The sequence below is a fragment of the Cervus elaphus genome, chromosome 1, assembly GCF_910594005.1.
Source record: "Cervus elaphus chromosome 1, mCerEla1.1, whole genome shotgun sequence".
In the NCBI taxonomy this organism is placed as follows: domain Eukaryota; kingdom Metazoa; phylum Chordata; class Mammalia; order Artiodactyla; family Cervidae; genus Cervus; species Cervus elaphus.
The window spans coordinates 63,023,210-63,086,873 of record NC_057815.1 but is presented as its reverse complement, the minus strand read 5'-3'; the positions used below and the strand labels follow the sequence as shown (position 1 = coordinate 63,086,873).

Genomic DNA, 63,664 nt, shown 5'->3' with positions numbered 1-63,664 from the left:
GCAAAATAACCTCTGCACCAAGGTTAGCAAATCAAATAGGAATGATTTGGGGTGTCATTTTCTGTTAAAGATGTGTATATTTCTTTAGATATATATACTATAGGCCTTGTGGGCACACATTATGAGGGACAGAGGAAGACTTTGGGAAATAACCAGATTTTAAGATTTTGGTATATATTCAGCATCAATGACTTAAACATTTACTCTAGGGTATATTTTCCTGTTATGAATCTTATGACAGAAAAATCCAGTTTCACAAGTAAATTAAGATGAAAATAATTTAGCACACAGTCATACAGAAAACTCCTCCTAACCCCAGTTTTTTAAGCATTCCAGATTAGATTCCATTTGTAACCATGTTGTTATGTCTTCCCAATATAGAACATTGTACATAGAAGGGAAAGCACATATTTGTTGCAGAGAAATTATCAGTTCTAATTTTTCATCCTGGAGATGTACCTACAAAGTGTAGATGCCTTATGTTTTTAGTTCTGAAATGATTATATTTTTTTCTCTATATGGACTTGACATTTCTCTCCTCTCATTAAGACAAGGGACATTCCTGCTAAGTTGCTTCAGTGCTCAACTCTTTGAGACCCTATGGACTGTAGTCTGCCAGGCTCCTCTGTCCATGGGATTCTCCAGGCAAGAATACTGGAGTGGGTTGCCATTTCCTCCTCCAGGGGATCTTCCAGACCCAGGGACAGACCTTTATCACTTACATGTCTCCTGTATTGGCAGGCGGGTTCTTTATTACTGCCACCTGGGAAACCCAGAACAAGGGATAAGTTTATGTAAATCATTGAGCAAAAAAGTTACTTCTTCACAGAAGCATGCCTTATTTTTCTCCTTCAAGGATTTAGATTGGGCACCAGAATGCTCAAAGTGGGAAGTGTTTCAGGTATATGTTTGTGTAGGACTTGAGTGCCCTAGGGTGAATGCATTGGAAATGTACAGAAGCTCTTTAAATTCCCTACTTGAAAATGACTTATGGTTTTACTTGGAAAATATAATATGCAAATCATGATCCCAGAGAGTCTCCTAACTCAGGCTAGAGGATATTTAAATGGACATCAAGACATGCTGATTTAAAAGTAAACTTAAAATACTAATTTAACTTTATTATGAGAAAAAGAAAAGATTTTAAAGTTAGAAATTATAGAGAATAATAATCACAACTTTTTTTTTATTTTTATACATGTGTGCACTAGCATGTTCACCACCTCCTCCAACACACACATGCAAATGCACACATTGATGTAAAGCTTCTTATTTAGAGATAATTTGTTGGGCTTGTTTTCAGAATCAAATTAAGATGGCTAATCTCCAGGTACATTTGAAATAAGGAATTATGTACGAATGCTTTCAGTTCCATATAGTCTTCTTCAGAAACCTGTGACCAAGCATCTGTAGGCTATGCCCCAGCCCTGTGGTAAATTACTTAAGCCCTTGCCAAAAAACAAAACAAAACAAAAAAAACCTTTATTTTCCAATGTAGCATTGCTTTTTGACTAGAGGAATCCAGTTGTTCTTTATTCAACTTTGTATCTGTGTCTGGTACCTGATTTTCCATTTCTAAACCACCATTTCTTATCATAATTTATGTATTATTTTCAATATTTTGATTTACAACTGGCTCGTATTTTTTTGTGAGCAAACTCCAGTAAAAAATTGTTCAGTAATCCTAATCTATCTTGTTCTCCCCAGATAGGAAAGCAAAGACCTATGTCTTCTATGAGCTTATTTTTTTAGTGTTAACAACTTCAGGTGTTTTTCTGTTGTATTCTCTAATCTTTTAGCACAGACTGACAAAGTCCTACTTTTTCTATAATTATTAATCAGTTCAGTTCAGTTCAGTTGCTCAGCCCTGTCCGACTCTTTGCCACCTGATGGACTGCAGCATGCCAGGCCTCCCTGTCCATCACCAACTCCCGGAGTTTACACAAACTCATGCCCATTGAGTCAGTGATGCCATCCAACCATCTCATCCTCTGTCGTCCCCTTCTCCTCCTGCCCTCAATCTTTCCCAGCATCGGGGTCTTTTCAAATCAGTCAGCTCTTCGCATGAGGTGGCCAAAGTATTGGAGTTGCAGCTTCAACATCAGTCCTTCCAATGAACACCCAGGACTGATCTCCTTTAGGATGGACTGGTTGGATCTCCTCGCAGTCCAAGGGACTCTCAAGAGTCTTCTCCAACACCACAGTTTAAAAGCATCAATTCTTCGGCTCTCAGCTTTCTTTATAATCCAACTCTCACATCCATACATGACTACTGGAAAAACCATAGCCTTGACTAGATGGACCTTTGTTGGCAAAGTAATGTCTCTGCTCTTTAATATGCTGTCTAGGTTGGTCATAACTTTCCTTCCAAGGGGCAAGCTAGATCATAGTAAATACAAAATAAATTTTACTGAGTGATAAGTGTAGATGTCTTTCCCTGTCTGTCTTTTAAATTGGAATTTCTTTTCAATCTCAATAATCAGATTTTGTTTCTTCTGTGTGCTTGTGCATGCATGGTAAGTTGCTTCAGTCATGTCTGACTCTCTGCAACCCTAGGGACTGTAGCCCGTCAGGCTCTTCTGTTCACAGGATTCTCCAGGCAAGAATACTGGAATAGCCTATTATGCTCTACTCCAGTATATCTTCCTGACCCAGGGACAGAACCCATGTCTCCTGCGACTCCTGTGTTGAAGGCAGATTCTTTACCGCTGAGTCACTGGGGAAGCCCTCTACATGCGCTAACTTTTGTTTTTTCCAAGAACTCTAGTTTCTCCATTGTCAGTTTCTACTCCAGCTGCTATTAAGAGTTCATTTAGGGATTTCATCAAATACTTGCTAAGAATAAATATTATTTTATATGTACTATATAAACAATACACATGTTGGAAAAGAAAGTCTCTTTCACTAGCTACTTTTTAATAGTCAGAAATCTAAAATTCACCCCCTTGCACACACACATACCTGCCAAGATTCTGTATCCTAATCCCTGAGTTGTTAGACTGTGTTTATAATGAAATATGGTATTGATGATTATAGAGGTACTTAAGATTCCTGATCAGTCAACTTTGAGTTAATAAAAGAAGATTATGTACATAAACCTAATATAATTATATGTACCTTTAAAAGTAGAGTGTTTATACAAATTAGTAATGGAATAAGGACCCAAGGTGATTCAAAGTTGAGAAGAAATTGACAGAGAGTTATTGGTTCAAAGGTACAAAGGGTCACATAAGAAGGAATTCAAACATCCTCTAAGAACAGAAAAAGGGTCCTCACTGACAGCCTGCAAAAAAGTGGAGACCTCAGAGTTATTGTCAGAAGAAACTGAATACTTACAGCATTGTCAATGAGTTTAGAAGTGGATTTTTCTCTAGACCCTACATATCAGAGTGTAGCCCAACAATCAGATTGATTTTGGCCTTAGGATACCCTAAGCAGAGAGCTCAATCAAGCCTACTAGACTTCTGACTTACAAAATCATGATATACACAGTGTTATTTTAGTTATTTATTGTCCAATAGCATTAGTTTTCTATTGCTGTATAACAAACTACTACAAACTTCCTGCTAAAATAACACTCATGTATAATATCATAGTTCTGTAGGCCAGAAGTCTAGTAGGCTTCATAACTAATAAACTAATATTTAGAGAATTCATGTAAGTTATCAGTTAGCTACTGCCACAAAATTGCCACATGACAAAGGCCTGTTTTGGCATCAACAGCTTATAACATTGCATATTTATTTTTAACTCACATGCATGATTCAGGTAATTCTGGGTGGCCTCGTCTGTGTACATCTGGTAGAGATGTCTGATACAACTCTTTCTCATATTCCTATGTTTCAACCAGATGTCTTCTCCATCCTATCATTTTCTTGCTTTTTCCTTCTTAAATCCATTATACTCTTCTTGGATTTATTACAATCGTTATCTCTCCCTATAGTTAAGACCCAGATGCCTTTTTAAGCCTCAGGACAAAACTTAACACAAAATGTTGTCGTCTATGTTATATTACCCATCTCTTAGACCTAGTGGCTCCAATTAGCTTATTCTGATTAAAACATTGATGTATTCCCAATACCATACTAACATTGTTTACCCTACTGACTGCTATATAAACATACCAATTTTACTGGAAGTAATGACAGATTTTGACATATTAACTATCAGATCATTTATGAATTTTTAATTACATTATTATTAAAACACTAATGTGCTTAATGGCTAGTATGCTGATGGTTAAACTGATTTATGTAATAACAGTGACTTCCAAATAATAGTGACTGATACCATAATTGGCTAATGCATAAACTGACTGATTTATACTCTGCTTTTTCCCAAACAAATGTCCTGTTAAAATTTACCAATAACTCACCAACTACCTGAATACTTTGTCATCATCAGACCATCCAGACTCCAAGTTTTCCCCAAAGTTGCACATGAATGACCAGTCCTGACTTTGTCTCTCCCTATGGAGTTCTTATCTAATGATCATTTCTAAGCCTTAGTGGAATAGCAACTCTTAAGGATAAGCACTGAGGTAACAACACACACACAGTTTTGTCCTATAACTGATACTCAGCCTTATCTCTGAAGGCAAAAGGCACAGAGAAGGAGAAAGACAAGAGTAGAAATATAACACAGGGATATATGAGAGAAAGAAAAGTGAACACAGACAACAGCACAAACAAGAAGAAGAGATGTAATATAGAGAATGATTTGTCATGATGAACCCACCCTGTCCATTCACTCAACATTCATCTCTCTTCCCCTTTCTGCCTCTTCCAATAAATAGAGCATTGTAGGGAAAATATCTCAATAGTCCTAAGCTAACAAGAAAACCTGGGTAGTAACTTGGATCTCTTGATTATTCATACAAGCACCTATAATAAAAAAAAAAAAAAAAAACCACTGCTTAACTATAAAAGTCATTATTTTCCAGGGAATTAAACATTATGCTGCAATCTGTTACCCTGGAAAGAATCCATAAAGACAAATAGCTTTCCTCAGTGTTCTATATATGTTTCTGCAACATGTGCTTGAAGGAAGAGTAGTCCAGGAAACCGGCCAAATTCATTTCCGTCTATTATCTCCATTCTATTCTCCCAGGACCACCAAATCCTTACCTAGGGCATCAGAAATTAAGGGGAAAGGTGATTGCTGGGTCTTGATGTAGAACCTGGTGCAAATATCATTTCTGACCACAGGGTAAACTGACAAAGTTATTTGTATAGAAAAAGGCTCCCTAGGGTCCCGCTGGCTGCATATAATTAGGCTTCTGGGGTATCTTTTCCTAGCCTACTCTGGAGAAGGAGGTAAGCCCCCAGAGCTGTGGTCTATAACTCCACATTTTTATTGCAGACAGAAAGCAGAATTATAACTGAATCTAGCAGATAGAAGTCATGCTCTCATATCACCTTTGTCCTTTCTGATCTCCTCCTCCACAGAGAAGACACTGTCAAAACTGTATTTCACTTTATCATTCCTAAATCTTGGAGTAAGTAAGGTCACTAAACTTAAATGAGACTTGAAAATTCCCTGACACTCACCTTTCCTTGGCTTCAAATGAAGTCATTCATTACAGTACTTAACAAATGCATTCTTGAAGCCATGTTTTCTCACAGATAAGTGGAAGTGCTGATAAATTTCTTCAAGCAGTAAGTTTTCTGTCTCTTGGTCATAACCAGAGGTCATTGCTCTTGCCTCTAAAACAATTCAAAGCAAATAAGAAGAAAAAAGTATTTTACTTTAAGTACCAAATAGTAAGATGACATGCTAAAGGTAATCTTTCCATCTTTGATTTTCCCTGATGGTTTGTACTTGTGTAGAGAGGACTATAGTCACATTCTTGCAGAAATAACTACCTGAGGGTCTTTACTATTTTGTCTCAGCCTTATACCCTGAATTTATCCTATAACCTAGCCCAACTGCAAGATCTTGAAATGACAATGAGCACAATGTGGTCAAACATGCTGGTAACAATCTGACATTTCAGATTCAATTAAGTTCTACCTGAACTTATACTCAAAAATCCTTCTGAAAACCAGTGTGTGTGCATGCGTGCTCAGTTGCTTCCGTCGTGTCTGACTCTTTGCGACCCTATGGACTGTAGCCTGCTGGGCTTCTCAGTCCATGGGATTCTCCAGGCAAGAATACTGGAGTGAGTTGCCATGCCCTCCTCCGGGGGATCTTCCCAAACCAGGGATTGAACCTGAGTCTCCTGCATTGCAGGTGGATTCTTAATGGACTGAGCCACCAGGAAAGCCCTCTGAAACCCAGTAAGATTTGGAAAGTCATGGTTTGGAGTCAGTTTCTGAGAATGACTTGGATCTGGATGTTCTTATACCTGAAAATTCTTTGTACTAAATATAAATTTAGAGATTCCTTGATTTGGGGGAGCCATATTTTGAGCTCAAAATGAGGTGGAAGTAGCAAGCAACTGAGATAACCTACATCATTCAAGCTGCCTCTCCTCATTTCAACAAGAGTAGATTTACACTCTCATTTACATAGTTCTCCTCTTCTTTATGTGTAACACCATTCCTGGCATCAATGACATCAGTAACATCTTCTGCAGTTTCATCTCCTGAACTCACCTAGTTTTTTCCTCTGCTCCAACTATGATGTAATAAAGATGTAGTGTCTACCCTTTGAAGATATTTTAACTTAAGTCACAAGTCCCTTTCGAATTGGTCAGAAAATTTCAGTCAAATAAGAATAATAACTTATTCCTTGAGACATTTCACACTTTTAATTGAAACCAAGATACTTGTACAGAAAGCAACTATTTTCCTCTAAAAGTGTGGAAATCTATTCCTTCAGTATCTCAGGCTATGTTCAAAGCAAAAGAAAGGAGAGAGAACTGCATTTTCCACTCAGACAGAGTTACCCACTGATAGACGCTCTGGAATGGGCTCAACAGCTGAGTAAAAGATTGGGAAAGGAAGGTAAGAATTAGGACAAAGATGGGAGAAGATCCTGACTGTCTATTTCCTCTCATTTATCCTTGGTTTCTCTAACCACAAACATTTTTTTTCCTAAGCAGGTACTGCCTTGAAAAATAAACATAAACTTACCGTTCCTGAGACATAGCCATAATCATTTAATGGAGGAGGTAGAAACTGATGAGATAATTGGGATGATAAGTGATACAACACTGATCAAGAAATAATTTTTACTTCTTTTTAGAAAATTTCCTGCCTCAGTGACCAAACAATGTCTTTGGATATCTGTGAGGGAATTGTTTAGAGTTAGAGGTTTATTGGCCATAAATAGACCAAATTTTATCCATCTCAACCTAACTTTTTTATCCTTATAGCTATTCTTATCTGCCACCTTTAAAATTCTAAATAAAAATGTTTTAGTTACATGATAGACACATCTCAAAACACCTAAGGTGGGTACTTGACACACAAGAACTGAGTGTCAAGCAGAGATATTTAGTATAGAGAATTTATTTTTTAATTGCAAAAAGCTAGATCAAAGACCTGGGCTTAAGGAAATACCTTGGATGATTTGTAGCTCTATTTTGACAATTATTTTACCAAGAAATTTGATTATGGGGAGTTGACATGAAACTTCTTTGCTCTCCTGCCAAAAACCAGAGTTCTGACTTTCTGGGTGAGGGACTGTGATGGTTAGAGATCAGGCTATAACTTGATGGGTAGTAAAAAGGCAAAGAATGTCACTCAGATCTGCTTGATCTTGGCACTGTAGATTATAGGGTTCATTAATGGAGGGAACAGAAAATAGACATAACTCATAATGAGGTGGACAATACGTGGAACATGTTTCCCAAACCGATGAATCAGAGACAATCAATCATTGTGACATAGAAAACCAGGACACAACAGATATGGGACACACAGGTGTTGAGGGCCTTGACCCTCTCTTCTCTGGAGGCAATGCTCAAGACACTCTTGAGTATTCACACATAGGAGATGAAAATAATCACAGGATCCAGCATAGATATAAGGACTACAAGGACCACTGGATACAGTCAATTGAAGGTAGTATCAGCCCAGGCCAGTTTGATGACATCCTGGTGAAGGCAGAATGCCTGGGAAAGGACATGGGAATGGCAGCAGGGAAAAAAATAAAGGGGCAAGATTGGGGAGACAACAGATACAAGCTGCCTGATCAGAACTCCCAGCCCAGTCTTCACCATTAGAGTATTAGTGAGTATAGAGGTATATCTAAGGGGGTTGAGGATGGCAATAAAATGATTATTAGGCCATAGCCAGCAAAACTCTGAATTTCACAAAGGAAAGTGAGTGTAGCAAGTAGGCCTGAGGAAAGCAGGCTACGTTTCCAATCTCCCTGTGATCCAGCCAGAGGGCTCCCAGCACCGAGTCAAGGTCAGCTCCATATCTGTGGCTGCCAGCATGGCCAAAAAGTAGTACATAGACTCATGGAGATTATGATTTTCCTTAATGAGAAGGAGGAGGATGCCATCACCAAAAAGGACAGAGAGGTAGAAGGAAAGGAAGGGTGTGGAAATCCAGTGATGAGCTGCCTCCAAGTCTGGAAAACCAGTCAACAGGAAGGAATTGAAGCTGCTGTTGGGCCACATGTGAGGTTTCTCCAGGGGAAATGTTCTTTTATTTCCTCAGTTATTACCATAGAAATGCAGTTCTGCGTTCAAGGTATCACTCCAAATGTGTCTTCTCAGAATTCTTTCTTAAAGGTAAGAATGACATCAATATAAGCCATTGTTTTTGAGAATATATTTGTAAGACAATCTGTATTTTTTGAGTTCTTAACTGCATATTCCAGGAACCATCACTTACCTGAGTAATCAAATCCCTAGAACCTCACCTGGTCATCCGCATGTCCACAAGCTCCCCAGGGAATTTCTCATGCATACTACAACTTAGATCCATTTTTATTAATTATGCTGCTTTCCCAGAATAATCTATCCTTTAGGAATTTCAAGAAACTCAACTCTAATGTCATTACAACCCACTACCTAAAATGCAATTATCTTCACAGTAGGTCTTCCTTAACCCACATTGTCCTGCATATGTATGATTCCTCAGTAAAAGTGTCAAGAGTCTAAGAGAAAAATGTATAAGAAAAGAAGCTGTGCCACCACCATGTTTGCTAAGGAGCAGGTTGATGTCAAGAAGAGACACTTTTCCTCCCATTTCATGTATTAGGTTTTGGAGAACAAAAATAATTACCTTAAGTAATTATCAGCCTCACCCAGACAGTACACAATACTCACTACCACTATCGTGGCCCAAACTGATTAAAATTTAGATGAACATAGACCCTCAGGCTGGAATAAATGCTTAGGCCAGGGATGGATCTGACTCATGATAGAGTTTCTCCTTGTATTTGAAAATTTTTATATTCTCTTATTTTCATGTAGCTTCTTTCTCTTTCCCCATTATTTTTCTGTCAGCCCTCTCAAGTAACTCCCCAGGACTTGATTTCTCTCCTTTCAAATTCTCCATTTGTATTAAAAAAAAATCTTGATTTTCTTCCTTTTATATCTAACCATCGGCTTCTGAATGCATCTTACACAACATTAAATGAGGCTCATTGTTGCTTAAAGAGAACATTTCCTGTTAATGGACAAAGATGCACGTCCTTTAAGAAGTCTTTGACATTTCCCCTGCCACTAGCCTATGGGCTTCTTGTTTTATTTGCCATACTCAATACCTAGCAAAGTACGTAATATGTGAGATATATGTGTATATGTGTACAGATACATCAATAATACATATATAAATGTATGTATCTACATGCATGCATATATATGTATACACATGTATTTATATACATTATACACCCAGCAGTTTTTGAACACCCAATGTATGATAGGCGTGGCATTTTAAGCACTGAAAGCAAATGGTCATAAGATAAAGTACCTGATTTTATAAATTATAAAGCTTAAAACTAAGTGAGATGGGAGGTGGAAGTGAATTTCAAGACAGAGGGGACATATGTATACCTATGGCTGATTTATGCTGGTATATGGCAAAAATCACAATATCATAAAGCAGTTATCTTCCAATTAAAGATAAATTCAAAAACTAAATGAGAAAAATTTATATACATATAAGAGTAATTTTAGAATAAAACAGTACTATTCAATAGATTGTTTGAAATTGTATTGCATCCAGGTTCCAGGTTAGTCTAGTTGTTTGTGTGACCTGAGACTGCATCTCTGAGGAGGTGCTATTGAGCTGAGACCTGAATAACAAGGAAGAGCTGAACATGTGAAGATCTAGAGGAAAATTGCTTCATTGATAGAGGGAAACAGGAAAATTAGCATGCCTGGAGCTTGGTGAGCAAACAGAAGAGGCATAACAGGGAATATCAGAAACCCAGGCAGCGGTCAGGTTTCATAGGTCCTCGAGACACTAATAGGAGTTTTGTTTTAACTACAAATGCAATTAGCAGACAGTGAAGAGTTTTAAAAATCTCAGTGGAGGAGGAGCAATGACATATTATGATTTGCATTTTGAATGATCACTTGGGCTACTAAGAGCAGAATGGATTATCAGGAAAGATAAAAGGAAGGAAAAAGCTATTGAAATAATTTAAATGAGAGGTGATGATGACTCTGACAAGGAGAGCAGCAGTGGTAATGGAAAAAAAATTAGATAAGTATGCACTTTTGAGAAAGTACCAAGACGCATGTTGGAAATGAGAATGAGGAGAAAATGAGATGAGAATACTTCAGATTTCTAACTTGAACTAATGGGAGACTGGTAGAAATTTTATACTCAAAAGGGATAGTCTGAGGGAGGTATATATTTACTTATGAAAATGTCAAGTGTCATTAGTGAACATGACTGAATTTGAGCACATGCATGTTCTACATTTTTGCCTGTCACATACTACAATGTTTTTTTTAAGCTTTTTTTTTTTCTTTCAAATTAAAAAGATGGTCTCATTCAAACATGCTTTTTTGAGGTTATTTTGCCAAAGTAAGCCACCACTCATAAGATGCTCCCAAAGAAAACTATCTTCTTACCTTCTACATTTATAGATGAGATCGAGCCGCAAATTTCCAGCAGTAAAGACTTGCCAGACAACTGGACATAAGGGTATGGTTCAGCCCTTTTGGATTGACCCTGAGGAATGGAAAATTGACAGAATCACTTCTCATTCTCCCTATTCTGTCCTCAGAAGTGAGAGACAAACTTAAATTTAATGCTTATTCAAAATATAATAAGTGATGTTTATTCTTCAATCACTGGATCCAAATATCATCCCACATGGCTGATCCTCTTCTGTGTTCTTAATGCAGGTTCATTCCTTCTCTTTGACCCTTCAGTAGTGATATTCTTTAACCCAATCTCTTACTGAAATTTTGTAAGAAACCCCTCTTGTTAAAGACTGTACAGCACAAGTAGTATATCACTACAGAAAAAAAAAAATCTACACAAAGTAGAAGGGATCAATTCTATTTTGCCAGTAGCTTTCAACTCAGTTCCCTCTTCTCCATTCCCAAGAATTTCATGCAGATACATATTGTACTTTATGCTGTAGTAAATGCACATGTCTTAGGCTGGGAGCTTCTCTAGGTTTATGAGAAGGAACTTGAGTGAAAAGATAAAAGCTGAGAAAACACCATAGGGAAGGGAAAAAGGATCCAAAAGTTGAGGATAAAATCAGGAAGAATTTCTAGTTGAGTGTCCCAAAATTTATGTAACCTAATACCATTCACAGGGTTTTCCAGGTGGTGCTAAGTTGTAGAGAATCTGCCTGACAATGCAGGAGATGGAAGAGATGCTGGTTTGATCCCTGGGCCAGTAATATCCTCTGGAGGAGAGCATGGCAACCCACTCCAGTATCCTCGCCTGGAGAATCTCAAGGACAGAGGAGGCGGATGGGCTATAGTGGGGTCGCATAGAGTTGGACATGACTGAATCAACAGCGCACACGCAATGCCATTCACAGCCATAATCCTTCTTTGCATCATTGAAAAGTCTGGTAGAATAAGAGGTACCACTGTATTCATCACCTAGAAAGAATAGGAGACATATGGGAGGGTCAATCATATTTATATCACTGGACATGGTAGGTCTTAAGATACTCATGCCCATTGCTCTTCCCAAGTGTAACCAACTTCAATCCAAGATCTATGCACTGTTTGAGAACTATGGGCTCTATTTATCCTTCCCTTCCTCCCCTTGTCATCTCTCTAGAAAGCTTGGAGAGGGATCTCCCAGTTTCCTCTTTTTGGATCTCCTGGGTATTTCCCTACTCACATGCGCATAGCTTGTTAGGAATGAAGAGCAAGGTTTGGAGTTCCAGCCTGAAGACTTAGTTTTGTGACTGCTTCTCAAAGTCTGTTAAATGAGCCAGTCAGGGAGGTTATTAATAAAGAAAGCATCTCCCTAGAGTTCTTCCTTTTCCAGCCATTCAGGATCTTAAGAAATATCCCCTCTATCTTAACCTCTCTGTGAAGGAGATGGAAAGCATAATTAAGGTCTCAAAGTATTTTCTCCAAATAAGACATGAAGCTAACACAGCCTCAGCTAACAGTTTGATGTGAGAGGAGTCAAAAGCTTGTTTTTATGGCCCCAGGAGACCCTGGCATCACCAATGGGAGGCTATTTATCCTCCACATCTACTTTAAAAGTCAGCTTTTTCCCAGCTGTTCTCAGGAGGAAACTGAAGCATCTTCTTGGCCTGTCTTTTGAATGCTAATTATATTTTCTGCTTGGTTTATCTCAGAGCTAGCTTGAGAGTAGCAAGTTAGGTGGACTAAAGTCAATATGGTTCAAGCCAAGCAGCTTCTCCTAGAAACTATGGTGAACCCAGAATCGGCAGTCCTCAGCATTCCTTTATTATTTATTACACAAGAATTGTTTTCTTTTCCTAGAACTGGAGTGGGCATAATTACAACACAGTATTTCAGACAAGCATACTCTATCACTTTAGTCCTAAGCATGATAAAATCTGTTGTTTCCTTTTCAACTCTTCTAGCCACACCACATGGCTTGCAGGATCTCAGTTCCCCCATCAGGAATTGAACACAGGTCATGGCAGAGAAAACCCAGAATCCTAACCATTAGTGCCTCCAGGGCTTACCAGGTGGTACTAGTGATAAAGAAACCTCTTGCTAATGCAGAGACATAAGAGATGTGGGTTCTATCCCTGGATTGGGAAGACCCCTGGAGAAAGGCATGGCAACCCACTCCACTATTCTTGCCTGGAGAATTCCATGGTTAGAGGAATCTGGCAGGCTACAGTTCACAGGGTTGCAAAGAATCCGACATGACTGAAGTGACTTAGCACACACACACACACAGACACAGGCCATCAGGAACTCTCTCTTCTCCAACTCTTATAGAAACCATCCTACCTCTTACCATTAGCAGAAAATAAATATATATTACCAGAAGAACAAATTTTCCCAACCATGAAGAAATGTTTTGGAGCTTGCCCATGCTTTGCTAAGATTAAAGTAATGTTAAGAAGATCCCCTGGAGAAGAGAATGGCAACCCACTCCAGTGTTCTTGTCTGGAGAATTCCATGAACAGAGGAGCCTGGTGGGCTACAGTCCCTGGGGTCACATAGAATCTGACGTGACTGAGTGACTAACACACACACACACACACACACACACACACACGCATTGCAAATCAGAGGACCAGATGAATTCTGCTAGAATCATCAACTCTTTAGTAACTGTTAAAGGCTAAAGTGCGCCATCCCTCTCGCCCCACAAAAAAAATTATATACCTAAGTCTTCCCCCTTAGTACCTCAGAATGTGACTGTACTTGGAGAAATACCTCTAAAGTGGTCATTAAGTTAAAGCGAAGCTATTAGAATGGGTTGTAATCCAATCTCACGTGTCCTTATAAGAAGAGGAAATTTGGGCACACAGAAAGACACCAAGGGAAAAACATGTGGAGACATGGGGAGAAGATGGCCATCTACAAGCCAAGGAGAGAGGCTTCAGAAGAAACCAACACTGTTGCCAGCTTGAACCTGAATTTTTAGCTTCCAGATCTGTGAGAAAATAAATGTCTGTTGATTTAAGCCACGCAGTCTCTAATACCGCTATGGCAGCCCTAGAAAACTAGTACTCTAGCAAACATGAGCAAGTTACATAATCTCTTTAATACTGAATGTATATTTCGGTATAAATTTAATTTAAAAATGCACAGATGTTAAAAACTATAAAGTCATAATGAACAACATCAAAGAAGAACTAAATAAATGGCAAGACAACCTATGTTCATGGATCAAAAGACTCAGTGTAGAAAGATGTCAGTTTTCCTTAAATTGAATGAGAGGTTTAGTGCAATTTCTGTCAAAATCCCAGCAAAACTTTTTAGTGACATAAACAAGCTTTTTCTAAAATTTGTATGGGGAAAAACAGGATCTAAATAATTAAAATAGTTTAAAAAAAATAAAATGGGAAGAATAAGACTATTCCAAATTAAGGATTATTATATAGCTCTTACTGAGTCCAAGTTCGTTCTGCTTGCCACATGACAGACCAACAAATTCTAGAGATGCAGTGTGGAGGGAAGGGACGGACTGTATTTGGAAAGCCAGCTCACAAAGGAGATGTTAGGTTACAGTCTCAAGGTAACCATCTCATTGGGGCCTGGGTGCCAGAGTCTTTTATAGGACAGAGATGGAGGGGGAGAGGAAGCAGGAAGCAAAGTAAAAAGGCCATTAATCTTGCAAGTATCTCCTAGACTGGCAAGCCTCAGGGAGAGGGTCTGTTCATTTCTTCCTTCCAGCCATCCAGAGAACAGGGTCCTGAACAAAAGCACTTTAACAGTCAAACAGAGGGGCAGGATTCTCTGAGGCAGACCACTGTGTTTGATTATAATAACAAAAGCAATGGAAAACAGGTAAAAGAAACAGTTCAGCCAGGTAGTCAGAATTGGCCCTTCCCTGCAACAGAGCTAAAGTAATCTAGACTGTATGGTATTGGTAGAAGGACAAGCATAAAGATTTTTTTTTTTTTTGAAACCTCCATGGTAACGGCACCAATTATCCCACCAAAAGTACACACGGGTTCTCTTTTCTCGAAATCCCTGCCAATGTTCGTTATCTCTAGTCTTTTTTTTTTTTTTTTTTTAACAGTAGACATCCTAACAGGTGAGGCAATATCTTACTGTAGTTTTGGTTTATCTTTCTCTGATGATTAGAGATGTTGAGGACCTTTGCATATATCTCTTGGCCATTTGTATGTCTACTTTGGAAAAATGTCTAGATTTTTAGATAGGGAGCACAGATTAGTAGTTGCCAGAGGTTACTGATGAGGGAAAGGTGGAAAGAAAGATGGATATGTCTGTAAAGGTGTAACAGGAGTAAGCTTTGTTGATAGGGACAGAATGAATGGATAAAGTAGGTGATTAAATAGTTAATCTGAGGGGATTATAAGTAGAAAAATAGGGGAAACTCCTGTAAGTTAATGATTACTGGAGAAAGCAGGTTTGCTTAACCACAAAACCATCAAGCTTTCTTAACAATAAAACCATGAAACAGAAGCAGGAGACATGCCCCAAAACAATAAAACAATGGTGGCATGAGACCCACATCATGTCCAGTGAGCTCAGTAAGTTAAAGACTCCCAAAATAGGCTCTGGGCATACAGACACAAAAACAATCACTTATGGGAAGGTGACTTTTCAAAATGAAAGACCCTCATTGTATTGAGACCTGAAAATATTTTTCTGAAGTTCTGTGACAGTCCTGGCCTAACCATATAGGATGGGACAAATAAACTTTCCTGCCCATTCTGGGGGAGGAATTGATGATGGAAACATGATGTCTACGCAAGAAAGACGAAAAAGTTCTTCTTCCCCTCCCCACTTTTTCTTTGATTATAAAACTGTAGCCTACTAAGTTCCCCACGGCGTGGCATTTCTCACCTGCCCACTTGTAAACCTCACAATCATCCTATTCTAATAAATCATTTCTTATCTACCACTTTGCTTTTGCTGCATTCTTCTCTGCTCTGAGACATAAAGGACTATGGTATTGAAGCTCTTCGGAGCTTCCCTGAAATGACACCAATTGGTTTCATTGTTAGGATGGATCAATTTTGTATCTTGATAAGGTGACACTTATTTGATACAAGATACAATTTTGTATCTTGACTGTGGTGTCATTTATATGAATCTACACATGTGATAAAATTGCATAAAGCTATCCACATTGGCACACAAATGAGTGCATGTAAAACTGTTGAAATGTAAATAATCCCTGTGGATTCTACCAAGGTCACTTTGCTGGTTTTGTTATTTTATCACAGTTATGCAAGATGTTATTATTGGAGGAAAGAGATCAAGATGGCTGGGCTCACTTTCCTTCACAGAAAACATCAAAAACGCAACCATACATAAAACCACTCTTACAAAATCAACCTGGGGACTAGCAGGATGGCTCTTCCACAAAAAAGCCTGTAAAGAAAGATCCACACAGAGTCTGGTAGAAAAGGAGAGGAAACCTGGTTAGCACCCACAACCGTATCAGGGGACACAGAGAAGAAGAGGATATTACTCTGGAGAACAAAGGGTTCAAGCCACATGTTATGTTAGGCACTCTAACACTGGGGTTTGACAATGGGGAGATGAGCCTTTAACTAGTTTGAAAACTGTAACTCAGCTGGACCCCATGTGGCTTTCCCAGGACAGTGCTTAGTTGCTCAGTTTTGTTCAACTCTTTGTAAATCCGTGGACTGGGACCTGCCAGGCTCCTCCAGACAACAATACTGAAGCGGGTAGTCATTCCCTTACTCCAGGAGATCTTCCTGACCCAGGGTTTGAACCCTGGTGTCCTGCATTGCAGGTGGATTCTTTACAGCCAGAGCTATCAGGATAGCCCTTCCCAGGACAGGCCTTCCACCTTATCCTCAGATTTGGCTCCTTTCTGAAGTAGTACCTAGATAATAGTATTTGATGCAAATTTCCTGAGTTGTTTTGCAGAAACACCCAACAGAAAACCACCAAAAGGAAGGTGTTAGCTACTAGATGACTGTAAGCACACAGCCCCAGGCTTCCTGGAGCCTCAGCACCAATAGAGTTAACCCCTGTGACACCACCCTGTTCCCTCATCATCAGTCCATCAGAGAACTGTGCACAATTTGATCACATACCCTGCGACCCCCACTGCCTCACCTGGATTTTAAAAATGCTTTGTTGATACTCTCTGGCAGCTCGAGGCTTTTTAGGGCACGGACCACCTCGGTTACTCACATGGCCCTGCAATAAACCTTTCTCTGCTCGAAATTCTGACATTTCCCTGTGTTTGACCTCACTGTGCATCAGCAACTTGAACTTGTGTTGACAAAACCAGTGGAGCTTACTGGAGGGCTCTAAGAAACCAAGACTCCACTCTTAAAGGACTCACACGCAAACTTGTTTCCTCCCAGTCAGAGCAGATTGAAAACTTCCTGGAGCTCTGGCCTGCATTCCGAGACTGCCCTAGGATGCCCCCCAGCCTGCTGCAGCCTGTTTGCCAAGGAGGCTTCCCAACCAAGGCAGAGGCTACCATTGCCAACAAGGGTGCTCACACTTGGAGGGACTGAGCCAGCTTAGACCACAGCCCTGTCTCTGACCTGGAAGAAGGCACCCAACATCCCTAGGGAGGGAGCAAAACTAGCTCCAGGGCAGAAGCCCCTTGTCAGAGCTGCCATCCCTGCATAAACCTGGGAGAAAGAGAAGCCAGATGAGTAGTGAGGCATCACCACTTCAGCCCCAAACCAGTCTCTAACAAAGGAGCAAACAATGGGGAAAAATTATAACCAGCACAGAAGTAGTACAGCCCCAAACCCTCAGGCCCCAGCCACACCCCAAACCAGACTGCCATCCCATCACACCTGAGAAACCCAGCTTCCTCAGTGCTTCTGCCCCAAACAAAAAATAAATGTTTGCAAGGGCATGGAGAAAAGGAAACCCTAATATGCTGTTGGTGGGAATGCAAATTGTTGTAGCCTCTATAGAAAATTTTTGAGGTTCCTCAAACATTAAAAGTAGAACTGTAATACGATCCAGTAATTCCACTCCTGGGTATACGTCTTAAGAGAATGAAAACACTAATTTGGTTGGGGGGGAGGGGGAAGTGCACTCTAATTTTCATAGCAGCATTATTTATAATAGCTGAGATGTGAAAGCCACCTAAGTATTCATCGACAGCCATCAACAGATGGATGGATAAAGATGTGGCATATGTATACATATACACACGCAAACATATACATATATATATAATAAGTTTTCCTGGTGACTCAAACCGTAAAGAATCTGCCTGCAATGTGGGAGTCCCAGGTTCAATCCCTGAGTCGAGAAGATCCGCTGGAGAAGGGAATGGATACCTGCTCCTGTATTGTTGCCTGGAGAATTCCATGGACAGAGGAACCTGGGAGACTACAGTCCATGGGGTGCAAAGAATCAGACATGACTGAGCAACTTTCACATACTTATATATTATACAACGAAATATTATTCAGGCTGTAAAAAAGAATAAGATTTTGCCATTTGCAATGGCATGGATGGATCTGGAGGGTTATTATGTTTAATGAAATATGTCGAAGACAAATACCACATGTTTTCTCTTACATGTGAAACCTAGAAAATAAAGCAAACAAATGAATACAGCAAAACAAACAAACAAAAAAAACAGCTTATAGATAGAATAAACAAGTGGTAACCCATGGGGGGGTGCTGGAGTGGGAGGACAAGATAGAGGAAGGCTATTAAGAGGTATGAACTACTAGGTATATAATAAACAAAAAGGATATAATGTACAACACAATAAATATAGCCAATATTTTATAATAAATTTAAGTGGAGTATAAACTATAAAATATTGAATCACTATGTTGTATATCTGAAACTAGTAGAGCATTTCAAATCAACTAAATTTTAATTAAAAAAACATAACATTAGAACTTCATAATTCATTAATATTTCTTTATGTAAATAAACTTCAATTTTTTTTACTTAAAAAATGTTCATTGAAGCCTTTTCTGATTGTCAGCTTAGGTTTATCTATATGTGTTTTCTTTCTCATTATATTAATAATTAAATAAAAATAATTGATAATTAAATTGAATCTCATAATTGGTTTAACTAAGGAATACATCCCTGTGCTTGTCTCTATATCTTCTGTAGACAGATCTACAAATCTAGGTTTTTAAAAGCTCTTTGCTAAGTAAAATGGTGTTCATGAGTTAATGGTTTTAAGATGGAAATGAAAATTACTCTCTATCAGTCAGAGACACAAAGTCAAATTGTCTATGCTATTATCTACCTTCAGGATCAGAAATTGGGGAATATGACATTGATTCTATGGTTTAGTCACTTGTGTATCTTTGTGCCATTAAATTGTGAAAGATGGAGTCTATTTCTCAAACAGTTCACTCTTCAATAGGGAACAATGGTCCAAAATGCAAACAATACGTGTAATTGATTATGGCAGAGGTAACAATAGCAGACATTGATTAAGTCATTATTACATATTGAGTACTGTGCTAAGTGATTTACATCTAAACCTCACAACAACTTTATGTAACAGTAATTATAGTTACATATATTCTTGCAATAATGAATGCAAGATACAATGAGGTTGAATAACTTGTCTAAAGTGGCACAGCAAAAGTCAAGTCATAACCTTACCAAAGTACTCAAGTTTCAACATTAATGCTGTTAATCACATGTATACTATGTTGCCAGGTCTGTATGGGAAGAAAATAAGATACCTGGCTTCCAGAAAATTGGCATTATAATTCCTGCCTTCTGTACGTTATGATGATTGAAAATGACGTCCATCCTTCACTGTCTCCTTGTAGAGAACATGGGTATGGAGGACACATTCAGAGGGATACGGGAAATTAAGGACAGAAGAAGGGAGCTCCCGTCCAGGATGCAGGGCTCTGGGCTCCCATTGATTGCAGTCCAGTATCACAGTCCAATATCAAAACTAGGAGAGAGAGGATGGGTTGGGAGAGCTCTTTTACTTCACCAAAACCAATATCCTGCTCTCCAGTAATTTGTATACATTCCTCATTTTAAGGACTTTAAAAACTTTATTTCATTCCAGATTCATAACTATTAATATTTCACTTTTTCCTCCCATATAATAATAGATATAAATAACTAATCACTATCCTAGCAACAAGGCTTAAGTAAAAGCTAAGACAGAACTTGGGGACTGCTGTTCAAAGTCCCAGATCTCCAAAGCCCAAGGCTCTAAACAAGGATGCAGAAGATGGAAGGAGAGACACATGGAAGGGGAGGACAGAGAGAGTGAAGACAGAAGGAGGGACAAAATGAGTGACCTAAATTAGGAATGAGCCCTGGAGAGGAGCTTCTAAAATAAATGTTCCCACCAGCCAGGACTTCATGAAGATAATGAAAAGAACTGTGTTTTGACTAAATTGTTAATAAGGCTAAGAATTCCTTTCATAACTGTGGCACTGAGGAATGGGAAAGAACAAAAATTCAGGTCAGTGAAGGCATCTAAAGACTCTTCTCACTGAGATCTCACTGCAGGCACAGGGGAAGAGAGGGCCGCAAATAAGGATCTGGTTTCATAGGAAGATCAGTTCAGTTCAGTTCAGTTCATTTCAGTCGCTCATGTCTGATTCTTTGCGACCCCATGAACCAGAGCACGCCAGGCCTCCCTGTCCAGGCCTCCCTCACCAACTCCGGGAGTTTACCCAAACTCATGTCCATTGAGTCGGTGATGCCATCCAACCATCTCATCCTCTGTCGTCCTCTTCTCCTCCTGCCCTTAGTCTTTCCCAGCATCAGGGTCTTTTCATAAGAGTCAGCTCTTCGCATCAGGTGGCCAAAGTACTGGAGTTTCAGCTTCAATATCAGACGGTTGGATGGCGTCACTAATTCAATGAACATGAACTTGGGCAATCTCTGGGAGATGGTGAGGGACAGGGAAGCCTGGTGTGCTGCAGTTCATGGGGTCATGAGAGTTGGACACTACTTGGCGACTGAACAACAACATAGCCTGGTTCAAACTTGGTCAGTTGAAAAATATATGTGCAATTGGAGGTACATTTTGTGTGCCCCACAAAATAGAATTATAATTATACATTTACCATCTGACCATATCTATGTTTTGAATCTTTCTTAGAAATGATGTTTTATAAGTGAGGAAAACTAGCAAATGTATACAGCTCTAGAAACTCACTCCTGAAACTTCAGTTTCCCTTAACAAATCCATATGTTTTATTTTATTAAAGGGAAATTGATACAATTAAAAATTCAATAGCAACCAACAAATTTCCTATCAGTTTTGAAGTCAGATCCCCTCGCACACCCTTCCTTTTTCCCAGTAAGCATCAATATACTAATTTTTCTCCTTTCCAATTTTCTAATTTGCTTCCTGATGTTTCACCTCCTGTTTCCATCTCTCCTCACTTGCTTCTGACAGAGAAGAACTCAGAGCATTTTTACTTTATGAAATTTTCCTGCTAATGAAGACAGAAAACCTGGAAAAAGTAACACTATGCACTGATCGAATAGGTTTTTCCTTCAACTTTCTTCAAAATCTTTAAGTCTGTATGTTGTTCATTTTGGTTGAAATAATCAACAAAAATACAAAAGCTTTCATCAAGCTAGAGAAAAATATGTAAAGTGGTGAAGGGCTAAATGAGGAGTTGGGATTAAAATATACACAGTACTATATATTAAAAAGGTAACCAACAAGGACCTACTACTACATAACACAGAGAACTATACTCAGTATCTTATAATAACCTATTATGGAAAAGAATCTAAAAAAGAACATACATATACATCTGGGTTACCTTGCTATACACCTGAATCTAATACAACATTGTAAATCAACTATACTTCAATAAAAGTTTAAAAAAAGAAATATAGCCTACAGTCTGTTGCTAATGTTATAGGTTATGCTAATTAACATTCATTTGCTGTTGTTTCCATGCTACTATATGGAGCCAGGCTAGCTCTGAACATGTGATCTAAAAAGTTAATGCTCTTTGCTCTCTGAAAATTGTCATTTCTTTGTATTTCTAAGTTGGTTCCTCTACTTGGACCTCCTCCCCACATCCTATTTTCTGATCAGATCTTATATACGAAGCCCAGGAAATAGCAAGTCTAGTCTAGGTTCTCTCTGCCTCAGCTCAGAGAATCTCCATACTGATGGTCTATCCAGACAGTGAGCTCTCTAAGAGTATTCCAACAACTTCAACATGAAAAAACCTCATCTGTCATTTTCTCTCAGCCAGAAATCTCCCACATCTAAATCTGAAGTGCTAGATCCTCGTATCTTGGTACCTGTTTTACTCACGCACCTTATAGAAATCACAAGTATCTCGGTGTCTCTATATTACATGTATAATTTTCTTCCTTTCTTTATTTTCTGTCCATCTTTTGTATACTCCTCCATGAGAATCTTCCCCAACCACTTCCTTTATCTGACTTCTTACTGATTTCCCTTATAGCCTTCAGTAGTCTTGATGCCTCTGATAGCCCACCCAAGCCTCTTAGCATGATTATCAAATGTTATCACTGTTGAACAGCTGGATTCAAAAGTATTGTTGACATATAGGGAAGTGAACAAAACTAGCAAAGAAAATTGTAATAGGGATAAGCACAGGTATTGTATTTAAGATTAAGACTCAACACTGTAAATTATAAGTGGAAAATAGAGGTATTTTTAAGGTGGCTTGAAAAGCTTAGGTATAAACATAGATTCTAACATGATTTCAGGATGTACTGACATTAATAGGATAAAGTCAACCATGCGGTCAGATCTTACTTTTGCTACTCAATGTCTTTTTATCTAATTAAGCAGCATGAAAATTGAATTACTTTTCATTATAATCCCCAATACGCAGATGAAGGGACTGAGATGTAGGTGGGTTACTTAAGTTGTTGTTGTTCAGTTGCTAAGTTATGTCCAACTCTTTGCAACCCCATGACTGCAGCACACCAGGTTTCCCTACCCTTCACTATCTCCCAGAGTTTGCTCAGATTCATGTCCACTGAACTGGTGATGCCATCCAACCATCTCATCCTCTGTTGCCCCCTTCTCCTCCTGCCTTAAATCTTTCCCTGCATCAGGGTCTTTTCCAATGAGTCAGTTCTTAGCATCAGGTGGCCAAAGTGTTGCAGCTTCAGCTTCAGCATCAGTCCTTCCTGTGAATATTCTGGGTTGATTTCCTTAAGTTAAATATTTTATCCCAAATCATACATTGTGAAACTTAATAAGATACAAATATACAAAGAGAATTTGTGGTGCAAGTGAAGGGAGTGTTTTGTATCTCTGGGGTTCTGGACAGATGGGAATAAGTAGAATATTCAATCTATTTATCACACTTTGAAAAGGACCTTGCATGTCTGCTGAAGTCTTGGGTGACGGGTACATGAATCAAAGTATCATATCCTAAGTATGTATGAGAGTTGGTGAGCCTATAAAGAAGGAGAAGAAGGTTGGTAAGGCAATGTTTGTGAGAGTATATGTAAGGCTCACATGATGCTTGCCTGTGTGAAGAGGCTATATTTATGAATAGTGTGTGTGTAAAAGTGTGCCTGTTTGCTCCTACATGTCCTGCTGTGCCTAGAGGTATCAACTACTTTCAGCATACAGATGTCTATTCCTCTGTAATGTCTAAATGCCTGGGTATCTCTACTGCCCTGAGTCTCAGTGGAAACTTTGCATCATAGTGTATATCTAATAAAAATCTGAGGGATCATTTAAAATTTATCCATTCACCAAAACTCATTAAGTGTCTAAACTGCCTCAGATCCTACAGTAGGTACTGGAGAAACAAAGGTGAATAAAATACAATCCCTAATTTAATAAGGTAGCCTAATTAGGGAGAAATGCATGAAATACAGAATTGAAATATGTTGAAATGAGCTATATTTATATTTAAATATAATAAATATATTATATTTATATAATTTATTATATATAATTTATATATATTTATCAAATATGTATAATATTTGATATTGATCATAGAAAAGAGGGTCAGCTCATACTGACCCTCTTATCAGCTCAGGGGCAGATAAGAAATAGTTAACTAATATGAGGTGACTTTAACAGATAAAACGTATCAGAAATTCCCTTTCCATATCTCCTCATCATGTTGTCATGATGGAAAAGATGAATACAACAAACACATTTTAAAGTTAATATTTATACTGGCTAGATATTTAAGCCTAAATCTGTATTTGAGTGCTGAAAATGCACCCATTAACCTGTTATTAAATATGAATTGAGGTTATACACATGAAAGAATTGGAGAAATATAAGCAACTTCAGATATGCAGATGATACCACCATTCTAATGGCAGAAAATGGCGAGGAACTTAAGAGCCTCTTGATGAGGGTAAAAGAAGACAGTGAAAAAGCTAACTTAAAACTCAACATTCAAAAAACTAAAATCATGGCATCCAGTCCCATCACTTCATGGCAAATAGAAGGCGGGAAGTAGAAGCAGTGAGAGATTTTATTTTCTCCAAAACCATTGCTGATGTTGACTGCAGCCATGAGGTTAAAAGGCGCTATCCCCTTGGAAGGAAAGCTATGACACACATAGACAGTGTGTTAAAAAGCAGAGACATCACTCTGACACAAAGGTCCATATGGTCAAAGCTATAATTTTTCCAGTAGTCATTTAGGGATGTGAGAGTTGGACCCTAGAGAAAGCTGACTGTTGAAGAATTGATGCTTTTGAATTGTGATGCTGGAGAAGGCTCTTGAGAGTCTCTGGGACTGCAAGGAGATCAAACTACTCAGTCCTAAAGGAAATCAGCCCTGGATATTCATTGGAAGGACTGATGCTGAAGCTGAAGCTCCAATACTTTGGCCACCTGATGCGAAGAGTCAACTCATTGGAAAAGACCCTGGTTCTGGGAAAGATTGAAGGCAAAGGAGAAGAGGGTTGCAGAAGATGAGATGGTTGGATAGCATCACCAACTCAATGGACATAAATTTGAGCAAACTCTGGGAGATAATGAAGGACAGGTAAGCCTGGTGTGCTTTAGTCCATGGGGTTGCAAAGAGTAGGACATGCCTTAGTGACTGAAAAATGACTTAACCTTCACCATCCTCCCCATAGTCATGAAATCCTGTGTTTCAATGCCTCAGAGTTTTAAGCCTATGTCTAATATTGCTCCTGGATGAAGAACTGGCAACCCACTCCAGTATTCTTGCCTGGAGAATCCCGTGGATGGAGGAGTCTGGTGGACTGCTGTCCACGGGGTCCCACGAAGTTGGACACTCCTGAAGCAACTTAGCATGCATGCATGCATTGGAGAAGGAAATGGCAACCCACTCCAGTATTCTTGCCTTGAGAATCCTGGGGACAGAGGAGCCTGGTGGGCTGCCGTCTATGGGGTCACATAGAGTCGGATGTGACTGAAGCGACTTAGCAGCAGCAGCAGCAGCAATATTTTTCCATCCATAGATTATTCTTCATGGGATCCTTTTACTGATGGCCAAATCCTTTGACTACTACATGGTTGTCTGTTACTCCCTGCCTTATGCCTCCATCTCTTTACCAAGGTCTTTTGCACTGTTAGCATCACAAACAGCTGTTGTTATGCTCTTTTCTACTATCCTAGATCAAATGGCTTTTTGTTTGTGCTCCCATCAATTCTCCCCTCTTGCCTCGTGACATGATCCACATAGCCTGTCTTTGTGTCTGGACTAAAAATTGGTGCAGATTTATGCTAGAGTTGCTCATCCTAATACGGGGTCCATTGTCCACTATTCTTCTCTATGCACTAATTTGGAGAAGAATCATTTCACACTTTCTGGAAAATATTTGTAATTTTCTAATTCACTCTGCTTAACTGTTTCAGCTTCAACATGTAAGCATGAGGTTACCTTTTCTCTGATTTAATGTTTCACAGCCTATTGACCTTCAGTGTAACCAGAGTGACCACATGAAAGACTGAAAATGTCAGGGCTAATCATAATGATAAAAAAGGACAAACTATATATTTTTATCTTATCAGGGTGTTAATACTCTCTGATACACATCGGGAAGATTTGTTTAGAAAAGTAGGCTGCTGCTGTTGCTATGGCCATCAGAGGGAAGGACATACTGGATGTATTTACCAGGTTAAGATGGATGGGGCCTCCTATGAAGGGAATGTTGAAGAAGTCTCTTGACTGAAGGTAGGTGCCCCCACCTTGCAAAGACAAGGTATTTGAGTGCTTTCAGCTTCCTTTTCCCCAGTAATGGCCCCTGAGGAAATGGTTACACTCTCTTTCCCATTTCTAATCGTAAAGCAAAGGATAGTAAAACATCAAATTACATTTTCAAAATGTCACAGACCTTCACATGATTTTAGATATTAATCTGTCTTTATCTCAGATTTCAAAAAGGAAATATTACCTTCAATTTAGCATAATAGGAAGAGCTTTTTCAAGCTTTTTATCTTCAATAAACAAATATTGAATCTCTCTCTTTCCTCACAGCTCTGTTCCTCTTTCTCTCTCTCTCCCTCTCTCCCATCCCCATCCCCATGAATCAGAAATACATTCTGGAAGGATTCACACCAGACTGCTAAGGCTGGTTTCCTGTAGGAAGAAGAATGAGATTAGGATTGTAGGATAAGAATTATCAATTTTCAGTTTATGAGTGTTTGTATTGTTGGAGTATTCTATAAATAAAATTATTTTCTAGCTATTTAATGCTTAAAGATTTTCTTACATATTCTGATTTATACGTTATTCACTTGGAAAAGGGGAATAAGTGATTTCTGCATAGTGTATTAATGACTAAGTGAGATATTGCATGTAAAACTCAAAGCATTAAAATAACATACTCAGTTGTGTCTGACTCTTCGCAATCCCATGGACTGTAGCCCTCCAGGAGCCTCTGTTCACGGAACACTCTAGACAAGAATACTAGAGTGTGTAGCCATGCCCTTCTCAAGGGGATCCTCTTGACCCAGGGAACAAACCCTGATTATCCACATTGCAGGCAGATTTTGTACCATTTGAGCCACCAGGGAAGCCCAAATAATATGTTGAAGGTGCTTAAAATGTATATATTAAAAGATAATATTTATAAGGCTCTTACTTTATGCTAGGAACTATAGGAAGTGTGTAGATGCATCAGAAATTAAGGTCTAATTTGTATAATTGGGTCTCCCATGAGACCCTATTATACAGATTTCATCTTGAAGACTTCTGGACTCATACAAGCTAATTACATTTCTCTGTGCCATAAATTTGTTTCAAAGACTGAACTCAAACTGAAGTTTATCTAATTTTTGAAAATGCCCTCCTACATATGACACAATTATTCTATTTTGAAAATTATTATACTGAGGAAATTAAAATACAGAGAGGGCAGGGTTTACATAGCATCTCAAAATCAAGCTGAGCAATTGACAGAGACATGCAGGGTAATCTGAAGACCACGGCGGGGCAGCAGAGCTGTACTTCCACTTAAGTTCAACCCAGACACAAAAACACACACTCACGCACACACAGGGACCTGAGCATTTTCATACTATCTGCTAAGTGTTTTGCTTACATTTATGAATGAATGAATATTATAGATAGATAGGTGGTGAATAGAAGAATAGATAGAAGAATTAAGTCTTCCTTTCATGATTATCTCCCTATCCTGTTTGAAAAGTCCCAGTCTTATATTTACCTGGCAGGAAACATACCATGATTACTAAGGTGGTTTTCCATTGCACTCTGGATGCAATGTGGGAAACTCAACTGCATAATTTGTGGTAGTGGGGACAGGGATGAAGGGAGGGGACTGAAAGACTAGGTCTCAGATCTGAGATATCGGGCCTTGTTTAATTCATTAGTGCCTAGGTTAAATTTTGATGTCAAAGGAAGCCAATATATATATATATATTTTAATTTGATTTGCTGTCTGACTCAGGGAACTCAAACAGGGGCTCTGTGACAGACTGAAGGGTGGGATGGGGAGGAGATGGGAGGAAGGTCTGGGAGGGAGGGGACATGGGTGTACCTATGGCTGATTCTTGTTGATGCATAACAGAAAAAACAAAATTCTGTAAAGCAATTACCCTTCAATTAAAAATTAAAAACAATTTCTGACCCACAAGTCATACTTCCTAGATGATTGGACTAAAAAGTTTCAGGAGCATGTTACTAATGTTAATAGGGAATGAATGACTGGTATGAGATCACTTATATGTGGAATCTAAAAAGTAATACAAATGAGTGCATATGCAAGAAAGAAACAGACTCACAGATATAGAAAGCAAACCCGTGGTTACCAAAGGGAAGAGGGAAGGGAGGGACAAATTAAGGAAGTAGGATTATGAGATAACCGTGTTAGCAGAAACTTCCTTTGGGTTTTTCCATTAGAAGTTATAGAAAAACCTGAACAAACTTTTGGTGAACCCGATACAAATTATTGTATATAAAATAGACAAGCAACAAGGGCATATAGTACAGCACAGGGAAATATAGCCACTCTCTTGCAATAATTTTGAATAGAATATAACCTGTAATAATACTGAATCACTATGCTGTGCATGTGAAAGTAATCTAATACTGTATATCAATTAGTTCAATAAAAAAAAAAAAAAGATAGGGAATGAACACTAATATTTCCTCTTTCCCTGCATCTGAGATCCCAGGTTCTCAGCACTTTCAGTCTCTCACCTACTGTGTTAGCTGTGAAAGTAGACAGGAATGTTAAACTTGGTGGACAAAGAAGATTGTGAACCCCCAAAGTCACCGTCTCAAACTTCTCAAATCTTCCCTCACCCTGAAGGTGGGCCAGAGTCATTCTCTGCTGACTTTAGGGAACAAGGAAAGGACTTGCTTGGACTTTTTGCATGAGAAAAAATATCTCAGGGCACTGGTTTGGGGGATCACTAGTTCTTTGCAGAGATTTCTACCTGAGGGCAGCTAAAGAGGAACTACAGGGCCTCAGATTACTCATTCTAGTACAACGCCAACTGTCAGAAAACTCGAAGTCTTATTCTTTAAGTTCCTTTTGATTTGTTGTTATTATTCAGCTGCTCAGTCATGTTTAACTCTTTGTAACCCCATAGACTGCAGCACAGCAGCCTTTCCTGTCCCTCATAATCTCCCAGAGCTTGCTCAAACTCATGTCTATTGAGTTGGTGATGCCATCCAACCATCCAATCCTCTGTCTTCCCCTTCTCCTCCTTCCTTCAATCTTTCCTAGTATCAAGGTCTTTTCCAATGGGTCAGCTCTTTGCATCAGGTGTCCAAACTATTGGAGCTTCAGCTTCAGCATCAGTCCTTCCAATGAATATTCAGGGTTAATTTCCTTTAGGATTGACTCATTTGATCTCCTTGGTGTCCAGGGGACTCTTGGGAGTCTTCTCCAAAGCTACAATTCAAAAGGATCAGTTCTTCAGTGCTCAGCCTTCTTTATGGTCCAACTCTCACATCCATAGCTTTGACTATATGGACCTTTGTTGGCAAAGTAGTGTCTCTGCTTTTTAATATGCTGTCTAGGTTTCTCATAGCTTTTCTCCAAGAAGCAAGCATCTTCAAATGTCATGGCTGCAGTCATCATTGGTAATGATTATGGAACCCAAGAAAGAAAAACCTGTCTTTTTTAATTATTGAAAATTAAATTCTGACCATCATCCTAATGCTGCATCTGTCACTTTTGTTGGATTATAAGTGTTAGTGGTATCTGACTCTTTGAGACTTCATGGTCTGTAACCTGTCAGGCTCCTCTGTCCATGGACTGTCCCAGGCAAGAATACTTCTGGAGTGGTAGCCATTCCCTTCTCCAGGGGATCTTCTCCACTCAGGGGGTCAAACCTGGGTCTCCTGCTCTGAAGGCAGATTCTTTACCATCTGTGTCACCAGGAAAAACTAACTATGTATTGTCTATATTTACTATCCTACAGTCAGGGTCAGCATGTTATCATTGAAATAGCCTGCAAACTACCACACAATTGCACTCATCTCACACACTAGAAAAGTAATGCTCAAAATCCTCCAAGCCAGGCTTCAACAGTACATGAACCATGAACTTTCAGATGTTCAAGCCGGATTTACAAAAGGCAGAGGAACCAGAGATCAAATTGCCAACATCCGCTGGATTATCAAAAAAGGAAGAGTTCTAGAAAAACATCTACTTTTGTTTTATTTTTATGCCAAAGCCTTTGATTGTGTGGATCACAACAAACTGTGGAAAATTCTTAAAGAGATTGGAAAGCCAGACCACCTGACCTGACTCTTGAGAAATCTGTATGCAGGTCAAGAAGCAACAGTTAGAACTGGACATGGAACAACAGACTGGTTCCAGATTGGGAAAGGAGTATGTCAAGGCTGTATATTGTCACCTTGCTTATTTAACTTATATGCGGAGTACATCATGAGAAATGCTAGGCTGGGTGAAGCACAGGCTGCAAGCAATATTTCCGGGAGAAATAACAATAATCTCAGATATGCAGAGGATACCACCCTTATGGTAGAAAGCAAAGAGGAACTAAAGAGCCTCTTGATGAAAGTGAGAGAGGAGAGTGAGAAGGTTGGCTTAAAACTCAACATTCAGAGAAGTAAGGTCATGGCATCCAGTCCCATCACTTCATGGCAAATAGATGGGAAAACAATGGAAACAATGAGAGATTTTATTTTGGGGGGCTCCAAAATTACTGCAGATGGCAACTGCAGCCATTAAATTAAAAGACCCTTTTTCCTTGGAAGAAAACCTATGACCAACCTAGACAGCATATTGAAAAGCAGAGACATTACTTTACCAACAATAGACCATCTAGTCAAAGCTATGACTCTTCCTGTAGTATTGTATGGATATGAGAATTGGACTATAAAGAAAGTTGAGCATCAAATAACTGATCCTTTTGAACTGTGGCGTTGGAGAAGACTTTTTTTTTTTTTTTTAGATTAAAATATCTTTTTTTTTCCATTTATTTTTGTTAGTTGGAGGCTAATTACTTTACAATATTGTAGTGGGTTTTGTCATACATTGACATGAATCAGCCATGGAGTTACATGTATTCCCCATCATGATCCCCCCTCCCACCTCCCTCTCTACCTGATCCTTCTGGGTCTTCTCAGTCCACCAGGCACTTGTCTCATGCATCCAACCTGGGCTGGTGATCTGTTTCACCATGGATAATATACATGTTTCGATGAGAAGACTCTTGAGAGTCCCTTGGCCTGCAAGGAGATCCAGCTAGTCAATCCTGAAGGAAACCAGTCCTGAATATTCATTGGAAGGACTGATGCTGAAGCTGAAACTACAATACTTTGGCCACCTGATGTGGAGTCAACTCATTGGAAAAGACCCTGATGCTGAAAAAAGGTTGAAGGCAGGAGAAGAAGGGGATGATGGAGGATGAGATGGTTGGAGGGTATCATCGACGCAACGGACATGAGTTTGTGTAGGCTCTGGGAGTTGGTGATGGACAGGGAAGTCTGGCATGCCGCAGTCCATGGGGTCTCAAAGAGTTGGACACAACTGGGTGACTGAACTGAACTGAACCAGGATCCCACCCAGCCTGGCTGTAGTGTGGAAAGTCCCCTAAGATATTTTAGGTTCCATTTATTCCTTCTCTCAGAAAGAGCACAGTTCAAGGCCAAGGGCTTTAGGGAAAGTGCCCTGGAGAGCAAGTCAGGAGCTTTGAGTCCTAGCCTGGGCATTTCCATGACAAACTGCATCACACTGAGAAAGTCCTCATCTTTCCCTGAGCTTCAGATTTCTCTTTTGGACATGGACAAAGTGACAGCGCACAGTGCAGATAAAATCGTCGTTCTACCAACAGAGAATTTTTGCTGGTTAAATTCACAAGTTCCCTCAACACTTTAACCAGGAATGTTATTGAACCCTATTCTTCTCAACTAGCAAGACTTCCCGAGGTCTTCTCATTCAGCTAGGAAATTCTCCTAAGTAGACCCACTGGTACTAGTGTGTGTGTGCTGGTTGCGGAGTGGAGAAGAGAGCATGCTCTTCTTCCCTTCTCTGCTCACAACTCTAGGAAAGAATTTGACACTCTCCCCACTTAGCTGCCTCCAGTAACTCACTTCAGAGATTGAACCATTTACTTCAAGGAAGTCTTAGGGGGTAGAGAGCTGTGGTTAAGAGCATGGGCTATGGAGTCAGATGGTCTGAGTGGCTGAACTCAGCACCAGTTACTAGCTGTATGACCCAACTCTCTCACCTGTAAAATGGGGTTTTAACATCCTCATAAGATTGTTCTGACATTGAGAGAGTGAATATGTGCAAAGTTTGTGGCTTATATACGCTAAGTGCTCTAAAATCTTTTGCCATTTTTATTGAGCCAACCACTATTTTATTCTGCACTTTACACCAGCGCATTTGTAACAGTAATAAGAAGATAACTGGCATTTACTGAAAGCTTACTAATGTGCCAAACATTTCAGCAAGGATTTTGTGTAACTTACATCATTTAACTTATTTCCCTGTGTATACTAAGAGAGAAAGAAGAGTATACTAAAAATATACTAGAAAGAAGAGTATACTAAGTAGAAAAAGGGTGGTGGTTATGATTATTATCCTCATTTAAGTAGCTGGCTTTGTGAAGTCAAGGACTGTGACTCTCTGGGTCACTGATATGTCACCATGTTGCAATGCATGCAATTTGGGTTTAAAAATATTGACTATAGTCAATATTTTTGACAACAGTCAAAAATGATTATTCCAATATGAGAAGGTTATCTTCTGAAACAAGGATTTGAGTATTATTATGTGACACAGGATTAAAGAATTTTCATTTGCATAAGAACTTTGTAAATATTATGTTGTTTAACAAAAACAAGGGCTCAGTGGAAAAGTCATGAATGCCTCCCTGTAAGAAGTAGTACTTCACCGTGACTGTATGAAACAGGGTAAGCTGAGGATTGTCCTTGATGAATGAATTCTTAGACTCACATAGCTCTATGAAGGTCTGTGCTGCAACATTTTAGTCTCTTCTTCCCTATCATACACACAGTGATGTACACACATGACAGAAGGCTCTCTCCTCACTTCTTCATTGGGTGAATCAAATTACCAAGTGGATGCGCTGAGCTGAGGAAAAGAGGGAACCAGAGCAAAAAGAGAGTTCCAAGTGAAAAACCACAGTATTTTCTCCACATTCAGGGGTCCAGCTGGTGGGAACTTAGGGCTTTGTGAAGCCTGGCCTAAAATCAGGAGCCCCATGGGACATGCGCAAGAAAGAGACCAGTACCCACAAGGAGCAGGTTTTCTTAGTGTGACAAGGATCCCTTTGCTCCAAACCTCCAGAGCCCCTCTTATCAGGCTGTCCTATCAAAATGTCCTTACATCCAGTCTGAAACCGTTTTCCCCAGTCTGTGTCCCATTTCCTTGAAGCAGTTCCCTATGAGGAGACCCTCCCAGCATCCATAGACTGGTCCTCAGCTTCCTACTCTCAGTTCCTTGAGTACAGCTGCCTGGGGTTCCCCTGTGGGCTCCTGCTGTTGACTTTCATCCTCTCTCCTCCCCTTGAATGCTACTGAGATCAACCATTTGATGAGTATGGCTCCTTCAAGAAATATTTCACTTGTTAATGGCTTATCCCCCAAATCCCATTCTAAACATCTGAAATCACTATAAGTAAGAGAGAATGAGAGGAATGTGGGAGAACAAGGAGATGGGAAGTGAGTAGGAGAGTTGTGTGAGAAGGTGGACAGGATTAATGGATGATAAAGTCTACTATTTTTTGAGAACTTCTATATTCTAAAGTCTAATTAAATAAGCTGCGGCTTCAGAGTGTCATATTTTCTTCTAATCCCACATAAACTCTATAAAATGCATAAGATCATCATCCCTATTTTGAGATGAGGAGATCACAGCTAACCTGAGAGGAGTCAAGACATGTTGCCTAAAGTCAGACATGTAAGAGACAGCACTAGTTCTAGGACCCAAATCAGACTCTGAATCCACTGCTCACAAGCTCTTTGCTGCACTGCTGAGGAGCATAAGATGGATAGGTCTAGGAGAGCAGAGGAATGGGGCTCTGATGCAAGAGGAAGGCCTGGAGAAGTCTGGGACTATAACTCTGGGAGCAGGAGTTTCTTTGGGCTTGAACTTCAGCAAAATTTGACTCAGCAAACCTGAGGTCTCCACAGGGACTCTGGGAGCTGGGCTGCAAGATGTGTCTATCAGAGGTCACAGAGAGGGCAGGGCCAAGACTAGTTGCTGGCTATCAAAGCCCAGAAGGGCTACAGGTCTGTTGGGTCAGATAGGTGGTCAGGTCAGGTTGGCGGCTCTGGGTGGAGTCGCGAGTCTCAGGGCAGATAGACTGTGAGAACAGGAGTGAGCAGGGGAAAGGGGAGCGAGGTCCAGCACAGCAGCATTTTACTTTATACCACCACGTGAGACTCCCCAGCAAACTAGGGGGCTTGGTCCTCTGAACACAGTCTTGACATCTGTAAAATAAGGATAATAATTATAACTCTCTTATGGGGCTATTGAAGACACACTCTCAGGACCAATAACAGCAGTTCAGGCTAGAGCTATGGGCTCACTAGGGACCAGATGTCTCAAAGCAACAGGTAAGTTCTAGAAAATAACACCAACCACTCTTAAAGTTGTGTAGACTGTCTCAAAGCCCAATACATCACTGAACAAAGGCCTGAGATGCTCTGTAAGCAGAGCCTTCCCCTCCCAAAGTCAGGCCATCTTCCCAGGTACTGTGGTCAAAGTCCAGAGCTTAGCTTTCTGGCTGAAACTCCTGAAGGCATAAGTGCAGATGAAGGCAGCTGACAGCAACTTTGCTCTTGAAGAAAATCTTACTTCACATGGAGCATGTACAACCCTAGATCCTGAAACATAAGAGGTCCACTAAGAATCGGACCAGAAGTTGAACAGGAAACAGGATGATTAAGGAACTAGAGACCACAGGAAAGACACTTGAAGAAACAGAAGAGATTTAGTCTAGGGGAAAATTAAAAGAGGATGGGAGTTAACACTTACTGAAATATATCTACTTGTCAGGTACCATTCTAGGTATTTAAATAGTCTCCTTTAATATGGTAGTTCTGTGAAGTATATATCCTGAAATATGTTATTGTTGCTTAGTTGCTAAGTCATGTCTGACTCTTCATGACCCCATAATTCATGCTAATGATAAGTGATATTTCTTGAATTTTTCATATATGCTAAGATATAATTTAAGTTTGTTATATGAATTAACTTAGTTTATCCTCTACCAATATTCAGAAGTCCATTAATGATTCTCAGCTGATGAGGAAACCATGGCACAGAAAATGGAAGAAAATGTCTTGAATAAGCAGCCAATTTTTAATGTGAACCCAGGTGTTCTGGGCTCACCTATTGTCTATACGACATTGTCTTTTTTAAAGTGTGGGTGACTTGAAGATCAAAGAGATGAAATAATCTGTCCAAGTTCACAGAGCTAATAAGTAGTGAGGTTAAGATGCAGGCCCAGTTCTCTTGCTGCTAAAGACTCTGCTCTTTCTACAACAAAACATCAACATGTACATCTACTGTGGACCCAAGAAATAGAAGCAGGTTAAACTGCCCCTATTCCCTACCTTTTTTACCATAGAGATTGAAGATTAGGGTTCAAGCCATGGTTGCAGACCATACCGTCTGTACATGGGTGTATCTCTCTGTAGGAAAGTTTGAAAGAAAAAGAAAAAGAATTGGAAACAGGTTCAGGTTAAAAACAGGCTCTAGCTTGGACTATAGAGATTCTTGGATTGTAGTTTAAGTCCATACTGGCCCAAATGACCTCTTGACCCCTTGGCCAAGCAGCAAGTTTGGTTAAAGAAGAGAGTGTATTAAAGTCAATGAGCCTAACAGACAGGCATGTCTATTTATCTAGGTCTCTGTGACATCTTACTCAGTGCCAAGCACTGGGGACACTAAACCACCGAGGGGCAGTTAGTGGTGATGAGCTAAGAGCACAAAAAATGAGGAAGTCTGCAAGTTCCCTGAAACGCCCTTTGCAGAACTTTGACAATAAGTCCTCACAAATGTTACCAGGGCAGGACCCTGCTTTATATGTTAACTTCTCCAAGGTCAGTTTGGGCCTCATGCTGTCTTTATTTTCGGGGAATAAATAATGTACCAAAAGATCGTATAGGATTAAAGAAATGTAAGGTGAGCCTTGAGAGATGAATGGGTTTCTTGTAATGGAGAATACCCATTCTCCATCATTCTTCATGCCAAATACATAGAACTAGCTACCATGCAGCACTGTTGTTTAATCACTAAGTCATGTCCCACTCCTTGCAACCCCATGGACTGTAGCCTGCCAGGCTCCTCTGTCCATGGAATTTTCCAAGCAAGAGTACTAGATGGGCTGCCATTTCCTTCTTCAGGGGATCTTCCCAAGCTAGTGTTCAAACTCACATTTCTTGCATTGGAAGGCATTACCACTGAGCCACCAAGGAAGCCACAATACTGTGAGATAGAATAATTGAGCCTTTGAGAGGAACCCCTGGTCACAGAAAGAGACTTCATCACTCACCACAATAATCTCTCCTTTCCTCTTCTTTCCTACATCAGAGGTTTCATAAGTCTATTGGGGTCAGGAAAATTACATAAAGGTTTATAGAGTATCAGGGTCGTCAGTGAATACAAGCACATTCCTGATCAAATAAAGATGACAATGCTTTAGTCAAATGTTTCCTTGAAGAATTGGAGGCAGTTCAGTGATCCCAATGGTACCTACTCCTATGTAACCTTGGGCAAGGTTCTTAATGTCTTCATGTGTCTGAAATATAGGATGATGGTATGATTTATAGGATAAATCATGAGAATTAATTTATTGTATAAAGAGATAGGCACACAATACATGTTCACTAGGTATTATTCACTGTTATAATAACAAGTATTTATGTATAGCTATTACAGTCACACCTTACATCCAATGGATGATTGGAGGTATAGATATTTTAAGTCATTTCTTTTTTGTTATTTTCCTTTTTAAATAAAATTAATATATGTGTTAAGTGTACAACATCATGATTTGATATATATATTGTGTGTGTGTGTGTGTTTGTATATATATATATATATATATATATATATATATATATATATATATATATACCTGATGGTGGTGGTGATGGTTTAGTTGACTCTTGAGACCCCATGGACTATAGCCCACCCAGCTCCTCTGTCCATGGGATTTCCAGGCAAGAATACTGGAATAGGTTGTCATTTCTTACTTCAGCAGATCTTTCCAACCCTGGGATTGAAAGCATTCCTCCTGCATTGCAGGCAGATTCTTTTACCACTGAGCCACCAGGGAAACCCATACATATACATAGCAAAACGATTATAACAGCCAAGTTAATTAACTAATACTCTGCTTGCAGAATAGAAAATTAGAGAGTCATAATTTTCCCCTCCCACATATGTCTTTATTAAGTATGTAAACTATTGTAATATTGTATACATTATAATTAACTACTATTTCTGACTAGGACTCCTGGAAAGCAAGATACATGTCTTATTTATGATTCAAGCTGTGACATTAGTTTCCACCACATAGCAGCTGCTCTGAAAACATTTACTGGATGACTCTCCTGCCTACAAGCCCAGGCCCCTCTAATCCCCTCCAATCATCTCATCTCCAGTTAAATAGGCTCCAATTTCCCTTTAATTCATAATTCATTTTTGTCTAAACCTCCATTGCTGCCTTCCCATAGGCATTCATACTCGGGGCCACCCCCAGATCTGAGTCAATGCCCTGCTCCCTATCTTCTCAGTCTGCTTAGCCTTAGGGACAAGGGTCTCCTCCCGCCCTCAACACAGCCATGCTGAATCATGCTGAGTCATGCTGAAGCTTAGGGTGTGTGGCCAGATGTTCTCAGCCCTGCCTGTTGACCACTATCTGTGTCCCCAGCAGGAGGCTTACAGGACAGATGACAAAAAAGAAGAAGTACACTGCCTGACTGTAACTCCACCCCAGCCAGCATCAGGAGGAAAGATGGATACTGAGGCAGAATGTGACATATCCTGGAATATGTTCCCTTTGGATTTAAAATGTATTTCTGGTTGTCCCATAGATGCCATTGAATGATCAGTCATTGTTCATCAAATATTCATCTTGCAGGTAGTCTCCCACAGCCAGAAGCAGAAAAAGAGGAAAAAAGAAAGAAAACCTTATAAGTACATGCATATGGACTTTTAATTCACAAAATAAATCAAATGTGATCAGAGTAATTTAAAGCATGAAATCTTTGCTGGTGAAGTCCTAATTCTGTCTCTTGTACTGTATAACCCAGGACAGAGCCCTTATAAACCATTTCCTCCAGTATATAAAGATGTGTCAGGCAGGGCTGGATGACTAAATAATTTTTCCAGATCTCACTTTTTAAAATTTTCTTAAATTTTTCTTGTGGTTGCACCAGGATCTTCTTTGCTGCCTGGGGGTTTTCTCTAGTTGCAGTGAGTGGGGCTGCTCTTCATTGCGTGTGCGGGCTCCTCACTGCAGTGTCCTCTCTTGCTGGGGGAGCACCTGCTCTAGGTGCACGGGTTTCACTAGTAGCTGTGTGTGGGCTTCAGTAGTTGGGGTGCAGGCTCAGTAGCTGCGGAGCACAGGCTTAGTTACTTTGCAGCATGTGGAATCTTCCCAGCCCAGGGATCAAACCCATGCCCCCTGCATTGGAAGATGAATTCTGATCGACTGTACCGCCAGGGGAGTCCCAGGTCTCATGTTTTTAAGATTCCAAACACTGCACATCCTCTTTGCAGGGTTCTGTGGTTATGGACTGAATGAGATATGAGGATGAAAGAGAGGGGCATGAAACAGGAACAGGAAAACATTGTTCACCATTTTGGGGCACCCCCAAATCTGCTGACAAAGGGCCTTGTCACAAAGTGACAAGCTGGGCAGATCTGACTGGGGATGACACCAGGGAACGCTCGATTTAAGGAACCATCTCAGGCCCATCTTGGCACTATTGCTCTCGTGGGAAAATGTTTTACATTCTAGGCCTCTGATCAGGACCCTAGAGGTGACGCCACTGTTCATGTCACTTTGGCTAAAATTTGAATGTGTGAACATGCTCCAGAGATATTTTCTGATTTTCCTACCTACCCATCCACCATCTTCATTTTATTTTATTTACTTAATGTTGGCTGCCCTAGCCCTTCATTGCTGCATGTAGGCTTTCTCTAGTAGTGGCAAGCAAGGGCTACTGTCCAGTTGAGGTGCTTAGGCTTCTCACTGTGATTTCTCTTGCTGTGAAGCATGGACTCTAGGGTACATAGGCTTCAGCAGCTGCGGTGCATAGGCTCAGCAGTCGTGGCCCACGGGCTTAATTGCTCAGTGGCATGGAATCTTCCTGGATTTATCAGGGATGGAACCTGTATCCCTTACATTGGTAGGTGCTTTCTTAACCACAGGACCACCAGGGAAGTACCACTATCCTCATTTTAAAGCAAGAATTCTGAGGCAGTTAGTGTGATGAACAAAGGAATTGACAAAACTCAACATACTCTCCTTGTCCAGCTTTCACATGCTCCCACACAGATACTCACATTTAGAAATTGGCAAGTACAAGAGCATGTGCAGGCATGCACATGCATACACATACAAACACCACACAATTCCACATCCTGTTCGAAAATCCCCTTGGTATTACTTTAAATATTTATTCACAGGTCTGCCCCTTGCTACCACCTCCCTGGTGTAAGGCAATATAATCTCCACCTGGATGCTTACTGCAGACTCCTAACTGATCTTTCTTCTACCATTGTTCCTGACAGTGGCTTCCCAATATGGCAGCCAAAGCACAATGGTAAAAATGCAAATTGTGTATCGTAGTCTCTTTGCCTAAAGTTCCCTGATAGTTTCCTGCATCACTCATAAAAAGCCTAATTTCCTAAAATAACAATTGCTAATATTTATATTGGCACCTACGGACTTCCTTGGTGGCTCAGTGGTAAAGAATCTAACTTCAATGCAGGAGTCACAGGAGACTCAGGTTCAGTCCTGGGGTTGGGAAGATCCCCTGGAGGAGGGCACGGCAACCCACTCCAGTATTCTTGCCTGGAGAATCCCATGGACAGAGGAGTCTGGCGAGCTACAGTCCATAGGGTCGCAGAGTAGGATGAGACTGAAGTGACTTAGCACGCATGCATGCATGTTGGCACCTATACATATAAATGGGCTTCCCTGATGGCGCTAGTGGTGAAGAACACACCCGCCAATGCAGGAGACACATGTTTGGTCCCTGGGTTGGGAAGATCCCCTGGAGGAGGGCATGGCAACTCACTCCAGTATTCTTGTCTGGAGAATCTCATGGACAGAGGAGCTTGGCAAGCTATAGTCCAGGTTGCAAAGAGTGGGACACAACGGAAGCAACTTAGCATGCGTGAATGCATACATATGCAACCATGCATACCAAGACATCAGTGGAGTAATGCCAAAATAGTTAATGCCAACCAGCACTATTTAGACTTCAGCAAACAGGACCTTGATTGAATTAGTTTCAGAATGTGGCCCATTTGTTTGTAGGTTGAAGCTGACTCTTGAAGACTTATTCTGGTCAAAATAAAAGGCACACAAACTTAAAAATAAAAATAAATGTACTTATTTATTAATTTACATTGGGATTTATAACTTGAATTTTCACGTCTTTGTAAGTAATACGTGCTTTCCTTATATCAATCAAGTAAAAGTAGAGGAAGCAAACAGTTGCAAGGCAAATAGCTGGATTCAGTCATGCCAAGGAAGTATTTTGACAAGAAGTTCAGACATGACTTATTCATCCTCTTCATGGGAAAGATAGATATGGACTGAACATAAATGTTAGGTGAGGTTCAACATCTCTAGATTCAAAGCGACAGAGCAACCTTCTTTTTCCTATACTTCCCTTGCTGGTCAATTCTCTAATGAGTAACACACTTTTACACATCAGAACATTCCATAGATTTTAGTTAAGAGTTTCTGGCCTGGGAAGCATTCTTTTTTTTTTCAGGTGATTTTGCATCTGTCTTTTGTATTCAAATTAGTTTTCATAACTTTTTAAATTAAATTTGCTTTTAATTGCAATTAAAATTAGAGTGAAAATTTCCCCCTGGCTTTCAGGTCTTGCAGGCTATCTAGTCACTGTAGTCTTCATATTTTGAAGTACTCACATATTTATAAACATGCACAGACACATATATTTTACACAGGGCATACTAACCAGGCATTTCTGAACAGTTAACCATGCAAGACCCCCAAGCACAAACCCATAATCTCTTTCACTTATCTACTTGTATGGAAACTAAAGACAGTCCTTGAAAGCAGTAAGAGAAGCACCCTGGCTTTCATTGTCTTTTGCTAGTCCTCTCTTTGCCACTCTTCTCTTTGTGTACTCCTAAGCCCTTATCTATTCTCACAGTTTCTGACCCATCCAGCTATCACCAGCCCAAGACCCCAGAAAGAGAAAAACTCTGGATCTGCTTACCTTTGTTAATTGAAAACAAAATAAAATAAATGCCACCCCCCGCAAGTCCCAGAAAACAAGTGAACACATAGAAGGAGAAAGAGATGGAGGAGGAGAATGAGATAGAAGAGAAGGAGAAGAAGAAGGAGAGGGCGAGGGGTAGAGGAGGAAAATGAAGAAGGAGAAGAAAGGGAAGGGAAAAACAAACAAACAAGCAAACAGTTGCAGGAAACAATTGGTGACATTAATGCCTGAATGAGGCTGGGGTAGAGAGGACTACAGTAGCTTATTGGTCTAGGGACCTAAGAAGTTTTCCTTTTCTCTCAGAGACACCTCAGACTCAGTAAGACAGGGGTTGTGATAATCTGGTTTCAGAAAGAGCCCTTCTGGGGCTAGAATTAGCAAAGGTTGAAAGGGACTTGGGGCTTCCCATGTGGCATGAGAGGTAAAAGAACCCACCTTCAATGCAAGAGACTTAAGAGATACGCATTCTGTCCCTGGGTCGGGAAGATTCCCTCAGAGCAGGGCATGGCAACTCACTCAAGTATTCTTGCTTGGAGAATCCCATGGACAGAGGAACCTGGCAGGCTACAGTCCATAGGGTCTCATAGATCAGACATGACTAAAGTGACTTAGCAAGGCCCAGCAGAGTATGCAAAGGGACTTGGGAGAAGAGCGATCACTAATGGCCCTCACTAGACCATAGAATACAAAGGATCCTAGTTTCTCACAATCCCTCATAGTAGATGATCGTGCTAATGGGTGGGATATGACCATAGTCATCACTGCTTCCATCGAAGCCCTGCTAAGTTTCAAAACCTCAAATCTATCCTGTTTCAGATATGTGTAGATATCTTATTCAAGAGACAGATTCAGTCCAAGTATCTGAAATATTGAAGATAATATGACTAGAAAAAAAATTTAGTCATTAATCTTTTAGAATTCAAAGTCACCAGGTTAAAGACTTCCCAATCTTAGGACATAGAATTCTAAGCCCTATACCTAGAAGAATCCCATATGAATCAACTCTAGGTAGAAATTTAAATATTGATTTTATGTATGCTTCAGAGCTACTATCAATACATTTGAACAAAGCTGGAAAACTACTACTTGGCTAAAGCTTTGAGTAATATCCATGAGATATGGACCAGTGAGTTACGTTAGTGCCGTAGCGAGAAGGAAGATTAGCAGGTCCTGGCTCCAGTGAGGGCTTCCCTTGTGGCTCAGATGGTGAAGGATCTGCCTTCAATGCAGGAGACCAGGGGCGACTTCTGGGTTGGGAAGATCTCCTGAAGAGTGGGATCGGCTACCCACTCCATTATTCTTGCCTGGAGAATTACATGGACAGAGGAGCCTAGAAAGCTACAATTCATTGGCTCCAGTGATGGTCTCATTCCTTCTAACTATTCACAGTTGCTTAGCTCATCAAATACATTAGGTAATAATATTTAAATTGGACATAAAAACCCTGCAATTTCTCAAAAATTTAATCATAAACATAAATGAAGGCAATTTTGTATAAGGTCAAAAAACATTAATGGAACCAAGAAAGCAATCTTATAAAATGGGAAAATGAGAAGTTTATGATTTTTCTAAGTTGTCAGATTCCAGCTCTTTACCTTCAAAGTTCATTGTGTAGACAAGTGTGCAATAACTTGCTGGTTCTGGCTTTCCATTTCCTCTTCCTGGTGAAGTTTCCTGTTGCTTAAATAACATACACAGGCATCTCTGGCTATGCCTTGGTCACAGTGCTCCCAGAGGTCCACCAAGCCATCAATGCCTGTGCTGTCAGGCACCCACATAAAGACATCCCTCTAGGAATGGACCCAGCTGGGGTTCAGAGTCACCCTCAATCTTGAGGGAGCTGATGCAGAGGCCCTGTGTTTACCAAGCAGGAGTGTTGCCTGGCTAGTAGTTGTGCCTATTCTCTCCTTCATCGCAATTATTACTATAACAGAAGATATACATTGGTTTGCTGCCTGGCAGCCATTAGAATTTCCAGCTACTATTGGTACCCAATTTATTCTAGGCTAATGCAACACTTAACAGGAACTTTGAACCTATCCATTCAGATTATATGAAAGCAGACTAATTTATAGCCTCTCTAATCAAGAATACTAAGCAGCCCCTTTCCGGCAGTGACGACCTCCTCACGAGAACATGCCTCTCGCAAAGGATCTTCTTTATCTCTCTCCAGAAGAGGAGAAGAGGAAACACAAGAAGAAGCTCCTGGTGCAGAGCCCCGATTCCTATTTCATGGATGTAAAATGCCCAGGATGCTATAAAATCACCACCGTCTTTAGCCATGCACAAACAGTAGTTTTGTGTGTTGGCTGCTCTACTGTCTTCTGCCAGGAGGAAAAGCAAGGCTTACAGAAGGATGCTCTTTCAGACAGAAGCAGCACTAAAAGCACGCTGTATCAAGATGAACGGGAAACCATCCCAATAAACAAGTTTTGGATAAAAAAAAAAAAAGAATACTAAGCAGCGTTTTTTGTATCTTCAGTGGTTTATAAGCTGTGTTCATAATTTTCCTATTTTAAAATTGAAAATTAAAAAAAAAACACATTTGTGATGAAGAGTAACTTCTGCAGTATTTTTTTTTCTCAGCTAATACTATGAACAAATATAGTGGAATAAAATATTTTTATCTATTAAAATTTATAATTTAATTTATAATTTATATAATTATAAATTAATTAATTGATTTATATAGTTATAAATTAATTAATTTATATAATTATAAATTAAGTAATAAATATAATTTAATTTATAATTTAATTTAATTCTCCATACTAATAGCACCTAAAGATAATACATTATTTGACTTACAGGATTAGTGTATATGTCATAGTTAGCTGCTGCTGCTGCTGCTGCTAAGTCGCTTCAGCCCTGTCCGACTCTGTGAGACCCCATAGATGGCAGCCCACCAGGCTCCTCTGTCCCTGGGATTCTCCAGGCAAGAATACTGGAGTGGGTTGCCATTTAGCTAGAAAGTTTTAGCTAATAAAATTTAGCTAATAAAATGCTAAATGCTAAAAAAAAATGCTCAAAAGCAGCATCTTCTACTTCTTAGCATCCTGCAAAAAGTTTACCAATACAAATGCTACAAAATTCCCTAAAAGGCAAGAGCTATTCTTTATCAAATTTTGGAATTTCTTTTAAAAAGTCCTTTTATTTAAATACCTTTAGAAATAACATTTTTATTTTATTAATTTTAATTTATAGCCAATAAACAAATAATCTTAGTTTTTTCTGACCATTTAATCTTTCTGATGTATCATGGATAATCATATCACTTATCTCTTTAAACTTTGGGTTTTTCATCTGGGAAAAAGAGACAATTATGGTATTTCATAGGAGAAATAACTGAAATATTTAAAAACGGGTAGCTGAGATAATTGAGCTTGAATAAACAAGCACCTAAGTAAAAATGAAACTTTATTTAGGCTACATAACTTCAGAATCAGAATTCATAAGCCTTGTACTAAGCTACAGATATGCTTTCTTTCAACCCTATAACCTTTCCTAGAACCTTTTTCAACAATGTTTAGTAATAAGAAGGCAAGAGATGGGCCAGATCCCTGGAGGGAAGCCAGGTCTGTTCCCCAAGGCTGTTTCTAGAGAAGGATGTACCTGAAGTGGGTATGAGGGAGAAGAAGAGGGCCCAACTCTACATTCTGAAATTAAGAGAAGACTGGTGTCCACATTCTGGAAGGAGAATGGGAAGTACTCATACTGTCTGTTGCAGGTGGGATTTGTTTCCCAAACTCTTGGTCTTATGGGGTCTGGTTCTTACTCCCTGGACTTTGACAATGTCTGATCCTCATACCCAAGGTCTAAGGAAAGAGTCATTGTCCTCAAAGTGTGTATCTATAGAAATTTTCCTTGGAAACCAAGAGTGCTAAGTCTACTGATTAATATATCAAACATAATTCAAAAAGATACATGCACCCCTATGTTTGAAGTAGTATTATTTACAATAGACAAGACATGTAAGCAATGTAAATGTCCATCAACAGATGAATGGATAAAGAAGATGTGTGTGTGTATTATTGTAGTTTACTCACTAAGTTATCTGACTCTTTTGCAACCCTATGGACTATAGCCCACCAGGCTCCTCTGTCCATGGGATTTCCCAGGCAAGAACACTGGAGTGGGTAATCATCTCCTTCTTCAGGGAATTTTCCTGATCCCCTCATGTCTCCTGCAGTGACAGTTGGATTCTTTACTACTGAGCCACCAGGGAAGCCCCCCAAAAGATGATACAAATGAGCTTATATGCAAAACAGGAAAACTGATCCACTAAAGGCTGACTTTCTAATTATACAATTATAGACTGCTTACCCCCCACCATTCCTTACCATCATATCAACATGACTCCAGTATAATAACAGTGGATTGCAGCTGAAAAAGTTGCATACTTTATTTCATGATGATGTGTTCTTAGGGAAGCCTACAGCCAACAGGGACATCAAAATTCAAAACAAAACAAGCACACTAGAGAATTTTGAAGTCTCCATCACTAATGACTTCAACAAACATCAAATATACTTCAACTCCTAGCTTCTCATATCAATTCATGTATTCCTCAGTGTGATCACAAGTCATGGTTTTAAACAATTTCAGACTTCTTACCTGCCTCGCTGGTATAAATAAGTAGAGAAAATCAAGGAGAACACTCAGGGCAATGTCTCCAGAGTAGACAGTTTCCCTTGTTGTCACAGAGAAATGGACAGAGTTCCCTGGAAGCACAGGATGTAAGCTTATTCTGCCTGTTCTCTCTATGAAATAACCTTTGTATATTTTAATTTGGGATTGAGCTCTTAGTTCTATTGTAGATCCCTTGCATTTCCACCCAGCTTCCTGAAGTAACCATATAGGTGTATTTTGTTTTGTTTTTTTTCATCCCTGGAAAACTAAAATCCAGAGTTTGGCTATAATCCACTCCTCAAGAGAGCTAGAGCTGATTGAGTTTCTTGTCTCCATTTGTATTTTTTATTTTGAGTATGTTTTTGGCCTTGTCACCATCCTTAAACAATACTAAAATGGTTTGAATAGAACTCCTTCCTTGTCTGGTGCTTAGCTACACTCCATGGATCATTCCGGGTGAAGGAGAATGGGAGAGATGGGTGCCACTGTGGAGGATGACATGGGAAGAACAGAGGGTAAAAACGGGGAATGAGTGGAAAATAGTGTTGAGGATGGAGGAGGACCTAACAAAGGAAGGATGTCTCAGGAACCAACATGTTATCACACACTCAATATACATCTTCCTTTCTGACCATCAGCTGACCTGACTCCACCCTTGAGGGACACAGCCTAACCTTGACCAATGATTTCTAAGACAAGGGGAGCAAGGGGACAGAAGTTCAGCAGTAAAGAATAAAAGGCCACAGCATCCCACAGCAGAACAGACTTGCTTCTGATGCTTCTGTGATCACCTGTAAGCTCCACGACTTGACATTATGGTGCATTTTACTGCCGAGGAGAAGGCTGCTATCACTGGCCTGTGGGGCAAAGTGAATGTGGAAGAGGCTGGAGGTGAGGCTCTGGGCAGGTAGGAAGTGGACTTCATGGGGGAAGATGGTGCTCAACACCACTGCTTCTCTGTTTCTGCTAACTGGCTTCCCAGGTATGGAGAAGGCACATCACTGGATCTCCATTCCTTTGTTGGTGGTTTATATCTCCATACTTCTTGGTAGTGGAACCCTTCTCTTTCTCTTTAGGGATTATCATAACCTACATGAGCCCATGTAGTATTTCTTAGCTATGTTGGCAGCCACCAACCGTGGAGTGACACTGACCATGATGCCCAAAGTTTTGGGCATCCTGTGGTTGAATCACAGAGAGATTAGCCACACGGCCTGCTTATTCATTCCCAGGCCTACTTTATTCATACTCTTTCTATCATAGAGTCTGATGTTTTTCTTGCCATGGCCTATGACGGCTTCATTGCCATCTGCAACCCCTTGAGATATACTTCCATCCTGACCAACAGCGGGGTAATAGAGATTGGGATGGGGGCATTGACAAGGGCCAGTCTGTCAATTACACCAATAATTCTTTGCCTTCCCTGGTTCCCCTATTGTTGATCCCATGTACTCTCTCATACTTTCTGTCTACACCAAGATGTCATCAATCTACTGTGTGCCAATATCATCTTCAGTCGTCTCTATCCTGTTGTGGTTGTATTCGCAATGGTCTTATTGGACTTCCTTGTCATCTTTTTCTTCTACATTTTGATCCTCAAGACTGTCATGGGCACTGCTTCTGGAGAAGAAAGGGCCAAGGACCTCAACACATCTGCTGCATCCTGGTGTTCTATTTCACTGTCGTTGGTCTGATATTTATTCATAGGTTTGGAGACATGCTCCTCATGTGGTCCACATCACGGTGAGCCATATCTACTTCCTTTTCCCACCTTTTATGAATCCTGTCATCTACAGCATTAAAACCAAGCGGATCCAGACTGGTATAATTCGCTTTTTCTCTCTGCTTCATTCTAGAGTATAACTTTGACTCACTGTTCTCTGAAGAATAATTCAGGGAACCTGGGCAAGCTGACAGCTTCATTAATGGGAGCAACTAAGGAAAACCAAGTTAATATAACCAACCTCTATGCTGTTTAGAGGATCATATCACACTATCCATTTGTAGCTGAATTGCATATTATATAATATACATATATTAAACATGTATCTCAATTGTCCAACTGATCTTTGCTGTTTTTGCAAATAACTCATTCTGTTGAATGAACCTAAGGTACCCAATTTTTGATTCTTGGATTTACAGTATGGGCCACCAGTAGTTAAATCAAAGCTCATTATTTTTTAATATGTTTTGTATGTACAGGTTTTGATATACCTAGCAAAAACTCGTTCAACTCCAGACATGTATCCAGTATTTTTTTTCTTATGTGGAACTAGTTGCTGAAAGTTTTCTTATATGGAACTAGTTTCTAGAAAATTGCACTAAGTGAAGCAAAAAGACTTACTCTCCTCAGTTTAAAATGACAACTCTAGGGAAAGTACATCTAATTATATCTAAGTCTGTTCAGTTAAAATTTTAAAAAACATTTATTAAATATTATTATTATCACTGTTAATATATGTGGTAGTGGTGGTTTAGTCACTAATTCGTGCCAGACTCCTGCCACCCTATGGACTGTAGTCCATCAGGCTCCTCTCTCCACGGGATTTCCATAGAAAAATTAGGGTTAGGGTTAGGATTAGGCAAGAATACTGGATTGGGTAGCCATTTCCTTCTCCAGGGGATTTTCCTGACTCAGGGATTGAACCCAGGTCTCCCACTTTGCAGACAATATCCATCATTACAGGTGGATTCTTTACCTACTGACTTACCAGTGTATGTGTATATATATATATATATATATATATATATATATATATATAAAACATAGCAGATACATAACATACATAAAATAATAATTCTATTATTATTTTTACCAACAACATTACTTGACTGGAGACAGAGCTGGTTATATGTGTAAAGTGGGGAGAAAAAGAGAGGATGGAGGCAATGCTGATAAGTAGAAGAAAAAAATGACCTTTTCTAGCTCCAAATATCAATCAAAGTTGATTTTTTTCTCAGTCTAGGCTTAAGGAGAGTAGATTCATGATTCTATGACCAGTTGAAGAGCCAGGACCTATGACTAAAATAACAAGTTTTAAAGTGAACCAAAAACATGTTCTTGTGAACAGACATAGAGGATGAAATGATAGGATTATGCAAGGGTTTAGGAAGAGTGGAAGTGACCACCAGGTGACTGGTGAGCCGGACCTGGGCAATCAGAGGCGCCTTTTCCCTGTACTTGGACTGTGCCCTCTACTAGAAGCTGCCTCAAGGACACAGCCTCAGAATGATAGTGTGGCTTGAGAACACCTAGACAGTATATATGATTTAATCCAGTTAAGCCCTCTATAGATGGGTGCAGAGACCTACTTGTTTCACCACATAGGTGCTCTATGTGTGTTGACTTGATGACAGGATTAAGTTTATGTCCCTAACCATTCATAGAGGACCTCTGCCTGCCTCTCTGGGGGAGTCTGAGCAGTCTGAAGGTGGCCATAGGACACATGAATGCAGGATGGAGAGGGGAGTACTAGCACCATCCCCTGCTCTGGGAAACATACAAACTGAAGCACTGCAAGGAGCTAATTAGAGGGGCGCTTAGAATCAATCTACCACCTTGTGGAGAGGCACGACCGTGGGGCAGTTGATTACTCAAGAACCCCTTGGGGATGTACATTGCTTGTCCAGCTCTGTGATGATGCTAAAGTTTAGGTGCCTTAGTGATGAGCCCAAATGGGCAAGATAAGCAGTGAGTGAAGAAGCCAGAATAGGCCTTGGGTGGTAAATGTCAGTGGAATAAATGGAAAGGAAAATGAGTGAAAGGAGTACAGAAGACAAAGGAGAAATGGCTAGAAAACTGAAATGAGGCTCAGAAAGGAGTCTAGGGGAAGGTCTCTCTGTCAGTAGGATGCTAAAGGAAGAAAGGAAATCAGGGTGTTCCTCTGGGACTTGAAATCTCTGGGATAAAATTTTAAATTCAAGAAAACAACTCTTCACCGGTGACTAACCCCTATCCAGTCCCACAAGGAGTTCCTGTGCATGCAAGGTTAGGAGGGTTGAGGTGGGGCTGTTATCTGAGCCAAGCGACACAGGCCCAAACTTCAAGCTCCTTCCAGCACTTGGGGTCTTATCTCTTAGGCACAGACCTTATGGTCTCTAACCACTTCCCTCCCACGCTTTGCAAATACTCCCCCTCCCTCTACAGTGAATGACCCAGAAGGAAAGACTCTAGGAAAGGGGGAAAGAATAGTCTCTGAGGTCTCAATGTGGTTCAGATGGCAGAGAAACTATGATGAACACTGCCATGGGAACTTCCAAAGTCCTTTAACTACTGAGTTTTAGTCATTTCATTTTTAACTGGAATAAAGCCACTTTAGACAGAGGTTTTTGAAGTTAAAATGAAAAATCATGTTTCTGATTCCCTGGTTCATCACAACAGAGACACTAGCAAAATATATACATTCAAATGTATTCTTTTTTTAATATTATCTGTCCTTTTACATTCTATCAATACAGTTTTCAGTGCTACCATAATTTTTTATTGGAGTATAGTTTACAATATTATGTTAGTTTCTGCTGTACAATGAAGCCAGTCAATTATATGTATACATATATCCCCTCCTGCTTGGACCTCCCTCTCACATCCCCCCTCCCCATCTCATCCATCTAGGAAGCTGAGTTCCCTGTGCTATACAGCAGGTCCCACTAGCTATATTTTTTACACATGGTAGCATATATATGTCAACGCTACCCTCCAAATTCATCTTACTTCCCCTTCCCCACTCCTTGAGAAAGAAGATGTAGTACATATATACAATGGAATATTATTCAGTCATAAGAAGGAATGAAATTGCAGAGATGTGGATGCACCTAGAGTCTGACATATATAACTAAGTAAGTCTGAAAAAGGAAAACAAATATCATATATTAATACATATGTGTAGAATCTAAAAAATGGTACAGATGAACCTATTTGCAGAGCAGGAATTGTGAATGGACTTGTCTAATGTATTCTTTTCCTTAAGCATTATTCCTGTATCTGTTCTCATTATCTCATGCCTCATATCCAAATCTTGATCCGGATGAAGCACTTGCCAGACCTGACTCAGCAGTTAGTAAAGAGTCAGACATTCTTCAAAGTTTTACTTCTACCAAAGCAAAACTACTCCCTCTTCCAATGATATCTATAAGTAATTCAAGCTTCACTTGGCTCTTTGCTTCTGTGGAGCCCCAGCTTGCTCAGATTTGGTGCCTCTTCAAGCATTAATATGGCTCAGAATGGATAATCCAGTTATATGTGTGTGTGTGCTAAGTTGTCTCAGTCGTATCCTACTCTTTGTGACCCTATGGACTGTAGCCCACCAGGTTCCTCTGTCCATGGGATTCTCCAGGCAAGAATATTGGAGTGGGTTACCATACCCTCCTCCAGGGGATCTTCCCAACCTAGGGATGAAACCCAAGTCTGTTATGTCTCCTGCATTGGCAGGTGATGTCTTTAACACTAGTGCCATCTGGGAAGCCCCAGTCCAGTTATGACCTCTCTGGCTTTTGAAAATGTATCCTTTCATGGTTCTCCATACATATGCTTCCTAGTTGATGCTAATAGTAAAGAATCTGCCTGCCAGTGTAGGAGACACAAGAGACTTGGGTTTGATCCCTGGGTCGAGAAGATCCCCTGGAGTAGGAAATGGCACCCCACTCTAGTATTCTGGCCTGGAAAATTTCATGGAAAGAGGTGGGCTCTCTCCATGGTGGTGGGCTACAGTCCATGGGGCCACAAAGAGTCAGACATGACTGAGTGACTGAGCATATACATTTGTTGTCATTCAGTCACCCAGCCATGTCCAACTCTTTGCAACCCCATGGACTGCAGCACGCCAGGCTTCCCTGTCCTTCACCATCTCCTGAAGCTTGCTCAAACTCATGTCCAGTGAACTGATGATGCCATCCAACCATCTTGCCGTCTGTCATCCCCTTCTCCTCCTGCCTTCAATCTTTCCATCATCAGGGTCTTTTCTAATGAGTTGGCTCGTTGTTATCAGGTGGCCAAAATACTGGAGCTTCAGCTTCAGTGTCAGTCCTTCCAATGAGTATCCAGGACTGATTTCCTATAGGATTGACTAAGCTGGTGCAATAGTTTTGAAATCAATTGGTATGGTTTAGAATGCCAGTTTTCACTTTCTGGTTGTGCACTCCAGCAAATCATTTAATCTGTTTGGTCTCTTTGATGTGTCGGATTGCTTTAATGATTAAATACACTAATATATGTAATGCACCTAATCATTCCTGGCTCATAGTAAATGTTATAGATGTTTTAGTTATTATTATTACTATTACTAGAAATTTTGTGAAAATGGGATCATTTGATATTCAGGATGAAGAGACACCTGGTCTGATCTGTCAAAGAAGCCAAGACTTTTTCAAAACTTGATTATAAGTACAATTCTTGATAGTAAGTGATATATTTTAATGGAAAGACTTGCATTCTATTTTTATAAGGACCCTGTGAGAAAATAGGACCTGATGGAGGTTTTAGTTCAATTTATCAGAAGATTTTTTTTTTAATGTTTATTTATTTATTTGGCTGCACTGGGTCTAAGCAGCAGCACATGGGATCTTCAATCTCCCTTGGAGCATGTGGGATCTTTAGTTGCAGCATACAAAGTCTTAGTTGCAGCATGTGGGATCTAGTACCTCATCAGGGGATCAAACCTGGTTCCTTTGCATTGAGAGCACAGAGTCTCATCCACTGGACTACTAGAGAAGCCCCTATGAGAAGATTTTTGAGGTTCCCAGACACTGAGTGATTTAAGCTGTTAATGCTTAGAAAAGGAAGAACCAAGATTACAGATCTAGTGGTGGCTTTCTTCTGTAGGCCAAAGTGTTCCTGAGAGTAGAATGTTGAATTTGCATGTTTTCATGAGGAATCAGAGGAACTCTCTTCTGACGATGTTGGAAGAAACACTTTTTTTTTTTTGTCTTCTCAAAAACTTCTATCTTCCTTGTGCTCCTCACATATCTAGCATATAGACTTCTTCCAAAAAGCCTGGAAAATTTGTCATGGCTCATGGGTCAGTTATGTGGACCAGATTAGACAGACACTCATTTATCAACATTTGTTAAGTGACTTTGAAGTAGAATCTGTGGTAGAATATTTGGATATCAATATATATATATATATATATATATATATATATAGCTATATGACCAGGATCTAGGATTAGACATATAGGGAGGATGAAGTTTTTAAAGGTAGGTATTCAGGGCATAGCAACCCACTCAAGTATTTTTGCCTGGAGAATCCCACAGACAAAAGAGCCTGGAGGGCTACAGTCCATGGGGTCACAATGAATCCAACACAAATGAAGAGACAGCACACATATGCACATTCATTCATTCACAAATGTAACTTAAGCATCTGCTTATTATCTAGCACTATGAGGCCAGCATGAGAGATGTGAGTGCTTATGTGTGGGATGGTAGGCACAGAATGATTAATAATTAGAAGTCCATGAGCCTTGGTATTTTAGCAGCCACTATGAGCCACACGTAGCACTATTAGAATCACTATTTAAAAAAGATTTTTTACATCTTATTTTTACTTAAAAAATCTGGTAATTTGAGAAAATCTTTAAGATCATGTAACCAGTAAATAATTGAATCTTTTAAAATTTCCAAGAATACTTTAAATAGTTCTATGATACAAATATAACATAATAGATACACTTCATACACATTAAAAATAAATTGAAAGACCTCTCACTTCTACCTTCATAACTTCCTTAGAGAGAATTCCTTCTTTTAATCCCTCTGCCCTTTTTTCTTCACACTTATATACACGTATATAAAAATACTCAAACATGCAGTCTTGCTGGTTGGAGGCAGGAGTTGTGTGGGGCTGTTTCCATCTTGCTACACTAAGAGCAATGCTGGCTTGTGCATTCTTGGGTTAAAGTGAATGTAGACTAAGACCCCAAAAGAAGTCCAAGGTTTTAGTGATGTACTTGTTATCTTTGCTGTCAACAATGGAAAGAAAAGGGCCTTTTTTTTATTTTAAGCATCTCCCATCGGGAAAAAGAAGTGGGGGAAAGGACCTTACTTTCTCACCTATCTCCAACCCTCCTTGTATCTGATCTGCAAGTTCTTCCTTCAGTGGCTCCTGGATGGCCCCAGCTGAGTCAGCATTTCCATAAACCACTCCTGCCACCTTGTGGCTTGTAGAGAATTTACAGGTGATTCTTGGAGAAAAACAGAAAATATTTAAGAACAAAATGCTACAGGCTACCAAATTGTGACTTAAAAGCAACCATGACAATAATCATTCAGTTCAGTTCAGTCGCTCAGTTGTGTCTGACTCTTTGCTAACCTGTGTACTGCAGCACACCAGATTTCCCTGTTCATCACCAAGCTCCCAGAGCTTACTCAAACTCATGCCTATTGAGTAGGTGATGCCATCCAACAATCTCATCTGCTGTAATCCCCTTCTTCTCCTGCCTTCAATCTTACCCAGCATCGAAGCCTTTCAAATGAGTCAGTTACTCATATCAGGTGGCCAAAGTATTGGAGTTTCAGCTTCAGCATCAGTCCTTCTAATGAACACCCAGGACTGATCTCATTTAGGATGGACTGGTAGGATCTCCTTGCAGTGCAGGGGTCTCTCAAGAGTCTTCTCCAACACCACAGTTCAAAAGCATCAATTCTTCAGTGCTCAGCTTCCTTTATAGTCCAACTCTCACATCCATACATGACTACTGGAAAAACCATAGCTTTGACTAGACAGACCTTTGTTGGCAAAGTAATGTCTCTGCTTTTGAATTTGCTGTCTAGGTTGATCCTAGCTTTTCTTCCAAAGAGCAAATGTCTTTTAATTTCATGGCTGCAGTCACCATCTGCAGTGATTTTGGACCCCCGCCCCCCAAAAAATAAAGTCTGTCACTGTTTCTATTGTTTCCCCATCTACATGTCATGAAGTGATGGGACCGGATGCATTGATTTTAGTTTTCTGAATGTTGAGTTTTAAGCCAACTTTTTCACTCTCCTCTTTCACTTTCGTCAAAAGGCTCTTAAGTTCTTCCTCACTTTCTGCCATAAGGGTGGTGTCATCTGCATTTCTGAGGTTACTGATATTTCCCCCGACAATCTTGATTCCAGCTAGTGCTTCATCCAGCCCAGCATTTCTCCTGATGTGCTCTGCACATAAGTTAAATAAGCAGGGTGACAATATATAGCCTTGATGTACTCCTTTCCTGATTTGGAACCAGTCTGTTGTTCCATGTTCAGTTCTAACTCTTGCTTCTTGACCTGCATACAGATTTCTCAGAAGGTACGTCAGGTGGTCTGGTATTCCTATCTCTTTAAGACTTTTCCAAAGTTCATTGTGATCCACACAGTCAAAAGCTTTGGCATAAAAATAAAGCAAAAGTAGATGTTTTTCTGGAACTCTCTTGCTTTTTCAATGATCCAGCGGATGTTGGCAATTTGATCTCTGGTTCCTCGGCCTTTTCTAAATCCAGCTTGAACATCTGGAAGTTCACAGTCTATGTACTGTTGAAGCCTGGGTTGGAGGATTTTGAGCATTACTTTGATACCATGAGAGATGAGTGCAATTGTATGGTAGTTTGAGCATTCTTTGGCATTGCCTTTCTTTGGGATTGGAATGAAAACTGACCTTTTCCAGTCCTGTGGCCACAGATGAGTTTTCCAAATTTGCTGACATATTGAGTGCAGCACTTTCACAGCATCATCTTTTAGGATTTGAAATAGCTCAACTGGAATTCCATCACCTCCACTAGCTTTTTTCATAGTGATGCTTCCTAAGGGCCACTTGACTTCACATTCCAGGATGTCTGGCTCTAAGTGAATGATCACACCATCATGGTTATCTGGGTCATGAAGATCTTTTTTTGTATAGTTCTTCTGTGTATTCTTGCCACCTCTTCTTAATATCTTCTACTTCTGTTAGGTCCATACCATTTCTGTCCTTATTGTGCCCATCATTGCATGAAATGTTCCCTTGGTATATCTAATTTTCTTGAAGAGATCTCTAGTCTTTCCCATTCTGTTGTTTTCCTCTATTTCTTTGCATTGATCACTGAGGAAGGCGTTCTTATCTCTCCTTGCTATTCTTGGGAACTCTGCATTCAAAAGGGTATATCCTTCCTTTTCTCCTTTGCCTTCTATGTCTTTTCTGAGCTATTTGTAAAGCCTCTTTAGGCAACCATTTTGCCTTTTTGCATTTCTTTTTCTTGGGGATGGTCTTGATCACTGCCTCCTGTAAATGTCATGAACCTCTGTCCATAGTTCTTCAGACACTCTATCAGATTTAATCCCTTGAATCTATTTGTCACTTCTACTGTATAATCATAAGGGATTTGATTTAGGTCATACATGAATGGTCTGGTAGTTTTCCCTACTTTCTTTAAGTTTGAATCTTGCAAAAAGGAGTTCAGGTTCTGAGCCATTGTCAGCTCCCAGTCTTGTTTTTGCTGACTGTATAGAGCTTCTCCATCTTTGGCTGCATAGAGTATAATTAATCTGATTTCAGTATTGATCATCTAGTGATGTCCTTGTGTAGGGTCTTCTCTTGTGTTATTGGAAAAGGGTGTTTTCTATGACCAGTGCGTTCTTTTGGCAAAAGTCTGTTAGCCTTTGACCTGCTTTGTTTTGTACTCCAAGGCCAAGTTTGTCTGTTACTCCAGGTATCTCTTGACTTCCTACTTTTGCATTCTGGTCCCCTACGATGAAAAGGACATCTTTTTTGGGTGTTAGTTCTAGAAGGTCTAGTAGGTCTTCATAGAACCATTCAACTTCAACTTCTTCAGCATTACTGGTCGGGGCATAGACTTGGATTACTGTGATATTGAGTGGTTTGCCTTGGAAGCGAATAGAGATCATACTGTCATTTTTGAGATTGCATCCAAGTATTGCATTTCAGACTCTTTTGTTGACTATGAGGGCTACTGAATTTCTTCTAAGGGATTCTTGCCCACAGTAGTAGATATCATGGTCATCTGAATTAAATTCACCCTTTCCAGTCCATTTCAGTTCACTGATTCCTAAAATGTTGATGTTCACTCTTGCCATCTCCTGTTTGACTACTTCCAATTTGCTTTGATTCATGGACTTAACATTCCAGGTTCCTATGCAGTATTGCTTTTTACAGCGTTTGACGTTACTTTCATCACCAGTCACATCCACAGCTGGGTGTTGTTTTGGCTCTGTCTCTTCATTCTTTCTGGAGTTATTTCTCCACTGATCTTCAGGATCATATTGGGCACCTACCAACCTGGGGAGTTCATCTTTCAGTATCTTATCTTTTTGCCTTTTCATACTTATTATTTCTATCACTGACAGTCTCAATCTTTTAAGTAAATCCTAAATTTCAGAGTTTGGATTATTAATGCTATGAGACATCACATAGTTGAAGAACACATCTACGTCTTCTACTAACAAGCCAAGGCAGGAACTGCTTCAGAAAAGTGAGGCAGAAACACATATGTTATCTATACAGACTGAAGTGGCAGGAAGATCAGGTCAGTGTCATTTTTAGAGAAAATTAAACTCAAATCTCCAGAGGGGCACATTTCTTGATATGTTGCTGTTCCATCATTGGGCATTGAGATTTAATGACAGAAAACATCCATTCTACTTTAGTTATTTAATTAGTCAATGAAAATTATTCATTCATTTATTTATTTAACAGAAAGCCCCTATATTTTAATAAGTACTGGTTACCAAGGATCTACCACCGCAAATATTCTTTGTTTCTATGGTACTTATATTTTAACAAGGAAGGCAAATTTTAAAAACACAAATGCAATAATAAATAATTACAATTTTAGGCTGATGTACAAGCTCCTCACAAAGTGCAATTGGATGATAGAACCCAAAATAAGAGAAAGTTTTAGAAAACAAAACTTGAGAAAAATCTATGGGCTAATGCTTTATTGGAGGAAGCAATCTGAAGGCAGTGAAAATGAAAGAGGGAAAAGATAAAAGTATGGAAAAAGAGAAGGCAAGCACAAAGTGCTATATATATTACTAGGCTAGCAACAGCTTTGCATGAATTTAAAACTAGTTGCTTGGTAATGAGGGATTTGATTATTATTAAATAATCCAATATAATACAAAATCATTCAATTATAGAACTGAGCAATATTTTATACTGTTTGATCACTTCCTAGCTAGTTCTTTTTCGTGTTAGATCTGTACAATATACTATTAAGCCTTGAACAACATGGGATTTAGGGGCATCATCCACTATGCAGTTAAAATCCATGTATAACTTTAAGTCATCTCTACATATCCTCAGTTCCCTATCCATAGATTCAACCAATCCTGGATCATGTACTACTATTATATGTATTTACTGAAACAATTTCATGAATAAGTAGATCCATGCAACTAAGACTTGTGTTGTTCAAGGGTCAACTGCATGTATAGTAAAGGAGCAGAATTTACCATGCCATAATATGTCTCTTTGGCATACAATTTTCTAAGAAACAACAGGCATGAGGGAAATTCTGAAAGCCAAGTAGAAGTTCCCATTTTGTAAGAAACATTTACATTTATAAGAGAAAGCTTCATTTGTAAAAGTATCTCCCTAGCTAAGAATGACCAAAATAACCAGAAACTCTTGTCAATGCAGAAGGCAATGACTTAAATCCCCATAACAATCACAATCACAACCTTACTAACTGTGCTTTTTCTGGTAATCTTCTATATTTGACTTTTCCTACTCTCAAAATTCTCTTTCATCTTTAGCTGAGGATGGCATTTAAGTTCAGGGCTTTGGCCACTTCAAAGAGTTGCTCAGTTTTCCTGATCTCTCCCATACATGTAATTAAACTTCCATGTGATTTTTACCTGATAATATGTCTCATATCAATTTAATTTTTACACCAATGATAAGAACCTGAAGGGAAGAGGAGAATTTCTTCCTCCTTGGTAATTAAAATGAGTCTTTTGATCCAGAGAGAGCAGAAGATGATGAAGTCAAAATCTATGTGATTAAGCCTGAAGAAGATGCTGTGGTTATAATCAGGGATGCCAAGAATTAACAATAATTAACAGATAAGAATAGTATCAACAGTATTCTACGGCTCTTAAATAGTTTAAGACCTGTGGAAAATTCTTCAAGAGGTGGGAATACAGACTACCTGACCTGCCTTCTCAGAAATCTGTATGCAGGTCAAGAAGCAACAGTTAGAACCAAACAAGGAACAATAGACTGATTCAAAATTGGGAAAGGAGTATGTTAAGGCTGTATATTGTCACCCTGCTTATTTAACTTATATACAGAGTACATCCTATGAAATGCAGGGCTGGATGAAGCACAAAATGCAGTCAAGATTGCTGGGAAAAACAGCAATAACCTCAGATATACAGATGATATCACCCTATGGCAGAAAGTGAAGAGGAACTAAACAGCCTCTTGATGAAAGTGAAAGAGGAGAGTGAAAAAGTTGGCTTAAAACTCAACATTCAGAAAACTAAGATCATGGCATCCGGTTCCATCACTTCATGACATGTAGATGGGAAACAATAGAAACAATGGCAGACTTTAGTTTCTTGGGCTCCAAAATCACTGTGGATGGTGATTGCAGCCATGAAATTAAAAGACTCTTGCTCCTTGGAAAAAAGCTATGACCAAGCTAGACAGCATATTCAAAAGCAGAGATGTTAGTTTGCCAACAAAGGTCTGTCTAGTCAAAGCTATGGCTTTTCCAGTAGTCATGTGTGGATGGAGATTTGGACTATAAAGAAAGCTGAGCACTGAAGAATTGATGCTTTCAAACTGTGGTGTTGGAGAAGACTCTTGAGAGTCCCTTGGCCTGCAAGGAGATCAAACTAGTCAATCCTAAAGGAAATCAATTCTGAATATTCATTAGAGAGACTATTGCTAATGCTGAAGCTCCAATATTTTGGCTACCTGATGAGAGGAGCAACTCAGTGAAAAACACCCTGATGTTAGGAAAGATTGAAGGCAGGAGGAGAAGGGGATGACAGAAGATGAGATGGTTGGATGGCATCACTGACTTAATGAAAATGGGTTTAGCAAGCTCCGGGCACTGGTGAAGGACAGGGAAGCCTGGTGTACTGCAGTCTATGGGGTCACAAAGAGTCAGACAACTGAAAAACAAGAAGAATAGTATTAGCCAGGTGGAATTAAGGACAGAATATGATGAGTAAATGTAAGCAAAAAGAAAAAGTTGAGAATTATAGTTTTGAAGAATTTAGTATGCAAAAATCTTGTCTAAATCAAGCTGTTATACCACACATAGGTGGTTCAACTTAGTTTAAATTACAAATTCAAGAAGTGAAACATTAACACACAGAAATCCCTTGCATTCCTATACACTAACAATGAAAAAACAGAAAGAGAAATTAAGGAAACAATACCATTCACCATTGCAACAAAAAGAATAAAATACTTAGGAGTATATCTACCTAAAGAAACAAAAGACCTATACATAGAAAACTATAAAACACTGATGAAAGAAATCAAAGAGGACACAAACAGATGGAGAAACATACCGTGTTCATGGATTGGAAGAATCAATATTGTCAAAATGGCTATTCTACCCAAAGCAATCTATAGATTCAATGCAATCCCTATCAAGCTACCAACGGTATTTTTCACAGAACTAGAACAAATAATTTCACAATTGGTATGGAAATACAAAAAGCCTCGAATAGCCAAAGTAATCTTGAGAAAGAAGAATGGAACTGGAGGAATCAACCTGCCTGACTTCAGACTCTACTACAAAGCCACAGTCATCAAGACAGTATGGTACTGGCACAAAGACAGAAATATAGATCAATGGAACAGAATAGAAAGCCCAGAGATAAATCCACGAACCTATGGACACCTTATCTTTGACAAAAGAGGCAAGGATATACAATGGAAAAAAGACAACCTCTTTAACAAGTGGTGCTGGGAAAACTGGTCAACCACTTGCAAAAGAATGAAACTAGAACACTTTCTAACACCATATACAAAAGTAAACTCAAAATGGATTAAAGATCTAAATGTAAGACCAGAAACTATAAAACTCCTAGAGGAGAACATAGGCAAAACACTCTCCGACATAAATCACAGCAAGATCCTCTATGATCCACCTCCCAGAATATTGGAAATAAAAGCAAAACTAAACAAATGGGACCTAATGAAACTTAAAAGCTTTTGCACTATAAAGGAAACTATAAGCAAGGTGAAAAGACAGCCGTCAGATTGGGAGAAAATAATAGCAAATGAAGAAACAGACAAAGGATTAATCTCAAAAATATACAAGCAACTCCTGCAGCTCAATTCCAGAAAAATAAATGACCCAATCAGAAAATGGGCCAAAGAACTAAACAGACATTTCTCCAAAGAAGACATACAGATGGCTAACAAACACATGAAAAGATGCTCAACATCACTCATTATTAGAGAAATGCAAATCAAAACCACAATGAGGTACCATTACACGCCAGTCAGGATGGCTGCTATCCAAAAGTCTACAAGCAATAAATGCTGGAGAGGGTGTGGAGAAAAGGGAACCCTCTTACACTGTTGGTGGGAATGCAAACTAGTACAGCCGCTATGGAGAACAGTGTGGAGATTTCTTAAAAAACTGGAAATGGAACTGCCATATGACCCAGCAATCCCACTTCTGGGCATACACACTGAGGAAACCAGATCTGAAAGAGACACGTGCACCCCAATGTTCATCGCAGCACTGTTTATAATAGCCAGGACATGGAAGCAACCCAGATGCCCATCAGCAGATGAATGGATAAGGAAGCTGTGGTACATATACACCATGGAATATTACTCAGCCGTTAAAAAGAATTCATTTGAATCAGTCCTAATGAGATGGATGAAGCTGGAGCCCCTTATACAGAGTGAAGTAAGCCAGAAAGATAAAGAACATTACAGCATACTAACACATATATATGGAATTTAGAAAGATGGTAACGATAACCCTATATGCAAAACAGAAAAAGAGACACAGAAATACAGAACAGACTTTTGAACTCTGTGGGAGAATGTGAGGGTGGGATATTTCAAAAGAACAGCATGTATACTATCTATGGTGAAACAGATCACCAGCCCAGGCTGCATGCATGAGACAAGTGCTCCGGCCTGGTGCACTGGGAAGACCCAGAGGAATCGGGTGGAGAGGGAGGTGGGAGCGGGGATCGGGATGGGGAATACGTGTAAATCCATGGCTGATTCATATCAATGTATGACAAAACCCACTGCAATGTTGTGAAGTAATTAGCCTCCAACTAATAAAAAAAAAAAAAAAAAAGAAAGAAAAGAAAAAAAAAAAGTGAAACATTGTATTTAACTTCCATTCTTGTTTTGTGATTCATACATGACTGGACACTTGGAGCATAATTTTCCAAGTTTCCCAAATGATTTTCTTAAGGAATAATATCAATAAATCACTTCTCAGCACTCTATTGCAACTGTTTACAAGTAAAGAGGTGAAAAATCCCTCGACAGATATGTTTGTCTTTAAACTGTAGATAATGGGGTTCATCACAGGAGGTGCTAGTACGCAGACATTGGCCATACTGACATGTACAACTGGAAGGGAATGCTTGGCAAAGCGGTGAGTCATGGACACACCTATCAAGTGCACACAGAGGATGAAAACAGTTAAAATGTGGGACAGACAGTTATTGAGGGCCCGGGGGCTTTCAACCTGGGGAGCAATTCTGAGGACACTTCTCAAGATGAGTGCATAGGACAGCAGAATGAGCAAAGGGTCCAGTACCATAATGAGAAAAACTAGAACAAATTCATGCCAATTATTTGTAGTGGTGTCAGCACACACCAGGTGAATCATGTCTTGATGGAGGCAGTAGGAGTGGGAGAGATGAGGGGAGCCACAAAAGGGGAGCCTTTTCAACAGGAACAATGCAGGAAGAACAGCCAGAAGACAGCAGCAAATGATAGCTAGATCTATTCTGCAGATTGCCCTCCTGGTGAGGATGGAGAAATAATGGAGGGGGTGGTAAATGGCCACGTAGTGGTCAAAGGACCTGGCCAACAGCACTAAAGATTCCATAAAGGAGAATCCATGGAGGAAGAAGAATTGAATAAAGCAAGCCTCAAAGCTGATCTCTGAGGCATTGAACCAGAGGATCCCCATGACTGCAGGCCAAGTGGTGAGGGTAAGTCCCAGGTCTGTTAGGGCCAACATGGAGAGAAACAAGTTCATGGGTTCATGCAGAGAGGGCTCTGCCCTGATGACAGCCAGTATGATGCTGTTGCCTACGATAGAGATAGTGTAGAGACAACAGAATGGGATGGAAATCCAGGTATGGAAGACCTCAAAGCCAGGGATGCCCATGAGGATGAAGTAGAAGGGGACCTGAGTGGAGTTAGTAACCAGAAACATGACTCAAGGCAGCCACAAGATCAGAGTTCTTTGACCAATCTATGAAAAATGGAAAATATAGAAATAGAGTAAATGTTCTATGACCACTTGAAATCACTATGTAATAGATCATCAAAGAAGACTTGGGGAAGGGAAATAGCAGGGACATAAGTTAACAGATGTTTTATTTTGTTTGCTTGTTTTAGCTCAGAGCTTGTCCTCTCTTCCCTTGTTAGTTTCTTAGTTAAGATCATAAAAGCAATTTTGATTTTTACCCAAGGGAATCTTTATATGTCCAGAAAGCAGTTACGCTTTTACAGCAGGAAGGTGTAGGAGTGTTTTATGGCTCTTGGAGAAAATAGATGTGGA

General features: G+C 39.7%; 1 protein-coding gene and 4 pseudogenes across 1 annotated transcript; 3 read left to right on the top strand and 2 right to left on the bottom strand.

Moving 5' to 3' along the window:
* Nucleotides 1-7,688: 7,688 nt before the first annotated feature.
* Nucleotides 7,689-8,572, bottom strand: LOC122699239 (annotated as a pseudogene).
* Nucleotides 8,573-27,595: 19,023 nt separating this feature from the next.
* Nucleotides 27,596-27,700, top strand: LOC122703817 (annotated as a pseudogene).
* Nucleotides 27,701-29,682: 1,982 nt separating this feature from the next.
* LOC122699188 lies at nucleotides 29,683-43,799 on the top strand (annotated as a pseudogene).
* Nucleotides 43,800-46,910: 3,111 nt separating this feature from the next.
* On the top strand, nucleotides 46,911-47,840 carry LOC122702157 (annotated as a pseudogene).
* Nucleotides 47,841-62,278: 14,438 nt separating this feature from the next.
* LOC122702154 (olfactory receptor 51Q1-like) lies at nucleotides 62,279-63,316 on the bottom strand. The gene has a single exon (XM_043915652.1). The coding sequence runs from the start codon at nucleotides 63,314-63,316 to the stop codon at nucleotides 62,279-62,281; it is 1,038 nt and encodes a 345-aa protein (XP_043771587.1).
* Between the last annotated feature and the right edge of the window lie 348 nt (nucleotides 63,317-63,664).

Coding starts and splice junctions, on each gene's coding strand:
- LOC122702154 (XM_043915652.1), bottom strand. CDS start 63,316: ATGTTTCTGGTTACTAACTCCACTCAGGTCCCCTTCTACTTCATCCTC.